Source organism: Apium graveolens, chromosome 3, assembly GCF_009905375.1.
Source record: "Apium graveolens cultivar Ventura chromosome 3, ASM990537v1, whole genome shotgun sequence".
NCBI classification, from domain to species: Eukaryota; Viridiplantae; Streptophyta; class Magnoliopsida; order Apiales; family Apiaceae; genus Apium; species Apium graveolens.
The window spans coordinates 287,128,479-287,200,567 of NC_133649.1; the positions used below are offsets into that span (position 1 = coordinate 287,128,479).

General features: G+C 34.0%; 2 protein-coding genes across 2 annotated transcripts; one reads left to right on the top strand and one right to left on the bottom strand.

Annotated features, from left to right (window-relative positions):
• The first annotated feature begins 15,550 nt into the window (after positions 1 to 15,550).
• On the top strand, positions 15,551 to 16,617 carry LOC141713509 (uncharacterized). The gene has a single exon (XM_074516956.1). It carries the CDS (start codon positions 15,668 to 15,670, stop codon positions 16,271 to 16,273), a length of 606 nt encoding a protein of 201 aa, XP_074373057.1. The 5' UTR covers positions 15,551 to 15,667; the 3' UTR covers positions 16,274 to 16,617.
• A 29,989-nt stretch (positions 16,618 to 46,606) lies between these two features.
• Positions 46,607 to 54,841, bottom strand: LOC141713510 (DNA glycosylase/AP lyase ROS1-like). Its single transcript, XM_074516957.1, has 22 exons — positions 54,727 to 54,841; positions 53,981 to 54,277; positions 52,974 to 53,660; positions 52,314 to 52,520; positions 51,761 to 52,237; positions 51,255 to 51,345; positions 50,687 to 51,167; positions 50,355 to 50,573; positions 50,173 to 50,252; positions 49,957 to 50,041; positions 49,791 to 49,882; positions 49,655 to 49,723; positions 49,528 to 49,564; positions 49,360 to 49,442; positions 48,382 to 48,837; positions 48,155 to 48,191; positions 48,016 to 48,073; positions 47,605 to 47,744; positions 47,445 to 47,510; positions 47,233 to 47,347; positions 47,114 to 47,152; positions 46,607 to 46,981 (listed from the first exon to the last, which is right to left on the bottom strand). Exons 2-22 carry the CDS (start codon positions 54,267 to 54,269, stop codon positions 46,848 to 46,850), a joined length of 3,942 nt encoding a protein of 1,313 aa, XP_074373058.1. The 5' UTR covers positions 54,270 to 54,277; positions 54,727 to 54,841; the 3' UTR covers positions 46,607 to 46,847.
• Between the last annotated feature and the right edge of the window lie 17,248 nt (positions 54,842 to 72,089).

A 72,089-nucleotide genomic window follows, 5' to 3' on the forward strand; every position in this document is an offset into this window, starting at 1 on the left:
GAGGCTCGATTTGACTGCTCTTGTGTTTCGTGACTCAATCTGCCTTAACAAGATGCCTACGTACCTTGTGAAAGGAATATGTCCTAAGTCCAATCATGTATAAGGATTCAGGAATAACTTTTATGTAATCTGTTTTGATTTCATTGATATTAATAAAGACTTGTTTTGTTTTTATTACGGGCTTTATCTATTTAAGTATTTAAATAAGATATAGCACAGTTTAGAGTAAAGTTTTTTATGGATTATGATGAGATCATAATAGTGAGACCTAAAAAGATGATAACTCTAAACTTAAATAGTTCCTGGTCATAGGATTACTAACTGGTAATTAATAATCCGCAAAGATCGGTACATACTATGCTTGCTTCATTATGAAGGATGTCTGTTCTCATAGACATTTGTGTGGTGACACTATAGCTAGTATGTAGGTGCTTATTATAGAATAAGTTCACTGAACATGACTCGCCTAGCTGAACAACTGATGGAGTTCACTCACGTGTCAGCAGTTGTTCGCTTAGTGATAGTTGTACAAGTATCCTTAGACTTGAGGTCATCATAGTCATCTTGTGTACACTGAACTATGCTTTGGTTTAGTTCTTAGTCTCCAGGGACAATTATTAGGGCTCTTCTGGGTATAGGAATTTGTACACGAAGATAGTGTATGATCAATAAAAGATCTACCCCTTCCAGTGAAGGAAGCGAATGTTCAAGGCTGATCCACTTATGCTAGTTCAGGAATCTCTGGCCAGAGTAAATGAAATTAGAAAGGAGTTTCTAATTTGCATAGAAGTACGCATAGTAAATGGTAAGCAAGTGATTGAATTAGATAGGCTTGACACGAGATCCATGCATTGTATTTAATCGGGACATTGTAGGGTAGAAGGAGTTTATTGTACGGTAACTATTCACTGAATAGGTTCTTGGTATTCTAAGCAGTGAATTTATATTATCCGGATAGTCGCGATATGCTGAGAAGTATCCCTCACGATGTAGAATAAATGTGATTAATTAATTAATCATATTTAATAAATTATAAAATTTATATAAATAATGATAAAATAGTTTTATTATTATTTATTTCTACTACCGGCTTAATATTGAACCTACAGGGTCACACCATAAAAAGAGAATGATTTAATGGTGGAGGAATTAATTAATAATGGCTAATAATTATTTATTTGTGAAATAAATAATTAATTGGCAAATTTAATAATTGATTAAATGAGATTTAATTGATTATAAATTAATTAAGAAAAGTTCTTAATATTATTAATTAAAGGATTTAATTTTTGGAAATTAAATCAAGAGAGAGAATTATTTCTAAAGTGTTTAGAAAAAGGATTAATGATTAAAAGGTGTTTTAATTATTAATGAGAATAATAAATGGGATAATAATAATAATATTTATGGGAAAATTTCAGCTGAAAATTTTGCCTATAAATACACTATTATAGACCCTATTTTATTCGAACCCACATCAAACCCGAAAACCCAAAAAGTTTGGAAAACCCAATTCTCTCCACCTCCTTCCTCCTCCTTAACATCGTTTTCTTGGTGGATACCGGTGGAGTGCTTCACAATTGAGGAGCAACTGCTAAGGATCTCTGATCGTTGTCTCCGAATTATTTTAAAAGGTTAGATTCGATCCCTCGAATTTTTATTCACGATTTATATGCTTTTATTTGGATTTTGTATGTGTAAAAGTGTTTTTCCACGCCCCGCTGCGTTTAAAAATCCAACAATGGTATCAGAGCATAGGTTGTATGCATATAGATCTGTGGTAAAAATTTCAGAATTTTATATGCTTGTATGAATTAATTATGATTTTTACAAGTTATATCATGGTTTAATTTTGTCTGATGAGAAATCGTTTCTTAGAATAATTTTGAATGTTGATCTGGGTTCTACAAGTGTTGTAGATCGTCTGGGTATTTTTTTCATAATTTTATGATGTATAGATTTTTTATTATGAATTTTTGAAGTTCTTGTAATTAAATTCGTAATTAAATAAAGCATATATATATATAATATAAAGTATGTATGTATATATCTAGTTGTCTGCTGTTTTTGTGTTGCTGCACGGAAAGAAAGGAGACAGCAAAGCACAGGTACAACTGTCGGTCAGGCGCACGGAATTTCGTGCGGGAGTGTCAGGCGGCTGTATAGAATAAAAAAAATAGGGGTGTAACGCATTCCGGGAATGCGTTACACACCTGTGGCGCATTCACGGAATGCGTTACACCCTTTAATGGCTGAAAAGGGGTGTAACGCATCACCGGAATGCGTTACAGCCCTTCTGTTGATTTTAAAATTGATTTTCTGGGAGTTTTGTAACTCAGTTTTAGGCGTGTAATATACCGTTGGATTCGTTTTTCCGAGACGGATCTAATGGAGTGATCAATTTTAGTTTATATAAAAGTTTTGAACTGTTTATATTTCCATGAAGTGTTTTAAAGCTGTTTTTGACTGTTTTTTAATTGCTTTTAAATGCTTCATGTGATACATAGAGATGTATAATGCTTAGACTAATGTGCTAGATGATGTAACATGCCTACCTTGATGTTTATTCATGTTTATATATGTGATATATGCTTAGTTTATCATCCGATGATAGATTTAGGTGAACTTAAATGAACATAAGGCGTTTGTTAGACAACCTAGTATAGTGAAATTGTTTCATAACCTTAAGAATAATATTATGAATACAATCATGAGATTCTTATGTTTGTGAAACACGTAATTGAATATGAATTTTTGATATGAGAGAAAGGATGATTCTGTCAACAACAGATTTCTATCTGTAAGAAAGGGTTATTAAGTGACGCCTCTTGACAATGCTCCACCCGATCTGGGAATCATCTGATTATTGATTGTTGATTTGAAATATTTAATTTAAAAGGAAGAATCTCTTTATAATATGATTATGATTGTAACGTAATATAATCCCTCTAAAATTAAATAATATCAAGTAGTAATTGGCCAATGACACAACGGGTTTGTGTCGGTCATAACCTTCCAACATGATAGAAAAGTAGTTCTTATTTTTGAATCATTGTTGGTTCGTGCTACAGCTGAGGGCTTTGATTTCGAAATAAGAAATACTTGTCTATTACATAGAGATGTGTACATTGAATAAGAATCTAAAGGTCGGTACGTGCTACAGCCGTGGGCCTTTGGGGACTGATTTAACTGTACGGAATGTTGGGTTAGACTTGACTTAGAATATTGAGTTTGTCATGCTACAGCCGAGACTCAATTATTCAAGAGGCTAAAGTTTGATTAGGGAATAACATGAGATGTAACTGACAAAAGTTGTCTGTCTATTGAACATTGCATGGCGGTTCGTGCTACAGCCGGGGTTGTGTAATGGAATATAGGATCCCTATTCCCACTAGCATTATGAATGCTTAATTTTTCATGTAGGGGGTTGAATAAATTAGGAAAACTAGTGGGAGCCACTTATGAATAAAGACCCGATTCATATAGTGTTTTGAAATGAAATCGAATATTTGCTAAGTGTTGTTATGTGTTTATCATTTACAGATTTACTTTGTACGTTATGTCTTCTGCACTATCACTTAGGAGCATACTGGATGCTCACAAATTGACTGGTCCTAATTATGCTGACTGGCTTCGAAACTTGAGAATTGTTCTCAGGATTGAGAAGCTGGAATACGTGATTGACTCACCTAAGCCTACTGAACCTGCTAGTGATGCACATAATGATGAACATGTTGTGTATCGTAAGTGGTTAGATGATGCAAATGTTGCTCAATGCATCATGCTAGCTTCCATGAACATTGAGCTACAGAAGCAACATGAGCATATGGATGCTCACACTATCCTCATGCATCCACAAGAGTTGTATGATGTGGCGGGGAGGACAGCTCGATATGAGATATCGAAGGAGCTGTTCGGTTGTAGGATGTCTGAGGGATCATTTGTGAATGACCATGTACTTAAGATGATCAATTTGATTGAACGTCTTGGACAACTTGGTTTTGCCATGGATGGGGAGCTGAGCCAAGACTTGGTCTTGCAATCGCTTCCGAGTTCGTTCTCGCAGTTTGTTGTGAACTTTCACATGAATAAGTTGGATGTCAGCCTGCCTGAACTCCACAACATGTTGAAGACTGCGGAATCGAATTTTCCCCCTAAGAAGAGTTCTGTTCTTCTAATTGGTGAAGGTTCCAATCCTAAGAAAAGGAAGAGGAACCCTTCCAAGAAGAAGAAAGTAGGTGAGAAAACGCCGGTTCCACCAAAAGCTGAAGACCCCAAGAGCAAAGTTGTTTGCTTTCACTGTAACAAGGTGGGGCACTGGAAGAGGAACTGCAAGGTTTACCTTGCAGAATTGAAGAAGAAGAAGGGTAGTGAGACTACCGCTTCTGATTCAGGTATGTTCATGATAGAAGTGAATATATCATTAAATCAAATTTCTACTTGGGTATTAGATACCGCCTGTGGTTCTCAAATCTGCAATTTGTTGCAGGGACCAAGGAGAAGTAGGACTCTTGAGGAAGAGGAGGTGATTCTACTGATGGGAAATGGAGCAAGAGTTGCTGCTGAAGATGTAGAATCATTTCATTTACATATGCCTACGGGCAAGACTATTGTTTGAAATAATTGTTATTTTGTTCCCTCGATTGTGAGGAATATTATTCTCATGTTAGACTTGGCTGGATTTTCATTTATTATTGAGAATAATGAATGTTCTATTCTTAGAGATAATATTCTTTATGGACGTGGTACTTTAAATAATGGTCTGTTTATATGTGACATAATTTACTTCAGATTGAACAAACTAATAAAAGAAAAGAGATGATGAAAATCTCACTTTATAGTGGCAATGCAGTCTCCATTTAGTAGACATGGAGAGAGGACTGCAAATTTGCTAGGAATGGTACACACAGATGTATGTGGACCAATGTCTACGCAAGCCATGGGTGGATTTTCATACTTCATTACTTTCATAGATGATAGATCTAGATTCGGATATGTGTTTGATGAAACACAAGTCTGAAGCCTTTGAAAAGTTCCAAGAGTATAAGTATGAAGTGGAGAAATAACCAAACATAGTATTATAACTCTTCGATCAGATCGAGGTGGTGAATACTTTAATGGAGTATTTCTAGATTATCTCAAAGTAAATGGTATAGTCTCCCAGTGGACTCCTCCAGATTGGTATCTGAAAGGAGAAATCGAACTTTGTTAGACATAGTTCGGTCCATGATGAGCTATGCAAATCTTCCAGTATTCCTATGGGGTTATGCATTGGAAACCTCAGCATATTTACTGAATAAGGTGCTTTCCAAATCTGTTCCTCAAACTCCGTATGAGATATAGAAAGAAAGGAAACCGAGTCTTAAACACGTCAAGATTTGGGGATGTCCAGCTTATGTCAAGTAAGTTGACCCAAATAAGCTGGAATATCGATCCGTAAAATGTAGTTTTGTGGGATATCCTAAAGAGACTTTAGGGTATTACTTTTACACCGATCATCGGGTGTTTGTATCCAGACATGCTACCTTCTTGGAAAAGGATTTTATCCTTGAAGGAAACAGTGGGAGCAAAATTGAACTTGATGAAGTTCAAGAAGCACAAACTACTACGGATCAAGTGGAAACACCTGTTCTGACTGAACAACCTTTGTGGAACAGCCCATTCATAGATCAGGGAGAGTGTATCCCCAACCTGAGAGGTATTATGGCCTTGTCATTGAGAATGACAATGAGTTTTCGATCATTGATGATGACGACCCTGTGACCTATAATGAGGCTATGAGTAGTGTTGACTCAGAGAAATGGCATAGTGCCATGAAATCTTGAAAGAAATCTATGTATACGGGATACAAAAGAATGATTAGAGCAGATGGCCAGGTGGTGACCTTTAAGGCCAGGCTTGTGGCAAAAGAATTCAAACAAAGGCAATGGATTGACTTTGATGAAACCTTTTACATGTAGCCCTGTTAAAATCAGTTCAGATTTTGCTTGCGAATGTTGCTTACTACGACTATGAGATTTGGCAATTAGCCAGATGGTTTTCTTTCCAAGAGAAATGAAAACCTAGTGTGTAAGCTGCTGCGAACCATATGTGGTTTAAAGCAGGCTTCTCGAAAGATGAAACATTCGTTTTGATGAGACAATCAAAGAGTTTGATTTTATCAAAAACGAAGATGAACCATGCGTCTACAAAAGGGTTAGTGGGAGCGCGGTAACATTTCTTGTATTGTATTGAATTAAAGTTGACACACATAACAACATAGCAGACCCACTCACAAAGCTACTTTTTGAAAGTCACTTTGATCGTCATAAAGATGAGATGGGTATTAGATACCAGAGTGATTGGCTTTAGTACAAGTAGGAGATTGAAAGGAATATGTCCTAAGTCCAATCATGTATAAGGATTTAGGAATAACTTTTATGTAATCTGTTTTGATTTCATTGATATTAATAAAGACTTGTTTTGTTTTTATTACGGGCTTTATCTATTTAAGTGTTTAAATAAGATATACCATAGTTTAGAGTAAAGCTTTTTATGGATTATGATGAGATCATAATAGTGAGACCTAAAAAGATGATAACTCTAAACTTAAATAGTTCCTGGTCATAGGATTACTAACTGGTAATTAATAATCCGCAAAGATCGGTACATACTATGCTTGCTTCATTATGAAGGATGTCTGTTCTCATAGACATTTGTGTGGTGACACTATAGCTAGTATGTAGGTGCTTATTATAGAATAAGTTCACTGAACATGACTCGCCTAGCTGAACAACTGATGAAGTTCACTCACGTGTCAGCAGTTGTTCGCTTAGTGATAGTTGTACAAGTATACTTAGATTTGAGGTCATCATAGTCATCTTGTGTACACTGAACTATGCTTTGGTTTAGTTCTTAGTCTCCAGGGACAATTATTAGGGCTCTTCTGGGTATAGGAATTTGTACACGAAGATAGTGTATGATCAATAAAGGATCTACCCCTTCCAGTGAAGGAAGCGAATGTTCAAGGCTGATCCACTTATGCTAGTTCAGAAATCTCTGGCCAAAGTAAATGAAATTAGAAAGGAGTTTCTAATTTGCATAGAACTACGCATAGTAAATGGTAAGCAAGTGATTGAATTAGTTAGGCTTGACACGAGATCCATGCCTTGTATTTAATCGGGACATTGTAGGGTAGAAGGAGTTTATTGTACGGTAACTATTCACTGAATAGGTTCTTGGTATTCTAAGCAGTGAATTCATTATAAATGTTTTAGTTTAAGACATTAGGATTATTAATGTTTATGTTCTATCGATTATTCCCTTTATAATTTATTAATTCTTAATATACTGCGATATAAATGTTAGATTAATAAATGTCCTTGAAATATGATATGCAATTCTATATCTCTAAGTACGTTACTTAGAAATGAGATTATGAGAATAGTATCAATAATCCTAAAGGTCCCTAGTTGAGTATTATTATTAAGGGAAAATAATAATGCATTAAGACTGGTGTGTTTGTTGACTGATGATCACATCTCATTGATCATAGGTATGATGATACTAAAGTCAAAAACACAAGCATATGTATATGTACATGGTGCTGGACGGACCCAATGTGAGATTCTACATGTCTGTTGTGTTATAAGTAATTCTCACAGTGATAATGATGTAATGGTCCTTAGACCTGAAGTCATTATATTTCTATACGAGAATTAATATACATTGATTCCATTAAAAGTTATCCTTGATCGGGTAATGATAAAAGTGGACATTGGGTATATTATGAATCGTATGAGAAATATGAATGATTTAGATGCGATTTAACCCTCTTATTTTAGGAGTGATATTATTGGCCTCTTGTATGAGTTACACTATTAAATACGTGGTCACGCTCAAATATTGATTTGATATGATAGTCTACTCATTGATCAAGAAAACATGGATTAAACTATGACGAGGATGACATATTACATGCCTCTAGTTTAATCTATAATATTTGGTTAAAGGAATTATATTACATTGTACATTATTCACGAAATGTTTAATCGATTACCGATTCAATTATTATTACTTGGGTAGCAATGATGTATTATTAGATGGCGCTCATTGTTTACGATTTTAAATTAGATTTAAAATTCGTTGCCAACGTAATAATAACCTATAGGGTCACACACTAAGAATGCTTGAAGTATTATTTAATTTAAATTGGATTTAAATTATATTAAAGTAATTTGAATTATTTATAATATTAATTAAGTATGACTTAATTAATTAGATAGATATTGATATTCGAATTTACTAATATTAATTATGAAATTCATTTGTTAAATAATTAAGCGTGACTTAATTATTATACAAATAGGAATTTCTAATTAATAATAACTCATAATTAGTTAAGAGTTATAATTCTTATTATACTCTCTATATAATATCTCTTATGTGGCTGATTTTGAATGCAAGACTTTTACTAAAACCCTAGCCACTAAGGGAGAAGATGGAGAGAGCAAGAAGAAATAAGTTTGTGCTAGTACACATTCAATCCTTGCGTTCAAGCATTCGTGTGGATATCGATTGAGAGTAGATCGTGAGAGCGGGATGCGTGGTGATTGAACAAGTTTTGGATCTCCATTAGTCAACCAATGTGTAAAGCTTCTTAAGGTAAACAATCTAATTTACGAATTAAATATCTATTTTTCGCATGGATCCTGTGGTGGGTTTCGAAAATTCTGATTTTTCACATTTTTAATTACTGTTTCCGTTGCATTTATGTGCTCGAAACCCAACAATTATCTTGTATGGAAAAACACTCTCTTGAAACACTAAGTCTCTGGTTACAGATATAGAGTTTTTCTGTAAATCAAACACCTTATAACTTTTTTGACTATTAGAATATCCAAAAAAAAACCCAACAGTAGCTCTAGGATCAAATTTGGATCTATTAACTTTTGCTGTGGAAAAATAGACTAAGCAACCAAAAGTTGTAAGATGATCTAAAGGTGCAGATTCTTTGTAGATTTTGAAATAGGGAGTCTGATTATTAACGGACTGCAAAAGCATTCTGTTGATAAGATAGGTGGAGCATAATATGCATTCCCCCAGAATTTATTATGTAGATTTGCTTGCAAAGACAAAGCCCTAGAAGTTTCTAGGAGATGTCTGTGCTTTCTCTCCACAACTCCATTTTGTTGTGGAGTGTAAACACAGGAAGTCTGATGAAAAATTCCCTTTTCTGAGATATAGTTGTTTAACGAAGCCTTGACATAATTCCATGGCACTGTCAGATCTGATAGTTTGAACATTAGCAGAAAATTGCACAGCCACATATTCAAGAAAATTTTCTAATATAACAGCAACTTCAGATTTGTATTTGAGTAAATGTACCCAGGTAAATCTACTAAAGTCATCAACTATAGTAAGAAACATAGTACAACCAAAGATAGACTTAGTTTGATAAGGACCCTAGATATCAATGTGTAACAATTGAAAAGGACTAGTTGATTTAATATGACTAGAGGGAAAATACTTTCTAACTTGCTTGGCTGCTGGACAAACTTGACAGATTATAGATTCTAGAAATTCTTTGGAAATGCTGACTGGATTAACAAGTTTTAGTTGCTGAAAAGGTAGATGACCCATTCTTAAATGCCAGAGTTTAGCTGATTCTGTGGTACTGAGATAAGCAGCATTACAGTATCCGGAAGAGTCTTGAGAAGTAGAAGTTGTTACCAAAGAATCTTGTAAGCTATAAAGTCCACTATGTAGTTTACCAAGAAGAATATGTAGCCTATTCAGAGAAAGGCCCTGAACAAAACATTTGTTATCAGTAAACATTACTTGACACTTCAAGTCCTCACGCGGCTTGACTATTAATATTAATCTGAAGTGAAAATCAGGTACATGGAGCACCTTCTGTAAAACTATGTCATTACTAAGTTTAACATTGCCAATGTGTAAGACCTTAATCTTTCTGCCATCAGGAACTGTTATAAAACTATTAGTATCATTAAGAACCTCATAAGACTGAAAGAGCTCAAGATGTGGACAAATGTGATATGTGAAACCACTATCTACTATCCAATCATTTTGAAATGCAGAGAAGAGACATATTTTACCTGCCACCAAAGCATGTCTTGAAGTAAAGGGACCAGTATCAGTTTCATTCTGAGAATCACTACTTTTCTAGATGAAGTAAAGACAACAGCAGATTATACTGAGCTTGAGAGATAGTGGAAGAGGAATCAGTATTATCAACTAATTGTTGATCAACAAACTGGGAGCTTGTATCCTGATGAGAAAATGCAGAAATTTTTCTGTCATTTTTAGCTTGGAAGCCAGGGGGATACCCATGAATTTTGAAGCATCTTTCTATAATGTGACCTGCAATTTGACAATTTGTACAAAAATACTTAGAAGCAGGCTTAGTAGATCTATTTGGCACAAAAGCTTGCTTAGATGTTCAAGAAGTTCCAGCGGAAGCAATATTGTGAGAGGAACCAGGATTTGAAAAATTCTGAAAAAAAATTCTTTGGCCTTGATTACCAAATCTCCTTCTATCTGCATAAAATGACATTGCCTCAGTTTGAGTAGATATTTTGGAAAGCTCTTTATGACGCTCTTCCTGTAAAAATAGTCGATATGCCTGTGAAATATTAGGAAGATGCTGCATCATCAAAATATTAGCTCTTATTGCAGAAAAATCATCATTCAGTTTCATCATAAACTGTAGTAACTTTTGTTCTTGCTGTTTAGCTTGAATCCTTTGAGTCAATTGGCAGGCGCATTTCTTGCAAGTGCAATACGAAGAGGGATTAGTGTCATTAAGTCTATCACATACAGTTTTCATCTTAGTAAAGAACTCAGATATGGAATCATGTCCTTGTTTAAGCTCCTGCAACTGTTGTTCAAGTGAATAAATCTGTGTCATAGATGTATATCCAAATCGTTCCTCCAAATCATCCCAAATCTCTTTCGTAGTATGCATAAACAATACACTATTAGCTATGTTGTCATCAAGATTGAATAGCATCCATGAAATTACCAAACTATTGCATCGTTCCTAGTGTTTATACTCAACAGTTGTAGGAGACGATGCTACTATTGAACCATCCAAAAAACCAATTTTATTCTTTGCTGATAAAGTAAGCAACATCGATCTCTTCCAGTTATGGAAACCATTGCCAATGAACTTCACAGACACTAACTGAGAAGCACTAGCATCTGATGAATAGATATAATAGATGCTCGACGGATCAACATTACTTTGATTAATCTGAGTCTGATTTTGATTTCCTTGATTGCGTGCAGCCATATCTCATGAGACGAATCGCAACTTTCTAAACTTTTCACCTTTTACAGATCGTACTTATCATCAAACACTTTGTGTGCATAAAACTTTATCCAGAAGAAATACGGTTTTATAGTATGAAATGAAATATTTCCAGAAAATTCAACAGCGAAAAATATATATCATCATTGCTTGAATCGTAATCATCACAATTGATATGCGAAAAGAGGAAATCAACTACACAATTACTCAGAAAACTAATAAAATTCAGAAACACACACGATTCGTATGTATATATGATCAACACATATTCAGAGATGAACAAAGAACACCTGATTAGAGAAATCGCCAGATCGCCGTTATGAAAACAATGATGAGAGATTAGTGACGATGCACAAAACACTGATGACAAAGCGGAAGAAGACCAATCTGCAAATCCTTATGTAATCATGAAGATCATCACCGTGATCGCCATGAAAATGTGTTTAGTAAGCTCTGATACCATAATAATTTGTTAAATGTAAAGCAAGAAGAAACAATTCTTGAATTGAAGAAGAAAAGTTAGTTACAATGTGTGTTTACAACTGTTTATATACAGAGAGTTTTTGAACTAAAGAAAATGGCGGGAAAAACTAAACTAACTAACTTCGCTATTACTAATTATATTAAGTTGAGATGTGTGCTGAGCTGGAGGATGCTGGAATATTGTCAATAATTATCTTTAGGCCAGGCTGGTGCTGAGTCTTAGATAGATGTAATGTAACCCCTTCCTCCATAGTTTTAGGTTTTGCTCGTAAGTTTGTTTTTTTAAGTAAAGGAAGTAAGTGATCATGAGATAAAATATTTTCATCTCATTGTTTGATTTTGAAGCGAAAGTATGTCAAATTTCCATTCATTACTACTTATTTTCGTTCCTTTTAAAAAATCGGGAGCACAACTACAAGTGAAATTGAAAGTACTTTACTTATATTATACTTATTTTCTTCCCTTTTTAAACTCGAGGGCAAGAGGTTAAGAAAGAATGAAATCAAATAAAGGGTATGTCAATTAATTTTACTTTACCTCTTAATCGTGTTCTCGAGATTTTGATTAAAACAAAATTAAGTGATATTAAATGCAAATTTGACAAATTTATATTACAAAATTTTTAGTTCAAAAATGCAATAAAAGAACTTACTTACTTATCAATTACTACTTACTATCATTATAAAAAACTCTGGAGTAAGACCCCGAAGAATGTTAGGACATAAACTAGAGCCGTAGACACAGAATTTTGTTTGTGAGTAAACTCGAACTCGACTCTATTAGAGCCCAGTTTGTTAAAAACTTGAACTCGATTGAGTTTGAACTCAAAAATGTGTGTGTTAAACTTAACGAGTTTTAGATAAGTTTTAGCATGTGCGGCTCCAGATTGGCTCAAATTTGTATGGCTCAAATTCGGCTCAAAGCTCGAAAGAAAATATAAATATATCCTAATTTTTAATTATAATCCTTACAATTTAGGTTTAGAATTACACCCAAATATTTAATCCACAAATCATGTGAATTATTTGAGGATAATAGATTACAATGTGAGTTTTGGTTGTTTTGAAACTAATAATAAGTTGGTCCAAGTGTTTAAACCCATATTTTTAAAAATAAATGTTATTGTACATGAGTTATTTGTTAAGAGCTCGAGTTAGACTCGACTCATTACAGCTCCGTGTGTATACAAACTCGAGTTCGAACACAATTTTTATGCCGATAAGAAAACTCAGCTCTATTCGTTAAGAAAGTAAGTTAAGTTTGTCCTGTTAAGATCAAAAATCGGCTAAGCGTAATTTGTCTACGCTCGTTGCTGAAAGTAATTCTTGTACTAAATCAACTAGCAGATAATTTTTGGAGAAAAGGAATTGTAAAAGAAGTATATATTTTCTTTAACTTGTTTTTCAACTTAATTTTTAAAAAAGAACAATGATTTCCTTTTATTACAGTAATGATTGGAGCTCCCTTAAAACAGTAATGATTGGAGAAATGTGAATTGGCCCAGCACATTGTTCTGCTACAGCATTTCTGAACACAGCAGAACACATTGCAGTTATCTACTCCACAGTCTAGAACAAGTATTTCTACTCGCAAACTATATATTGACATAAACGGAAAACTGTGAATTTTTTTGATAATGCATGAAAGAAAAGATTATACAGAAAATGTCAGTTTCCAGTCACAGCAACATGCACGATATCATTTCAAACTCGATATACTGCAGTCTGCATATGTTGATTCCAAAGTGCAGGAACTTTCAATATGTATGGAGGGAGACTCAATAATCTAATATGTTTGTTCATGTGCGTACAAATCCAATTATTCAAACCATGTGCAATGCAACATTAATGATTATTTGAAGAATGTCTAGCTAGCTAGTAGTAGATATATGAAACCAACACTAGTTGACATGTCGTTCTTGTTAGTAATTCATATTTGCATGTTTTGACTTGGTAATCGTATAACTATGGCCGTAACATATTTTTCGAGGGGACCGATAATCAGTCATGAGAATCTATTGTTGTATCGTAAAAGCCTATAGCATATTTTATAGTAAAATTTTCAAGATAAATGTATAGTACAGATTTTGGAATGAATTTATAAAACGTTTTTTTTATAAATATGTAAAATTTTCGTAACATATATATTGTACAATTTTATGAGTGAGATTATAGAACCATTTTTTTTATAAATATCGCACAAAAATTCTTCGATATGTTACAACAACCGACTGTTTCTTACAAATCTCCTTTTGTCAGTTACGGGGTGTATTATATGTTTGAGGCTGTTAAGATAACACCGGCCAATCCATCACCATAAAAACGGGGAGTGTTAGCTGAGTCAGCGGCAGTATTGACATGAAACCTAAAGTCAAATCCAACATTTAAGGCACTAGTCACGCAATCACGAGTTGTATAATACGGACCGTGAGTTTAAAGGGATAAAGCTAGCAACTCTATAAAAGTCTCTGCTTATGCCATTACGCGTCATCGCCTCTAACGAATATGAATCTCATGAATCAAAATTACTAATGTTAGTCGACGACAGTGCAATTGCTTTATTCTTCAAAACACGCAAACTCTATTAGCCTAGTCAATCTTCACATTAAGTGGCATCACGGTTCACTCGTGTGTGTGGGCTTCACTTGAACCGAATCCGTTAGATTTGTTGGTCCCGTTGTGGTAATGTAGTTTCGAGTAACACGCATGTTAGTTAGCTATGTTCTCATTGAATCACCTTTAGCTATACCAATGGAATGAATCTTCTTATCCTACTCTTTTTCTGTCGCTAATGATTGAGATGTGCCGCATATATCTCCTCCCCGGACTTTGTTTGATTAGTACACCTTTACAGCTAATATTAAAGTAAGTATATTATCGTTTGTTTGAAAAATTTTAAAATAAGTAATTTTTGACTTAATATCAATAAATAATGTTTAAGTAATAAATAGATAAGTACGTATAAGTTATACAAGTGTTTAAATATTTTTTTTACAAGTCGGATTTTTTTTATTTAAATAAATTAAAATAAATAAATAATTTAATATAATTATCTTAGTCCGTTAATTTTAAATTAGATTAATATTTAAAAATATATAGTTAAAAACTAAACTTAATAAAAAAATAAATAATCAAAATTAGTTGTGCAGAAATACGTTATCAAATTATAAGTTGTAATTTTGACCAATAAATTAAATCAACAAACACTCGTCGATCATTTATAATTCATAAGTTAACTTATAAATTGGAAACAAAGTTACCCAATATGATTGTGTGAATGTTATAATCATAAATGGATGTTATAAACATATACATTTTGAATATTTCAGACTTGAGTCTATCAGATTTATCATCGAAATTCGAAAGATCGCATATTTGATTACATCATGACTAATGGTTGTAAACGGGGAGTCATGACCGTGACTCTCTGAGTTACTATGCTCGACCATGGAAACTCAGTCGAGACGAGTGTACACTGGTCATCCATTAATAAAATGTTGTAATATATTGGTTTCTCAGTTCATGACACACAAGAAGAACAAAATTTAACAAAAATCATCCAGGTGAATACACAAAACTCCAAACCGAAATCTAACAACTTATTTTGTAATTTCAGAAAACAAAACTCGGTCAAACAGTAACATGCATAGCTTACTTTTCCTTTAGGAGGTCCCACATTTGAAACTTCTATCGATTTTCATATGTCAAGGCCTCTATATAACATGCAAAGCGTCTCATTTCCTCCCCACTTACATTATCACCTTTTCCTCTCTAAAAACAACACGCTAACTTAGCTTTATACATCTGCATCCTCACGAATCAAAACATCATCTTTTCTAACAAGAACAAATCACAAACACGTCACGGAAGCAAAATGGGCGGATGTTTCTCGATACTGATCAGTCCCGATATGAACGATAACAAATTATCCGCAGCATCGACAGCAAACATCATCACGATCACTGGAGAATTTCGACAATTCGTTACACCGATCTCCGTCTCTCAAGTCCTTGACAAGATCGAGTCCTCGCCTTCCGAATCATTTATATGTAACTCCGATAATTTGTACTACGACGAGAATATCCCCGCTTTGAACTCTGATCATGAACTATTATCGGGTGAAATTTATTTCGTGCTCCCGAATTCGAAGCTTCAGTATCCTTTAACCGCTTCAGAAATGGCAGCACTTGCGATAAAAGCAAGTGCTGCGCTTTCCAGTAATAAAACACGGAGGTCTCGGATATCTCCGGTTTTATCAATCGAAGTTGACGAGAAAGTAAATGAGAATTCGGTTTGTGATGGGATTGTAAGGACAAAAAAGAAGGGTCCGGGTTCTGATAAGCAACACGATATCGGGATATCGAGATCAGGGTCTATTAGAAAGCTGCAGAGATACTCTTCTAAACGGGTTAAGTTGGCGGCTCGTTCGTTTAGGCTTAAGTTGAACACTATTTACGAAGGTTCAGTTCTTCTGTTCTGAAGTTTTCAGAGATTTTCCAGTTTGTTCATTTAGATTTAGTGGATACGCTACTATTTTCCGGGCGTTTCTGTTTAAAGTTGGAAACAGGAGCTGGCCTATGCGATCTAAGCATGTTTCATATAAATGTATATAGATATGTTATAAGAAAAACTCTAAACCTGTGTACGCATCAATTGTTTATCTTATGTTGTGTGAAGCCAGCATTCTCTTGATTTGTAGTATGAAAAAAGTTCTGCATAACAAAATTTGTGTGATGCATCAGCTGTTTATCTTCTATTCTGGGATAAAATATAAATTATTCTCTTGACGATATGAAAAAGTTCCACATGAACAATGTTAGATCATGATGCATCAGATGTGTATCTTCTATATTTCTTTGCTCATACTTGCGCGTGTTAAGTCGGATTTAGGCAGAGTTAGATATATATCGTATCCTCTTTTATTTGTTCAGATACAATTGCATCTTGTGTCAATCACCTGTGACAAGAGGTTAAAGTGGAGGTCCTGGCTGGAAGTTTGGTATGCAAAGCTGTATGAACAGTAACAACAATTTTTTATTAAATTCAAATATAAGGCCCTAACTTACATATATCCTGCAATTTTATATATTTTTACACAAAAGATTAGAAAATTTAGGGGTCTTCTGAGATAGCTCTAGGCGCAGGTCTTATTCGTCTAATGTCAAGATCCTCCATATTAATCTGATAATGATACTTATCCTACAGTAGTTGACAAGTCCGGACAATGTTCCCTTAAGTTTGTTAACAACGGATTACTGATGATGATTAAACGTATAGCACCAAGAATATAAACTTTTCGAATGACGCTAAGGTGATCAGGTTCGAGAGTGTAGCATAATACATTCTTGGCTATCAAGAAAATTATATGGTGGTTCGGAAACACCTTTCTTGTTAACTAATGTGAATGTGGAGGTTCAATCATTTGTGTCACTCTCAGCATTCAGCAAAGCATGGTCCGCATTTTGCAAGATTTGACGTAGAGAGATACGTGTTCGCAAATTTTACATGTAATAAGAAAAGTTGACGTCGTACTAGCCTTTGGAAACAAAATTCTGACTAATCATTGATTTACGAAAGCTATTTTTTTTTGTCGTCGAAACATATTAACTTTCAGAGGTCAAGAACTCGACCACTGTACCGATGCTTGTTAGTGAAAACAATAATATTACAAGTATTGAATTCGTTAATTGTTTAACGATGATCTCTGTGGGTGGTGTGTTTCCGTTTCTAAGTTATAAAATCCAGTTGTACATGAGAATAGATGTGCGGCAGTGCGAGGAGACGTGAAATGTTTGTCATAGGCGCCGTCCGGTGTGAAAAAGCAGCTAGATATAATAACAACTGTGTGTGAATGTACGTTTACCATTGCCGTTCTCAGACTCCAGCAGCTTGTTCTAGTTGTTGTTTTTCATATCGGAGAAGATTGTAATTGAGTCATACTTTTCCAGTTTGACCAGGGTATCCCCACTTATGTACTTAACCGCTTCCGGTGCCCCTGGTATAAAATCCAATGTAGATTGTTTTTACTTTGCGAAAGATAATAAAATTGGTACTGATCACAAATTTCACGTGTCATTATCTAATTGGTGTCATTATCTAATTGATTACTAATTATGAATATATGGGATAAATTTTATCAATAAATCATTTTAAATTGTCAAGTCATTTATGTCATATTTGTATACTGAACTCTTTGCTTTTTTAAATTTTACTTTCACAAAATAATAATATTACAAAAAAACATAGTTAGTTGACATTAGAGCTGGGAAAATAAGTGGATTAAAGAAACAAAAAGCAATTTTCTGTCCTAGGGATAATGTCAACTTAACAAGGTACTTTGATATATGCACCAACCAGAGCAATTTTTTAAATTAACATAATAAATTTATTGCATAAACATTGTAGTACATGTGATCCGTACTCTAACGTCAACTATGCCATGACCAACACTACTTAAATTGATTCGAACTTTGTAGAAGTAGTACTAATTAGCAAGTTGTTTAATGGAGATTGACTTTCACAAATATTAGCACTTGGTTTAAAAGAAATGGAGCTTGCCAGCACAATAAAAAAAGAACTTGGATTAAAAAAATTGCAATACTTTTATAAAGAAGATAAGGATAGGGAATGTACTTCAATGTCAAAAAAAAAAAATAACTCCTAGAGGTCCTCATAAATCGTTTTTCACATCCACAACCACTATATTACCACAAATTTTAATATAATTATTAAAATCATTAATAAAAATTGTATCGTTTTGATCATATTAACTTATAAAAATCTCTTTTACTGGGATTAAATTGACATACCACACACCATGAATAAATTGAAAAACTAAACAGAAATAGAAATATAATATAATAGATATAATAAATTTAAAAAATAAATAAATTTTTAGAAATATTATATATCACATTTAACTCTACCTCATTTTCTCTTGACATGTAACTATAACCCAAGTATGAATAAATCTTATTTAATCAAACTTGCTATTAGTACAAAGTCAAAGATGTGACAACCTGATATATTCTAAACCTTTTCGTTCTACAAATCTACCACATATCCTAAAAATCATGATTTATTGACAAATTTAGTACAATACTTTATCTTATAAAATATACATAAATCCCATTTTTTATCGATGTGGGATGAAGGTGTTATAAAAGAAATTAAACTAATTAATAAATATTGTTGAAGCTTGTAGTTGCAAAGACTCAAACTTGCAATATCGAAAAAAGTTAAACCAAATTTGGTCCTAAAAAATTATTAAAAGTGAAATTTGCTTTTTAACAAAAAAAATAAATTACGTTATCAGATTAAATTACTAAATATAAGATCATTGAAACTAAACAAATGTTTAGTACAAATAAAACATACACATGATCGTAAAACTAATTCAACAGTTACCAACTACTAACATTTAAATAAATCAAGATATATATATTAGATTGATATGAAAAGTTCATGTACCTATAAATCTTTTTTAATCATATAATTATAGATAATCGATCCGATGATCATATACTTTACAAATTTTAGAATTCTATATTTAGGTGAAATAAAAAAATTATTGATGATAATTGTTCCTTAAGTATGTAGCTAAAGAGATTCGAATTTATAATTAATATGAAAAATCTACCATTAAAATTATTAAAAAAATATATGAAATAAAACGTGGCTCCTAAATTAGGGATATACTTGTAATTAAAAGCTAACACATGTTATTTTATACAAATTTGTATCCAATTTGAATCAAATACAATAATAAACACCTGTTCTTTATATGTAAAGTGGAGCATGGTGATTAAGATATCATAAAAATTAGTAAAAAGATAAGAAAATTAAAATGGATGGATTAATCAAATATTAAATATGTAAAGTGAATAAAGTGAAAAATAATAATTACAATAATTAATTTTAATAGTTAAATCTTTTTAGTTATTTTGAAAATGTTAAACGTATAGAATCAAGAAATATATCAAAAAATGAACAGGTAATAAATGGATTAGAGTACAAATCAACTATAATTAATTAATTGATAAATGAATGTATTGTTTAATTATTGATAAAAAAACATTTATTTCGTTAAAGAATAATTTCATTTAATTTGTATATATAACATTTAAAAAATTTTGTGCGTGTAAGAAGTGAGGAAGTAGTGACTAGTGACTAGTTTTACCTACTTGAGATTGTTATAAAGAATAAAATATTTAACCCATATTGTAAATTATAAGTAATTATTAAGTTGTACTAAAAATTAAAATTATAAAATTGTAATTGACTTAATAAGGTTTCCACTCTTAAAATTTGGACGGTTGAATCTATAAATTCTGAAAATCTAAAATCATTTTTTTATTTTAAATTACAAGCTTAAAAGGACACCTTTACTTAAATTATGAGCTCAAAATTTTTGTTTTAATATTTGAGATCCCTTACACATAAATTATTAGTTTTTTTGCATTTATTTAGTTTTTATTTAGACAGAACTTGACAATTTAATTTAAGAAGAGTTTGATTTTTTTTGTGAAGAAGAAGAGTTTGAATTAATTTAAATTAACAATCAAGAAACAAAATATAATTTTTTTTGTAACAAAAAAAAGTAAAATTAAATGTTAAAAGATACTCAATGTAAATGCACAAGCAACGAAACAATTTAAATAACTATAAAACAAAATAATCTCTATCGGTTTATCAATAAATTAATATTTTTGGAACCGAATAATTTTAACCATCAATCAAATAAGCCTCTATAAATGAATTCATTAGAACAAATAATTTGATTAAACACTATTCATTTTTCGATGCAACGTGCCTGTTATAAAGTTGGAACTAAAAAAAGAATTATTTGAAAAAATTGTTTATCGAATATTTATTTATAGGTGACAATAATGATTAAAAGAAAATCAGACAAACATGGCAAGTTGAGAAATGGTCCACCAAGAAATCAAGAATCTTAGGCCCGAGACTAAAACTGGGCTACTTATGCAACTTGGACCAGATAGCAATATTCACCAATCAAAAGAAAATTAACCGGATAGAAATATAAATGGGCCAGAGACGACTTAAAAGACAGTCTGCTACCAAGAAATAAGTTGGGCTTGAAAATAAAGTGGGGCCAGAAACGATTAGCAACAAAACAATAGATCTGTTTTTTATGAAAAAAATGTGTAGATGAACTATCGTTTAAACATTAACTAGCAAATACTATAGGTGTAATTAAAACAATAATCAAGGAATTATTGGAATTATGATTTAAACTAAAACTAAAAGTTTAGATTATAAATAGAAAGGGACCGAAGAAATGACCATGGACACAGATTATGAAAACATGACAAAAACACAAAAAAACAATAATATAATATATTTACTAAGGTACCAATGGACACGGATTATAAAAACATGACAAAAACACAAAAAAAATACAATAATATGATATATTTACTAAGCTACCTTAGAGTTTAGCTAGGCGAGAAAATGACCTTTTACTCGCTAAAATTAGAGCGGGCAATCTGGTCGTGTCGTGTACATTCGTGTTTCGTGTACGTAAATATGAAATTCATATCCGATCCGAATTGAATTCGTGTACCCATATGTGAAACACATATCCGATTCGATTCGTGTCGTGTACTTTTCGTGTATATTAAATTAAAAATTAATATAATATATATATACATATAATATATAAAAAAAACTATTTTAATGTATTATTTAATGAAATATGGAGTGTGTATATATAAATATATATATTTTTACATAGTGTTCTATAAAAACTTGTAAATATTTATATTATATACATAAATATATGCATGTGTTATATATTAATTTATAAATATATTTATCTCGTGTAATTTCGTGTACTTTCGTGTACCTAAATTGAAACCCATATCCGACACTAAATCTATCGTGTAATTTCGTGTTTGTGTAAATTCGTGTTTCGTGTAACAAAAAATAAAACTCATATTAATTATTTCGTGTCGTTTCGTGTCGTGTTCACGTGTGGTGTACCAAATTGTCCGCTCTATCTAAAATAGAGTAAATTGCAGTGTAGTGACCAGTAAAACAATTTTATATACTTTATCGGCGCTTGTTATAAATTCTACTAGTACATTTTAATAGCTGCAATTTATAATATTTAAATAGATATACGATTTTCGTCAAATTAGCCTTAACCGATTTAACTAGGGTTATTACTTATTACGGTCTAATTCGTCTTCAAAGCACTTTTTCATATGTATAGCTCTATATAAACACATACGTAATGATGATGATTATAGTTGTAGTATCTCAAATCGTTTTATATTAATTGTGTACTAAAATTGTGAGTTGTTTGGACGATTAGTTCGTTGATTACTGTTTCTGCTAGGCATTATTTGCTTCAACCAATTATACCGGAGCATAAGATATCGGATAATTTGGAATTTGACTGATAGGGGATGGAGAAGGAGTGTTGTGTATGAATAAGGAATAGTTGGAGGAGTCAAGGGTGAACCCTTTTTCGGCTTTTAAGTACTTCTAATTTTCGGGTGGACACCCTTTAGAATTGAATGAATTGGGGTTTTAATATTCTTTTTTGTTGATTTTTCATCGTTCTTTTTTATGGATATGATTATATCGGTTTGTATTTGTAAGTAATATGCACATATTATTTTAATGTTTCGAGGTGTTTTGTGTGCTCATCTAAAAATGGGCCACCGGAAATATTTTTGCATTTTCCGATTATATAACTAATTGTTTGATGATTATAACTACTGGATTAGCTTTAAATAAGTTTAATCTTTTTTGGTGATAAATTTTGTTGAGTTTTGACTATATTTTTCCAGTTTGACGGAGTTGAGTTTAAGTTGTTGGAGTTTAAGTTGTTGGATTCGATTGCGGTTTGGCCGAATTTTTCATGGTTGTTCTTAGTTGTTGATTTTGTTATTACCGTCATAGTTATGAAGTCGATCTAGACATATTTGTCTTGAAAACGTTAAAAACTGAGATGATTTGATGACGTCATGGGGCTATCGGAGTTGGCCGTAGTTCTTGAACTCGACGACCAAAAATGGGTTACCTATTTCCGGTAGCTTGTTCTAGGCTTCTCCGGTCATCTTCAACCTCCCACCACCACTTGATCAATTAGACCATGATACCTTAGAATTGTTAATTCCGTTAAGCCAAATTTGACCGAAGGCATTTATCCTTTTATATATTGTAAGTTGCAGCCACCAAAGTATAGAATTTGTAGCAAGCGCCAACGAAGTGCAAAAAAATAATTCTTATGATCACTACAATGCAATTTACTCCCTAAAATATTACTATTCGAGAATATGGCACTTGTCATCAATTTCAGTAGCGATAATGATGAGAAAATTCAGAACCTTACTTTTTTTATTGAGCCGGTGAGAATTTTTCTCCTTAAGAAATACAAGCTTGCATTTTGAATTGATTTTTTTTGTTTTAATAAGTAATGCAAGTTGGTCCAATATTTTGAATTATTTGTTTTACAAAAACAGGAGAAATGTGTTTTGAAACTCCATTTATACGTGCACACTTTTTACTGGAATTAAAACCAAAATTTTCTTATTAAACGTTAAAAGATGTTGGAGTTAAATATTTACACGAGGGTACTATGTTCTCAATGTCAATAAATATGTGTATCTCTACACTAGAGGTGTGCACTTATAAAAGATGTGTTTTCATGTTATAAAAAAGACTTTTTTAAAAGTTGTGATTTTTTTAAGCATTTTAATTAAATTATGATATACAGGGCCATCACCCCAGAAAATTCATACTATAAATGTAATTTAAAGACGAAAAGTAATCCTTTCGCAAAACAAGTTGGCGAAGGATTGAATTTTTTCGGAGAATGTAGAATTAAGCCAGGAAAATAAATAACTTAACCGGGTACTAAAAGTAGGTCAACAAATTTAAAACATTATTTTTCTTACAAAACATAAAAATAAATATGGAATATTAAACTCAACAATAAAAATATTTTGAAATGGCTTGTTCAACAACAACACAAATGGTCAGTGTTGAGTAATAAGTCGCTTTAAAATATTAGAATATTATAAAAAGATCCCAACAGAATCTTAATCACGATATGTTTCATACGACTAACTAAAAAATATGCATTGCCAAACATATATCAATTACTAATAGTAACAAATATTTTAAATTAAATAAATAGGTTGGAAGGATTAGAACACGGAAACCCTCCCTAAATCGAATTATGTTACCACATTAAATTGTCAACTCTTCTAAAATCTTAGAGGTCGTTAAACAAAAGTTTTCATCTTGCATCTCGCACCACACCTTCGGGGGGATTGATGAATGTGTTTGAAATTATTATTATTTTTTTTAACCAAACACCGGGTATGGGGTTGGAAGAAACTAAACCCATTTCTCATTTCAAAGTTACTCGAACCAAATGACCCCTAAGTTGTCAGCAGAAAACCCCGACATGATCTTTACCTTATTCAACAGTTGATATATTGACTAATTTATTCCTTTGTTGGAATTGAAAGTGGTCACAAACAAAAAATTTATAGAAGATAAATATGCAAAGAGAGAGTAAAATAAAGCTTGAATGACATTAACTATTAAAATGTTCACAAGAATCGAGATTGACTACAATAAAAAATAAACGGTTTTTCTGCTGTGTGTCCATGGGCACACACTAAACACAAACTTCTATAATTTTAGGAGTAAAATGCAAAGTGTGTACCTGTAGTTTCAACCTTCTGCATTGTGTGTACCTCAAATTCAAATAATTCAATGTGTGTACCTGCAGTTTGCAAAGTTGTGCAAAATGTATCTTTCCGTTAGTGCAGTGTTAACGCTGTGAGGACCAAAATGAAAACTAAAGAAATCTATTTGTAATTTATCACATTTGAATACATATACTCGGGTTATATCATTTGCAACCCGAAATCTATAAACCCTAATTTATAGAGCTCACTTTCTTTTTACTCTTTATTCTAATTGATGGCTGAAATATGTGATTGTGGTGAAGCAGGAGCTCAACGAACTGCAAGGACTGAAAAGTGTTGAATTTTAATCGCAGCGGAGGCATGGTAAAACACTTTTACACATATAAAATCCAAATAAACGCATATAGATCGTGGTAAAAACATATGAATCGATTACTAACCTTTAATATGCGATCCAAGAGCAACGATCGGAGATCCTTAGCAGCTGCTCCTCAAACGTGAAACACTCCACGGGTATCCACCAAGAAAACGACGTTAAGGAGGAGGAGGAGGAGGTGGAGAGAATTGAGTTTTATAAAAATTGGGGTTCTAATAAAAATAGGGTCTATAATAGTATATTTATAGGCAAAATTTTCAGCTGAAATTTTTCCATAAATATTATTATTATTATCCCATTTATTATTCTCATTAATAATTAAAACACCTTTTAATTATTAATCCTTTTTCTAAACACTTTAGAAATAATTCTCTCTCTTGATTTAATTTCCAAAAAATTAAATCCTTAATTAATAATATTAAGAACTTTTCTTAATTAATTTATAATCAATTAAATCTCATTTAATCAATTATTAAATTTTCCAATTAATTATTTGTTTCACAAATAAATAATTATTAGCCATTATTAATTAATTGATCCACCATTAAATCATTCTCTTTTTATGGTGTGACCCTGTAGGTTCAATATTAAGCCGGTAGTAGAAATAAATAATAATAAAACTATTTTATCATTATTTATATAAATTCTCTAATTTATTAAATATGATTAATTAATTAATCACATTTATTCTATATCGTGAAGGATACTTCTCAGCATATCGCGACTATCCGGATAATATGAATTCACTGCTTAGAATACCAAGAACCTATTCAGTGAATATTTACCGTACAATAAACTCCTTCTACCCTACAATGTCCCGGTTAAATACAAGGCATGGATCTCGTGTCAAACCTATCTAATTTAATCACTTGCTTACCATTTACTATGCTTAGTTCTATGCAAATCAGAAACTCCTTTCTAATTTCATTCACTCTGGCCAGAGATTCCTGAACTAGCATAAGTGGATCAGCCTTGAACATTCGCTTCCTTCACTGGAAGGGGTAGATCCTTTATTGATCATACACTATCTTCGTGTACAAATTTCTATACCCAGTAGAGCCCTAATAATTGTCCCTGGAGACTAAAAACTAAACCAAAGCATAGTTCAGTGTACACAAGATAACTATGATGACCTCAAGTCTAAGGATACTTGTACAACTAGCACTATGTGAACAACTGCTGACACGTGAGTGAACTCCATCAGTTGTTCAGCTATGCGAGTCATGTTTAGTGAACTTATTCTATAATAAGCACCTACATACTAGCTATAGTGTCACCACACAAATGTCTATGAGAACAGACATCCTTCATAATGAAGCAAGCATAGTATGTACCGATCTTTGCGGATTATTAATTACCAGTTAGTAATCCTACGATCAGGAACTATTTAAGTTTAGAGTTATCATCTTTTAGGTCTCACTATTATGATCTCATCATAATCCATAAAAAGCTTTACTCTAAACTATGGTATATCTTATTTAAACACTTAAATAGATAGAGCCCGTAATAAAAACAAAACAAGTCTTTTATTAATATCAATGAAATCAAAACAGATTACATAAAAGTTATTCCTAAATCCTAATACATGATTGGACTTAGGACATATTCATTTCAATCTCCCACTTGTACTAAAGCCAATCACTCTGGTATCTAATACCCATCTTGTCTTTATGACGATCAAATTGACTTTTATAAAGTAGCTTTGTGAGTGGGTCTGCTATGTTGTTATGTGTGTCAACTCTATTTCAATACAAAACAAGAAATGTTATCGCGCTCCCACTAACCCTTTTGTCGACGCATGGTTCATCTACGTTTTTGATAAAATCAAACTCTTTGATTGTCTCATCAAAACGAATGTTCCATCTTTCGAGAACCTTGCTTTAAACCACATATGGTTCGCAGCAGCTTACACACTAGGTTTTCATTTCCCTTGGAAAGAAAACCATCGGGCCATTTGCCAGATTTTATAGTCATAGTAAGCAGGAATCGCAAGCAAAATCCGAACTGATTTTAACAGGGCTACAGGTAAAAGGTTTCATCAAAGTCAATCCATTGCCTTTGTTTGAATCCTTTTGCCAAAAGCTTGGCCTTATAGGTCTCCACCTGCCCATCTACTCTAATCATTCTTTCGTATACCGTATACATAGATTCCATTCCGGATTTCATGGCACTTTGCCATTTCTCTGAGTCAACACTACTCATAGCCTCATTATAGGTCACAGGGTCGTCATCATCAATGATCGATAACTCATTGTCATTCTTAATGACAAGGCCATATTACCTCCCAGGTTGGCGAGACACTCTCCCTGTTCTATGAATGGGTTGTTCCACAAAAGGTTGTTCAGTCAGAACAGGTGTTTCCACTTGATCCGTAGTAGTTTGTGCTTCTTGAACTTCATCAAGTTCAAATTTTGCTCCCACTGTTTCCTTCAAGGATAAACTCCTTTTCCAAGAAGGTAGCATGTTTAGAGACAAACACCCGATGATCGGTGTAAAAGTAATACCCTAAAGTCTCTTTAGGACATCCCACAAAACTATATTTTACGGATCGATATTCCAGCTTATCTGGGTCAACTTACTTGACATAAGCTGGACATCCCCAAATCTTAACGTGTTTAAGACCCGGTTTCCTTACTTTCCATATCTCATACGGAGTTTGAGGAACAAATTTGGAAGGCACCTTATTCAGTAAATATGCTGAGGTTTCCAATGCATAACCCCATAGGAATACTGAAAGATTTGCATAACTCATCATGAACCGAACTATGTCTAACAAAGTTCGATTTCTCCTTTCAGATACCAATCTGGAGGAGTCCACTGAGAGACTATACCATTTACTTTGATATAATCTAGAAACACTCCATTAAAGTATTCACCACCTCGATCTGATCGAAGAGTTATAATACTATGTTTGGTTGTTTCTCCACTTCATACTTATACTCTTTGAACTCTTCAAAGGCTTCGGACTTGTGTTTCATCAAACACATATCTAAATCTAGATTTATCATCTATGAAAGTAATGAAGTATGAAAATCTACCCATGGCTTGTGTAGACATTTGTCCACATACATCTGTGTGTACCATTCCTAGCAAATCTGCAGCCCTCTCTCCATGTCCACTAAATGGAGACTACAGTGCCACAATGAAGTGAGATTTTCATCATCCCTTTTCTTTTATTAGTTTGTTCAATCTGAAGTAAATCATGCTCTATATCATATACATACAGACCATTATTTAAAGTACCACGTCCATAAAGAATATTATCTCTAAGAATAGAACATTCATTATTCTCAATAATAAATGAAAATCCATCCAAGTCTAACATGGGAATAAAAATAATATTCCTCACAATCGAGAGATCAAAATAACAATTATTTCAAACAATACTCTTGCCCGTAGGCATATGTAAATGAAACGATTCTACATTTTCAGCAGCAACTCTTGCTCCATTTCCCATCAGTTGAATCACCTCCTCTTCCTCAAGAGTCCTACTTCTCCTTAGTCCCTGCAACAAATTGCAGATATGAGAACCACAGGCGGTATCTAATACCCAAGTAGAAATTCGATTTAATGACATATTCACTTCTATCATGAACATACCTGAATCAGAAGCGGTAGTCTCACTACCCTTCTTCTTCTTCTTCAATTCTGCAAGGTAAACCTTGTAGTTCCTCTTCCAGTGCCCCGCCTTGTTACAGTGAAAGCAAACAACTTTGCTCTTGGGGTCTTCAGCTTTTGGTGGAACCGGTGTTTTCTCACCTACTTTCTTCTTCTTGGAAGGGTTCCTCTTTCTTTTCTTAGGATTGGAACCTTCACCAATTAGAAGAACAGAACTCTTCTTAGGGGGAAAATTCGATTCCGCAGTCTTCAACATGTTGTGGAGTTCAGGCAGGCTGACATCCAACTTATTCATGTGAAAGTTCACAACAAACTGCGAGAACGAACTCGGAAGCGATTGCAAGACCAAGTCTTGGCTCAGCTCCCCATCCATGGCAAAACCAAGTTGTCCAAGACGTTCAATCAAATTGATCATCTTAAGTACATGGTCATTCACAGATGATCCCTCAGTCATCCTACAACCGAACAGCTCCTTCGATATCTCATATCGAGCTGTCCTCCCTGCCACATCATACAACTCTTGTAGATGCATGAGGATAGTGTGAGCATCCATATGCTCATGTTGCTTCAGTAGCTCAATGTTCATGGAAGCTAGCATGATGCATTGAGCAACATTTGCATCATCTATCCACCTACGATACACAACATGTTCATCATTATGTGCATCACTAGCAGGTTCAGTAGGCTTAGGTGAGTCAATCACGTATTCCAGCTTCTCAATCCTGAGAACAATTCTCAAGTTTCGAAGCCAGTCAGCATAATTAGGACCAGTCAACTTGTGAGCATCTAGTATGCTCCTGAGTGATAGTGCAGAAGACATGACATACAAAGTAAATCTGTAAATGATAAACACATAACAACACTTAGCAAATATTCAATTTCATTTTAAAACACTATATGAATCAGGTCTTTATTCATAAGTGGCTCCCACTAGTTTACCTAATTTATTCAACCCCCTACGTGAAAAATTATGCATTCATAATGCTAGTGGGAATAGGGATCCTACATTCCATTACATAACCCCGGCTGTAGCATGAACCGCCATGTAATGTTCAATAGGCAGACAACTCTTGTCAATTACATCTTATGTTATTCCCTAATCAAACTTTAGCCTCTTGAATAATTGAGTCTCGGCTGTGGCATGACAAACTCAATATTCTAAGTCAAGTCTAACCCAACATTCCGTACAGTTGAATCAGTCCCCAAAGGCCCACGGCTGTGGCACGTACCGACCTTTAGATTCTTATTCAATTTACACATCTCTATGTAATAGACAAGTATTTCTTATTTCGAAATTAAAGCCCTCGGCTGTAGCACGAACCGACAATGATTCAAAAATAAGAACTACTTTTCTATCATGTTGGAAGGCTATGACCGACACAAGCCCGTTGTGTCATTGGCCAATTACTACTTGATATTATTTAATTTTAGAGGGATTATATTACGTTACAATCATAATCATATTATAAAGAGATTCTTCCTTTTAAATTAAATATTTCAAATCAATAATCAATAATCAGATGATTCCCAGATCGGGTGGAGCATTGTCAAGAGGCGTCACTTAATAACCCTTTCTTACAGATAGAAATCTGTTGTTGACAAAATCATCATTTCTCTCATATCGAAAATTCATATTCAATTACGTGTTTCATAAACACAAGAATCTCATGATTGTATTCATAATATTATTATTAAGGTTATGAAACAATTTCACTATACTAGGTTGTCTAACAAACGCCTTATGTTCATTTAAGTTCACCTAAATCTATCATCGCATGCTAAACTAATCATATATCATATATATAAACATGAATAAACATCAAGGTAGGCATGTTACATCATCTAGCATATAGGTCTAAGCATTATACATCTCTATGTATCACATGAAGCATTTAAATGCAATTCAAATGATCAAAAACAGCTTTAAAACACTTCTGTCAGCTATAAACAGTTCGAAACAATTTCATAAAATATCATATAATATACCATTAGAAGCGTCTCGAAAAGACGAATCCAACGGCACTAAAATCGCCCAATTCTGAGCTGCCACGCGCCCGCACACGCCGAAAGAAGATCTCCCACGCGCCCCCACGAGCACACGCGCTGTCAGGCGCGTGTGTGACTGTTCCCCACGCGCCCCCACGCGCACACGTTCGTCACGTGCCCGAACCCCTGTGCTGACGTCAGCATGACGTCATCTGATGATGTCAGCATGACGTCATCAGCGTGTGTCTTCCACGCGCCGCGTGTGGCACGCCAGCACGTGAGCCCCACGCGCGCGTGGTCGACGCACGGTCCTCCTTTCTGTTTTCAGCAGTCGCCGTTTTCCTCCTCGATAGTTGTGCCGCTGTACTTGTACTCTGTACTTCTTTCTCCGTGCATTCAACACAGCACACAGACATAACAGCAGATGCATAATATATATATACTTACAATTTATATATATATATATAATTATTTAATTACAAATTTAATTACAAGATCTTCAAAAATTCATAATAAATAATCTATACATCATAAAATTATGAAAAAAAATACCCAGACGATCTACAACACTTGTAGAACCCAGATCAACATTCAAAATTATTCTGAGAAACGATTTCTCATCAGAAAAAATTAATCCATGATATAACTTGTAAAAATCATAATTAATTCATACAAGCACATAAAATTCTGAAATTTTTACCACAGATCTATATGCATACAACCTAAGCTCTGATACCAATGTTGGATTTTAATCGCAGCGGAGGCATGGTAAAATACTTTTACACATATTAAATCCAAATAAACGCATATAAATCGTGGTAAAAACATATGAATCGATTACTAACCTTTAATATGCGATCCAAGAGCAACGATCGGAGATCCTTAGCAGCTGCTCCTCAAACGTGAAGCACTCTACCGGTATTCACCAAGAAAATGACGTTAAGGAGGAGGAGGAGGTGGAGAGAATTGGGTTTTATAAAAATTGGGGTTCTAATAAAAATAGGGTTTATAATAGTATATTTATAGGCAAAATTTTCAGCTGAAATTTTTCCATAAATATTATTATTATTATCCCATTTATTATTCTCATTAATAATTAAAACACCTCTTAATTATTAATCCTTTTTCTAAACACTTTAGAAATAATTCTCTCTCTTGATTTAATTTCCAAAAAATTAAATCCTTAATTAATAATATTAAGAACTTTTCTTAATTAATTTATAATCAATTAAATCTCATTTAATCAATTATTAAATTTTCCAATTAATTATTTATTTCACAAATAAATAATTATTAGCCATTATTAATTAATTTCTCCACCATTAAATCATTCTCTTTTTATGGTGTGACCCTGTAGGTTCAATATTATGCCGGTAGTAGAAATAAATAATAATAAAACTATTTTATCATTATTTATATAAATTCTCTAATTTATTAAATATGATTAATTAATTAATCACATTTATTCTACATCGTGAGGGATACTTCTCAGCATATCGCGACTATCCGGATAATATGAATTCACTGCTTAGAATACCAAGAACCTATTCAGTGAATAGTTACCGTACAATAAACTCCTTATACCCTACAATGTCCCGATTAAATACAAGGCATGGATCTCGTGTCAAGCCTATCTAATTTAATCACTTGCTTATCATTTACTATGCTTAGTTCTATGCAAATCAGAAACTCCTTTCTAATTTCATTCACTCTGGCCAGAGATTCCTGAACTAGCATAAGTGGATCAGCCTTGAACATTCGCTTCCTTCACTGGAAGGGGTAGATCCTTTATTGATCATACACTATCTTCGTGTACAAATTCCTATACCCAGTAGAGCCCTAATAATTGTCCCTGGAGACTAAGAACTAAACCAAATCATAGTTCAGTGTACACAAGATGACTATGATGACCTCAAGTCTAAGGATACTTGTACAACTATCACTATGTGAACAACTGCTGACACGTGAGTGAACTCCATTAGTTGTTCAGCTGTGCGAGTCATGTTCAGTGAACTTATTCTATAATAAGCACCTACATACTAGCTATAGTGTCACCACACAAATGTCTATGAGAACAGACATCCTTCATAATGAAGCAAGCATAGTATGTACCGATCTTTGCGGATTATTAATTACCAGTTAGTAATCCTACGATGAGGAACTATTTACTTTTAGAGTTATCATCTTTTAGGTCTCACTATTATGATCTCATCATAATCCATAAAAAGCTTTACTCTAAACTATGGTATATCTTATTTAAACACTTAAATAGATAGAGCCCGTAATAAAAACAAAATAAGTCTTTTATTAATATCAATGAAATCAAAACAGATTACATAAAAGTTATTCCTAAATCCTAATACATGATTGGACTTAGGACATATTCCTTTTAAAAAGAATGCAGGAAGAAGATTCATTGGTTGTGTTCATGGGAGAAATGGGTGTAACTACTTTCGATGGATTGATCCGCCGTTGTGCATTCGTAATGTAGCCGACATTGGTGGTTTGTTAAGACGGATTGAAGCTAATGAAGATGAAATTGAAAAATTGTGTTTGGTTCAAGAAGAGCAGATGATGAAGTCGAAAAAGAACTAGAATTGCTTTAAATGTAGCTTCTTTGTGGTTGTAATGTGCTTGGTGTTTGTATACTTGTGTGCTAGTGATTTAGGACAAGAAATGTAGTTGCTTGCTTTAGTTATGTTTATTGTGGTTCATTATGGTTAATATAGTATTTGATGTAGTAATAAATGAATCAAATTTATTGTTTTGTAAATTCTTGATGTTTGCATTTTCTTGATCACCATAGCATTTTGTTGTTAAGCACACTTAGATAAAGCAAATACATAGATAAAACAATGATGACAATGATCATAACAACTTAAGCAACATGATTTGCAAAGAAATAAAAGAAACACAAAGAAGAACACCAAAAGCAAGAACATAATTATCCCTCCATCTCCTCCTCAACAATGCCCCTCACTGCACCTGGTGGTTCTTTGAAAATCTCTATACCCCCTTCACCAGCCTGGCAGTAACTAGCCAAGGATAGGGCTGCCTGATTTGCTCCTTCACTGATCTCCTCCAACTGGAAATCATCCCAGTCTTCTTCCATGAGGTTGTTGATGAGCTCCAGCAAAAAAGCCATTGGGTAGTTGGGATCATTCTCCAAAACTAAAGCAACAGCCTCAGCAGAATCACACTCAAGAGTCACAGTGGTGATGTTATGCTCCCAAGCATGCTTAAGACCATAGTAAATCCCCCACAGTTGTGCATGCAGAGGCACAGCAAGACCTATCAACCCCCACACCCAGAGACCCATTCACCACTGCTATCCCTTAACACACAACCTACAGATGATTTCATTGCAGACCTGTTGAAGATGCCCTTCACATTGATCTTGCAATACTCATCAATTGGTTTACTCCAATTTGCCATTACTTCTGTGTGTAGTATATTTGTGTGTAGTCTATTTGTGTTTAGCACAAGAAGAAGGTGCAATTTATAGCAATTAAACTAGTGTTAGATATAAATGCACCATTGTTGTAACCACCTGTATTTAAAGCAAAACAAGTTACAATGTTAAATTTTTTGACCAAGACCATATCTAACCAATGCATGTCATGTCAATGTTATAAACACCAAATATTCCCACTATGAAGCTACAACCTATCAGATTTAAATGCAATATGAGCACATATAATTGAATTAAAAACTGATCATACAATTGCAAAAGTAATGCCTTCTCATATACAATCAAAAGTGAAGTACATAAGTTTTTCCTTGTATTGGAACTGCCCCAAAATGAAACATTCAAAATAGCTTGAATTTTGAATCCAAAAAATAGTGCCTAAATCAAGGATAACTTCATAGTTTCATAGCTTATAAATAGCAAGCATAATTACTTAAAATAACAAAATTAACCTAATAAAATACTTCATAACTTCCATAATGGTTGCTTCATAATTGATGTCTTCTTTGCATTTCTAGCTGCTTCAATTTGTTTTAGTCGAGTCACCTGTTTACCCTCGAATTTACCTTGGCATGGCTGAATTCCCAGTGGTGCATTATCTAGGAATGCATGTTCATTTGTAGGTGTGAAAATGCCACCTTGACTGTGTCCTGTACCAACAGTTGGGAGAGTGGCTGCAGTTGGAATAAATGGGACTTCATTTGCACTACCATGAACATTAATCACATCAACAACTACTTCAACCGATTTCTTCTTTTTCTTAGGCATTGATTTGTTCTTTGACATTGCTTTCTTCTTAGTTTTATCCCCTGTGGTAGAACCTACATTGGCATGATCTTCACCTCCTTCAACTGTTTTATCATGTTTCTACAATTACAAAATGATTATTTACAAACATGTCTGACATGCAAGTATTAGAAAATGCTGGTCTTGGTTTCTCCATTAGCCAATCATAAACTTTGTTTGACAACTATTATCAAATCAATAAACATGAATTGCATAAGTTTTATTTTAATATGCTATTACAAGAAACATGGATAATATGCTATTACCTTCTTCAGTGCATCCATGTGTTTGTTGAAAGAGTATTCATTCGTGTCCTTGGCTGCCAACCAAAGTAGAGACATTAATCCCCTTGCTTTATGCACCTTTTTCATGTTATTATACATATGCATTACACAGAACCTATGTTCTGCATTTGGGACCACATTCATGAGTGCATTGATTAAACCCTGCATGGAAGTTTGAATATGAGATGGTAACATTTTGAACTCTATAATGGATTATCAATGTAAATATTGATTTTACCTTCTATCTGTCTAATATAAATGTCCAAGCACCACTATTTTGGATATCAACATCAGCAGCTAGTAATGTCAAGAACCAGTTCCATGCATCAGTGTTTTCAGCTTCTACTACTGCCCAAGCAATTGGATACATGCCATCATTAGAATCTGTCCCTACTGCAGCTAACAACTGGCCACCATATGGACCTTTTAGGTGACAGCCATCAAGACCAATGATAGGCCTACATCCTGCTTTATATCCCCTTTTAATAGGTCCAAGACAAATATATATCCTTTTGAACCTTTTGTTTTCCTCTCCAGGTGCAGCATCTTCAAGCACCATCTCAACTGTACTTTCAGGCATCACCTTTTTCAACTGATTAATGTAGTCCCACAATAGGCCATACTGTAATTTATGGTCACCCTTAATATGACCTAGTGTCATTCTTTTTGCTCTACCAACAACATGTACACTAACATCACACCTCTAATCATTAACTACCTTCTTTTGCAGAGCAGGAATAGGCCATGTGAGATTCATCCTAATATCATTTTTATAATATTGTGCAATCCACCTTGCAGTTTTTTTAGCCTGTTTAAAAGTTTCAAAATATGTATGATTTCTTTGGTATGTCTTTACTTGATAAGAAGATAATCTTGGCATTGGAGATGCATATATACACCACTTGCATCCATTTCCTCCACATACAAACTTCACCCTCCTTCCAAAATTTCTAAGTTGCTTCACATGCCTCCTCTGTAAAATGGATTGAGTTCTCAATGCATTTCTAAATGAAACTGCACTACCAAACACAAGGCCAACATCAAATTTTGGATCAGTGATGCCTGTCTGATCATTGAATGCAGGGTAAATTAGTTCCTCATCCTCATCATCAGTGCTATTAGCAACCCATCTTTCAACATCACTATCATCACAATCACTTAAGTCAGACATCACTTGATCATTACCATCTCCCTGATTTATCCAATCTGTCCAGCCACCAGCACCATTCCAAAATTTCTCCCCACCAACATCACTTACTTTCTCCTTGGCTAACCTTCTTTTCTCTTTTAGAGCACAAACTTCCTCATCAGTGTTATCTATATTTGAACTATCATCATGGAAGCTCCCTATTTCACTATGTTCATTCTCTTCATTAACATCATTTTCTCCCTCATCATCAGCCTCTACAACCACTAGGTCTTCACATTGATCCACATTGATTCCATCAAACTCTAATATTTTTTTTAAGTTCTTCCTTTTCAAATTCTGCACTTTTAGGATCCAAGAAATCAAAATTGAACCAATTTGAATTGGGAACATAGTTAACACTCTCTTGGCTCTCTGTGGGCTTACTATCACAATACACATACATAATCCTACTACTATCAACATGCCCACACATTGCAACTACATCAGAATCAGACACAAGAGGAAATAAAGCTACATCCATTTCAGAACAGGGCCTTTTGTAGAACATCTGACCTAGACTAAGTTCTCCAGCCTCATTAAGCATGCTACAAATTTCTATTATGCTCATCTGATCTACATCACAGTTATCAACATATCTTACTTGTCCATCCACATAAGCTTTAGGATTTGTTTCAAAGTGCCCATTAATATGTAGCTTAATGGTAAAATTATCAGGAACACCTGCATAATCATACTAATTTAATGTTACTTGCATGTAAACAAACATATCTCATGCACACTAATAGAACCAAACACATAAATAGCACATCACTATAATTCTAGGTCAACAAACATGAAATCAATTAAAAAAAAATACAATAAAATACAAATATATACCAAGTACATAAACATTTAACATCTAAACACAATAAAAAAAATATTCATAATTGGACATTAGGTATGCATGAATAAAGAAGATAAACTGACGATTATAATCTGGACATTTATTCGATAAATACTGAAGATGATCCGCAAAATCTCTCAACAACCAAGGCATCCTTTAAAATAAGAGTAAGATCAGCTAAGGATGTGAAGTTTAAGACATTGCAATGAGTAGTATGGGAGTGAGAGAAGAGATACACCTAGGTTAATACACTAACTGAATTGGCGGAAGGTTGGGGTGTTAATGGCGCCTGATTTGCAACCATTGAAAAGACAAAAAAGCCCCTGCCGTTAGCTCTGCTAACAGCAAACTAACGGCTGTACACAACTTGCATTGTTTGTGAAACTGCAGGTACACACATTGCATTGTTTGAATTTGAGGTACACACAATACAGAAGGTTGAAACTACAGGTACACACTTTGCATTTTACTCTAATTTTAGCTTATTTTGATTGGCCAATACTTTATAATAATGGTGGACCCCCTACATTTACAATAAATACACCAATCAAAACACTCCAAATTTTATAAGTTTTAGTGCTTAGCATGTGCCCATGTGCACACACTACAAACCCAAAAATAAAAGTTAGTCTAGATGTATATCGATTATGAGGAAGAGGCTACCAAACTACAAAATCAAAAACTAGATGATTATAACGAGAGAAGGAGTATGTATTTATAGGTTTAAAATAGATTTTTGGTGGTATTGAGTAATCTTCACCATCCATGTGGAAGTGTGTCGGTTTAAACTTGACCATTGATTTTGATATTCATCAACTGAATCCCCTTTGATTTTCCTCCAAGTTTAGCGAATTTAACCTTGTTTCATTTTTTTTCTTTCCTTACTCAATTTTCTTTATTTTCTCAGTTAATTTTTATTTTACCAACTTCGAGAATTGTAATAAATAAATAAATTAAAAAATATGAGAGTAAACAATAAATATATATTTAAAGTTTGCAAAATTAAGCACTTATCAAATATGGACTAATTCCTCCCCAAGCATTCCATGCTCCATATTATCCAATTTTCCTTGAGGATGGGGATTTCGTCCTTAAGTTGTGCATAACGATAATCATGTCTACCGTATATCGTATCATTTATCTTTCTTATGTTCTCAATCATCTCTTATTTAGCTTCCAGCATTACCATTGTTTCGACCACCTTCATCCCATCGACTGTCATCAAAAGATCGGGATTGGTTTTAGTAAGGTCATACTCCCCCGCCTTTTCTAGAGTTCCGATCTATCGAACACTTACATCTTTGAAAAGTAGACTTATACGTGGGATTGTGAATTTTTTGGTTCTCACGTGTAACTATGATAGAATACTAAAATAAGATCATGTAAAGGAACTTTCTCTAATACCTTGAGGTTTTAGAGCGAGCTATTTTCTTAACATGATATCAGAGTTCAGGCTGGTGGGGGATTCAGGTTCAACTCTCTGTCAATGCCAACATTCTACCAATTTATTATGGACACGAAAGGAAAAGTTATGCCTCAAAGTGAACGCACGTGATTTACTCTTCGACCCCTAAATGGGCTTTGGAGTGCGGGGGAGTGTTAGAATACCAATATAAGATCGTGGAAAGGGCCTTCCTCTAACATCTTGAGTTTTTAGAGCGACTGATTTCTTGACAAACTCTACATTTAGCGCTTCACGACGATCACCGTCCAAAGCAGCTTCGATGCTTAGATGAATGGGATGGACATAGCTAGACGTTTCACCCTAGGTGATAGTAGCATAGAGATATATGAGTATTTTTTCCTGTATAGTGATGAAGGGAGAGGATGATGAGTAGGATTTTAATTGTTTGATAAAAAAAAGAGTATCAAAAGTTTTAGTTTTCTTAATAAATCTATATAATCACACATACGACTCAAATGTTAAGGCTAATTTTGTTAGAATTTAAACCTTAATATTAAAATTATAGGTCTAGTTAATCGTATATTATAGATCTTTGATTTGATATTTATGATTTTCCGTGAAGTTATGATTGAAATTGAAAGATTCTCACAGTGTATAATGAATTAATGCCCAAAGATGGGCTATTGTAATTAGGGTCGCGGGCTGTACATAGGTCACGTTGACCGGTTTTAACACATTTTTACAACACGATCTTATTAGATCAGTTTGAAACTTTTTAACACAACCCATAAAATATAAATTCGTAACCCAACCCTATTCATCGTATATCGATTTGGGCCGGGTCGGATCAGTTTGAATGAGTTGAATAATTCATTAAAAAATGTTTCAATAATATATCTCAACACTCATTTTGAAAATTTAAATAAACTAAAATGCGTATAACTTACTAAAATGGTACTAATTTTAAATTTGATTTAACATTGTAAATTTACTAATGCATAACATTACATGAATTATATGCACACGTACAAAATGTAACCATACATTAATAAACGAAAATGAATATGTAATCATAAATTGAACAAACAAAATTCTAACGTATTAATTAACCATGTTTATATGATATTGGAAGTGAGAGAAATAGATACTCCCCGTCTCTTTTTAGTTGGCACAATTTCTTTTATATTGGTTAAATTGAACAATTTTTTTCCAAAGATAAAACATTACTATTATATTATTTTAAAAAACTAAAAATCATATATTGAAGCAGATTAAATGTACTTTTCAATGATATAGTTTTTTTTATTTTGTTCAATCGTAAAATATTAAAAAAAAATGTCAAATTTTGATAAATTTGACTGTACAAAGTCAAATGTGACAACGAAAAAGGGACGAAGAGAGTAATACACAACCCATTTAAGATATTTTAGTAATCACAAAAAAAAATATATAAGAAGAGGTGTAGATAAATATCAAAGTTAAAAAATTATATAAAATTAAAAGTGACATACTAATGAATCGGGGTTTGACTAGGGTTACAAATTTTTTAAACCGTACCCGGTCCATTTACGTTCGAGATGAACAAGTAGCAAACCGTTCATTATTTGATTTATATTGGGTCAGGTTTTTCAACTTAAAAAAGGACGGGGTCGGGCCATTTTGGTCAGTTTACTCAATTCATGTGCAACTTAATTATGATTCATTTTTTGGCGCTCTAACAAATTGAGACATGACCAAAAGTGGCGGATTCAGCTTCGAATATAAGGGGGGTCGGAAATTTTTTTTAACGAGCTCAAGCCGAGCATTTGGCATGTTCTGCTCGAGTTTGGCTCGAAATAAGTTCGAGTTCGACTGAAAAAAAATTAAAATACGAACTTATATATCAGATTATTGGGAATATTTTCGAGTCAAAATCCTCTCTCAATTGTTGCAGTTGCAACCGTTAAAATCACCGACAATTTTACCAACATATAAACCCAATGATATTCAATATCTTTGTGTAAGGTTGTAATACGATCCGGGAAGCTCGCGAGCTCGCCCGCCTCGAACTCGTTTTACTAGCCTCGGCTCATTTCGTAAAAGAGCTTGAGTGCGTAATTAAACGAGTCGGCTCAACTCGACTCGTGAAATTAAACGAGCCGAATTCGGGTAGTCTTTTAGACTCGATTTAGTGATAAATGAACGAGCAGGACCGACTCGTTAAAGCCGACTCGTTTAGCTAAATGAGCTGGCTCGACTAAATTAAACCCGTCTCGAATTACACCCGGCTTGCCCAGACCGAATTACACCCCTATTATTGTATTTTTCAACCATCTTTTGAACGAGGTCAAGAATACTATTCAAATTTTAAAATTCAACTTTGATTCTTGTGTCAACTATACAATTTTAATCAAAATATGATAAAGAATTATGTGGATTAAGGCATGATAGGCAAATAATCAACTTCATATTAAATTCATTATATTTCTGTCAAAATCAAAATTAATGGTGTTAATTTAACTTGAAATACTCGTTCAATATCTATTCATATCATTTTTTGTCATATATTCCCGACTTCTACTTTCATTTGTAACTCATAATTTTTAAAATTAAAAAACTTTCACTTATAAATGTTATCCCAATGTAAAGACTTTTGACATAAAAAATAAATAAATTTGGGGAAATATTTTTTTTTTGCAAAAATTAAGTGGGGTCATTTTTTAATTTTTATATAATTTAAATATACATATTTAACTAAACTAAAAATTTAAGAGGGTTCGAGACCCCCTTGCCCTTGCCCTTAGAGGATCCGCCAGATTCCTTGACATGGTCGGAACTCACACTCACGCTAACGCTAACAGGAGTACTATTCTGATTCGACCCCTGTCTTCCTTAACGGTCACGTGGATAGCTATAGCTATTGAGGAACTCTAGCTCAAGTGTGACACTAAGCTGATTCTGCGAGCTCCACGTTTACGTCGAATTAATATAATGACACTAAGCTCATCTGGGAGCTCCCCATGTTTGTCTTGTTCTCGTATTTGCTCTAATTTTATAGTTTTATGGTAATATACAGATTCACGGACCAGTTTTCCTGCGTGATAAGATGATGGCCCTCTGACCCTGAGTATTGATTAGGGTTCAGATTTCAGAAGCAAACTCAACACAGATGGCTTCACATGCATGCCTATGAACAAGAGCAGCTACAGTCAGTCAACTCTTCGTTCCTATAAACCCCTGCAGCACTACTCCATTAAGACAGTGTACTAAATGCCAATGTTTGTGGGCACATGGATTAACGATTACTTCTTTCAAGAACGGCTATGCCCTTGATTTTTCTTATTAAGATGTTTGAATCATGAAAATTTAATACCATTGACTAAAAATAAATATCAGAATTCATCTATTAATTAGTCCTTGGTTTTGGTACTACTATTAGAATAAAAAATTGGTAACTCATTCCTCACTTCAAGCTATTGACAGACTAGCATAGCCAGAAGCAATAACAACATCAATACATGTACTACTAAGATATTAAGAGGTTTGAACAAACAAAGGTCAAACATATCTATAAATATGTCTGCTCGATCTTAGTTATAAACATTTTATATTCTGCAGCACTCTGAAGCTTGCACAAATTTCAGAAGTAGCTCACGAGAAACGTTACATGCATAAATATATTCATTGGCCCTACTCAAAATGACCATAACTTCATGCTTCCCAAGTTCCAAAACGATAACTTACAAATTTGAAGAACCAAGCAACTCACGGGATCCCTCCCTGAGATAACTCATGAGGCACCATTGTCTTCACAAAATGACACGTTAGTATTCAACTTTAAAGTTGTTACATTCCCCAGGACTACATGCAGTAATCGGTAACAAGTACCATCTTGCGATTCAGGCGAGGGAGGGCTTTGTTTATTTAAGAGGCAGCAAAATTGCTCACCTGAAAGATATTGTGCCTATTGTTTAATTCTGTATAATCTATGTCTAATTACATGACTATAATTATATGGTCTGTTTGTAAATCTGAATTTCATTGGATTTCATTTCAAATTACCAAATAACATGTTTGGATGAGTAAAAGAATACGGATGTAGATTTCATTTGAAATCCAACACATTCAACTATTAGTACAAATATGATAATTTGAAATGACAACTTAACTCATGTCATTTGAAATCCATCATATCAAATGAAATGCGTGTTTCCAAACACACTCATAGATTATTTACTTGTAATTTAATTTAGCTATACGAAAATTATATGTAAATTATATGTCTATAATTATAGGTTACTTCCTTGTAATTTAATGGAGTTATACAATGGTTCCGGTAATATTTATATATTTTTATTTATATTTTATATGATTTTGTTGAAATGCTATATATATAATATATAATTAAAACTTAAAATTAATAATTATATAATTATAATTTGATTGTGTATAACTTTAAGTTAAATCAAATATTATAATGTAAAATAATATATGTTTGATGAGATTTGAATAATTAATCTTAGTTGTTATAACTAATAATTAAATGTTTGACGTTGGCGGATTTGAACCTCTAAACTGCTTAGTGTATTTTTTTTTATAAATATTAATATAAATACTTGTTGTTGACGAGATTTGAACCTAGAAACTTATTTGTAATTTTATAAATAATAAAATAAATATTTGTTATTGGCGGAATTTGAACCTGTAAGCTTGAGTGGTGAGAAATCTCGTGATCATAAGGGATAACAAAAAATAAGGGTTAATTAAAATACAAATTATACCCTTGTTATAATTTAGTATAGATAGGATTTTTTTGAAAAATACCCAAGTTTAGAAATATTTTTGCAAAAATACTGTCATTTTTTAAAAAAAATTGCAAAAATGATTTTTAATTTGCAAAAATACAATTTTTGGCAACTGAAATCAATTGGATTGTAACCTTTGACGAGTTTCAGCAACTACATGCAAACTCATTCAACCTCAAATTCAATAAAAAAACTTTATTCGACTAGTTGCATATCTGCTTGATTTTGATTAATTCCTTATTTTTGTAAAAAAAATTAAAAGATAGTAAAATCGCAAAAAAAAATTAATATTTTTATAATTTCTCTATATTATTATATTAAAACTAGGAAAATTACTAATAGTACCTTATGAATGGTGGTACACCTGGGTACTTCGACTTACACATGATAACATTAAATTAAATTAAATATATACTAATTAGTTATTACTTAAGCTATTATTCTGTCCATCAAAATGCCGAGTCAACATTAGTTGATCGTATTGGTCCCATATTCTTAGAAAAACAAAAAAACACCGAAGCTTGTATTTTTCAACTTTATTTTATAAAAGAAATAATTTGTAAATTATTAATGAAAATCAGAAAATTAGTTTAAAATTTGGAAAATTCTCTGAAAGTGATGTTCTTTAATTCTTGAACTGTTCTAAAAAAGGGCCGATAAGGATGTTAGTGAGCTCGAAATTACAATTTCTAGTAACCAAACTAAAACTAAATCAAACTCCAACTATTTGACTATTTCCAACCTCAAATTTTACAGTTGGTAATTTTTAAATTACGGTCAAATTAGGATTTTAATTTCAATTAATTTTTAATTGAATTTGTTTAAGGGTAATGATAGATTATTTTCGAGTCTATACACGTGATTTTATGATTGTACTTCGATTGTGATTTTGTATTCGCTAAAAAATGGTTTGCGTTCATGTTCTTTGATTTTTCCGATTATATTGTTGGTTGTTAATAAGTTTAAGTTCGGTTAATTTGATATGATAATAAAGATTGATTCGTGTTAACTTTCATTGATTTTTTTTTACTAGAATTGAATATCGGATGGTACGTTGTTTGTAATGATTATTGAATTTGAATTACCGATACAGTGTTGAATAAAAACAAAGTAAAAATCTCGTTTGACCGATTTTGATGAATATAGGCGACCTCGTCGAATTTTTCTCCGATATGCTGTATGTTATCGTGCACGTTTTTTTTATGTTTTAACGTTTGTTTAACTTTTGGACTAACATAATGTGATTTTTAGTGAGTATATGAATACACAGTATTATCACGTGCAAATAAAAAATGTATAGTAATATTATTTATAAAAGTCAAAAAAAAACTACCATTAATAATTTCTGTTAAAATTAAACAAAATAATTCATCCTTTTAAAATATTTTAAGATTGCTAGTATAAAAGAACCAACCCGATATGAATTTAGATCTCAAATTTCATGTAATAACTATCCTAAAACCAAAGTTAAAGGTACCTTTTTTGAAAGTAAACAATTTATTAATATAAAAATATATATGATTTACAAAAATTATCAAAATTGAACAAAATGTGATTCAATCCTTCATTCAAACTATGTTTATCAAATTTTTAATTATGACACATTACTCGCTCATATCAATGAAATATAGTTTTTTTGGAAAGATAATCTAAAAATTTGTTGTAAATTATAAATAATACACACCTGACTTGTCAACAAGCATTCGAACAACTGATAATAATTTTGATATTATATAATCCAAATCGATGAATCAATAAATCCTGCAAATTTACATATACTTAAACACACAAAATCCAATACATAGGTAAGAAGAATCTAACAATAAGGTACTAAATTCTAGACAACACGAGAGAATTATTAATAAAAATAGGGTCTGGTTAACCACAGCCCTTAGGGCTGTTGATAAAAACATAATTTTCGAACCGTTGGCAAGATTTGTACTCATATTGTATATACAGGGGTCCAGTTAAATTTATGAAAGTAAGAATAAATTTTGATAGAAAATACACATGCATTTAATACTTAAACATAGCCTTGGGGCTGTGGTTAGCATTTTTCATAAAAATAAAATAATATTAATGTAATACAATAAAGGAGGGGTTTATCATCAACAAAAGGCTACAAAATAAAAATTAAGGATTCATTTTCCAAGTATATTTTGTGTTAAGTGCTGGGTATCTGCGTCATTTTTCTGCGTTGGAAAAAATGAATCGAGCGAGGATAAACTTAATCAACAATGTGGCCATCCTAAATTTACGGAATTTATGATGATAAATTAATCAACAAAATTTAATTTACGAAATGATTATAACATTTTTTATGTTAGAATCGGGACCTAAAGAGGGGTAAATCATATACAAAGGATATAAGAGTAAGTCCAATAGTATCTTAAATTGTTATCCTAAATTATAATTTGAGGCATTTTGAGTAATTAGATGCTCCAAAAATATCTTAGTGGTACCTTAAAACACTATGACATTCATCACATGACTCATTTATAAGGCTCCACTAATGATGTCTTATTTCAATTTTTTCAATAAAAAATTTGCTTTCCTCTTTTTTTACACATATTTTCCCTCTAATTTTTTCCATTCCCTCAAAATATAATTCAAATATAATATTATTTTAATGATAAAACACAACTATAAGATATTGTTGTTGGAGTGCAGAATATTGTCCTAAATTATTAGGATATTATATTTTATAATATTTTTAAGCCATCTCTTAGGACACTCTTATATTTGTTCTTTAAGAGTGCAAAAGTAATTATTTAGTACCATCACCCCGGTAACCTAATTTTGGGATTAGAAAAGTGATTACATTCTATATAAGTGATTTGTTATTGTACGTAACATATAATTCTAATTAATTAATATACTATATACAAACTACAACTCTTTATTTCTGAAAGTGAAAAGGGTCATTTGGTTTTTCATAACATGAGTAGTGAGGGCTTGGTTGTCTTTGTCATCTCAACTTCTCTAGCCCAAACGCGGCCTTAACCTAAAAATTAAAATAAGAATAATTAAGAAAGTAATTCAAGTGCCAAAATGCCGGGAAACGGGTATAAATAGGAGTCCGATCTGTAACATTTCTCTTCGAGACATCCAGTTATCAAAAATTACACTCTGGTGTTTCCAACATGGCAAACGAGAAGATCCTCGGTTCGGTTCTTCCTCTACCACTTTAAGGTTTTAACTTATTTTTGTCGTTGTCAATCGTAGCGTAACGTATCGTACGATTGACTGAGGGGAGTGTTAAAGAGTACGATTTCAGGCGAACCAAACTCGCTAAGTTGTCTCCCCTCTCTGGCATATCACTCCAACGTCAAGCCACATATCTCCAGGTGATTTTACATACGTTTTATTATTTGCATTTCATAGAATTGTTGATCTATCTATAATAATCACACACAATCATAAGCTACTTGTTAGTACGTCTCAGCCTAGTGGCGAAGACTGAAGTCGTTTGTACCATAAGTCACAAGTTCGATATGCTATCATTTATGAAATACAAGTCTGATAAAATTGCAAAGTTACAGAATAATTTAATATTTTGCCAAGTAAAGTTGCAGAAGAATTTGCTACTCGTTCATGTGCCTGATTTCTGTGATTTGATTACGGAGCACCATCTACGTTCTTTTCTTTCTTCTCGTTTTTTTTAGATACTTTGCTTGGCGGAAAATGCAGCCTAGCGAGTAGAGGTCTGGGAGCTCTGCTCTCCCGGTCAAATCCTCTAACACAAACAAAACCTGTACATTTACAACAAATATGATGAGTTCTTGCATCATACTACAAAGTTTTGCATGTTTTTACTCGATTAGTTATTCGTAGCACATATTTTCCTTGTGTAGTAAAATGACTAGCTATTGTTTGTGTCATACCTTTCCAGAAGCACCGTTGAATATCTTCTGTCGTCATACCTAATAAGATGAGAGAAGATGTTAGTGTCATTCCCTTAATTACACAATTATCTTGAAATCAAGACCTTTACGAGTTCTACCTCTAAATATAGCAGGTATGGAGGTTCCGAAATACACTGTTTTTCTTGGTAAATTCCATAACAAATTTCTAGGTACTTCGATTGGATGTAGGCTAGAAGCATGGTCTGCAAACACCTGTAAAAAATGTGCGTGTTTCACTTTATTTAAATAAAGTTACATCCTGGTATAATAATTGTGAAACCATAGTTATTTTTGGTGATTGTGTATTTACCTCATTAATCTGAAAGTATGTTCCATTAAGTGGAAACCTTCCCCGCATAGCAGTTCGACATGGTATCTGTACAGAACATAAGAGATGAAATTAGATGCTAATCTGTCTTTTATACTGTTATCTGGTTACCCTGGAATTAGGGTCATAATAATGTTCTCACCAAAAGAGTCCCCCGTACTATTTGAGATTGTGCTTCTCTTGAGGCACAGCATGCAAAACAGATATTATCACTGCAAAAGCTACCTGATTCCTGGTTGCTACATGGTCCTGTTGGTGGGTGAATTGAGTCTACGGTTTCACCTGATATGAAAATATTGATCCAGGTCAAACTCACTCTAGAGAATGCAAAGAACTAGGTCAGGTTAACATGAGATAGAGAAAAAAAAACACTGGGATGGATGCTGACGTTGCACTTATAATCTTAGCAGATGCAAAAACAAGGTCATATTAACATGGTATAGTATAGTATGGTGTTACTGTTACCCTTATGTTTCTGGTCTCCTATTATGCGATTAGTTTTTTTCCCTTTTCCCTCTTCCCCTCTTAGTCTATTAACAATTCATTTGCTTACCAGGGGTCCATATAGCAAGAAGGTAACTGCATGGATCATCAGATTCTCTCTGTTCAAGCTGTAATATTCTGTCAAAATTAGAAAAATGCTTCGAAATAAACCAAGTAATTGCAGTTTTTCATGAGCAGTTTATACTAACCCCAGTCAACAGTGGGTGTGCATCAGGAAGCTCATACCTACAGAACAGAGAGGAAGCATTTAGTAGAAACTAGTAACCAACCTTGATAAGGTCTTAAATCTTCAAAGATGTCTACTTTAGAAACAAAACCGTGAAAACTAAACCTTCAACATTTATCTTGTACTAACAAACTAGCTCCAACTATTCGATCTGTAAATATAACACAGTTACACAGCTTACACACTTACACTTGATGTTCTGTTCGCAGGCGGCCCACATTTTTCAGTTTTGCTGCTGGGATTGACGCAGCTTCTGGCGTTAGAGCTACCAAAGACTTGGATACATCACCTTCTTGAAGATTCATATTCCACTGAATGTAATCCTGTAAAGTTTGAGTGAACTCCTCAATATTTAACTTGATCGTAGGAATATCCTCAGGATCTTCAATGAAGAAATCTTCAATGTCCTCTTCTAATACTGGTTCTCTTTGGGCCTCTGGCGTTGCTGGCAGCTCAATTACAGGCCCTGGTGATGCTGGTAATTCGATTATAGGCTCACAATGGCTTATCTGCATATTTGCTTCTAGCAGTCGATCACTCGGAGATACAGGCAACCTGTCAATGTTTCCAACAGGGTATTGATCGACTGCACTATGTTCTGATGTCATTGTGTTTCCTTCTTTACCTGGTAGCGCTAGCCTTGCACTGCATAACTCAACTTTGTTACACATTTGACAAAGAGCAAGTCCAATGCTAAATGTAAAATAACTATAGCCATTGCTATAATTTGGCACCAAAAAGTAGTTTTGGTTGTAAAATAGAACTTGTACTCCGGTGCTAGTTGTAAATTGCAGCCAACTAATTCCAAATTTAACATTTTATCTAACTCTTTCACTTTCATTTAAAGTGGACCAACTTAGCACTCCATTTCTAGTTACTTAATGATGTGGCAAAAATAGCTATAACCAACTACGTTTGGTGTTTATGCACTGTTTGATGATGCACTGGCATGAGACCTGTAGTACCTTCATAGTTTTGATGTGCTCAGATTTGTCTGTATTTTTTCGTTAACTACTAGTCTCTGCAATTGTATATACTGAGTAACCATATTCATTGTTAAGCCTTTTCTCAGTTTATGTATTTTGGACTTCTGAAATATTTTTCCTGTAAATATGAGCATGCATGGGAATTACGTATATTCTGATATAGAAGAGGTGGCCTGCATACCTCGCAAATGCGCTTGCAAAATGTCTGCATTCGCTTCTTAGGGGACATGCATTGCAATTGGGTTTGCTTTTTGTACAGAAAACCTGCATTGGCCAAAGCTCTCTCTTAGCTATCTCATCATGTACATAGTCTGAAAATTTCTCATTGTACTAGCATTGATTGGATTACCTTCCCAAACGTAATCATCTGGTAGTGCAGCTCATATCTACAAGATGAGTATCAAAAGTTAGTAACTGAAAAATGATTCGTTTAATTAATATAGTTCATCAGATATATGGATAGAGAATTGGCTCACAATGTTCTTTGGTCCAGCTTGCAGAGTCTGGGCCAGAGATATTGCTGGACAGATTCCAGTACAGGATACCTACGAAGAAAGGTTAGTAATATTTCTAGTTTCACGCGATCATGTATTACTGAGATTAAATACCTACATTTCTAGTAAATGCAACTGCAGCGATTCTGGCAGTGGCTGAAGGGGCACCCATCCAAGTCTTACAGCTATACGTCCCACATTTGTGTCAACCTACTCAAAAGGACATGTTTTGACTCTGATCTATCCCAAGTAGATACAAGATGGTTCGAAGTCAGACAACTTACTGGGAAAGCAATATGGTGAAGCGTTAGAAGGCGAACACACTCCACGCTCTTTAAACCCAGCCCCCTTATGCTCATTAGAAATTTTCTGGGAAACAAAGTGAAATTCATTTTTTTAATATTTAATGTAGTTGCATAAAATTTGAAACATATATATTAATCGATTTATCTTTTTCTTAAGGTTTTTTTTAAACAAACATCTTTCATCTAAAGACTCACTTTGCTGTGTCAGGCGGTACATCCCTCAACCACTCAAGATCAATGCTTCCGTGGTCTCTTACAAGCTGGTCAAGAAAGTCCTAAATTGATTTTGCAATTTAAGCTAATGTCAATGACTAAATACATCATAATTGTAAATTAGGTATCCCACATATAAGAAATTTTTGAAATGTAAGCCATACCTTGATCCTTTCCGCAATGACATTGTTCATCCCCCTGTCTCTAATAATGTGAGCAATTTCACTAATACCAGCAAGCCTTACTGCCTCCCAATCTACGGAGTCCATTGTGTTAGGTGTTCGTACTCTTTTACCATTGGCCTCTGCCTGCTTTCTTAAGCTATCCCATTCAATCCCAGTTTGTTTACCCTTACATTTCTTTCCCTTGTTGGGTTTGCATGTCTTGCCATCAAGGTTTGTGTGACATCAAACAAAAAAATAGGGAAACTTTAGTTAATTAATCTAGTACTGATTGGTAGTAGAAAGACATAAGAAGATGTTTGAAATTGACATACCATATCAACACTGCAGCTTGCAGTTTCTCGTGATGATCCACTTTCTTCTTTACAGAAATCTTCAGTTCCTTCCCTTTGTATACCTGGTGACACAGCTGCCTCTCCATTGTAGTTAGATGTTTCTACCATCTGTAGAAGCTCAACAAAAGATATTTTCCTATCTGTGTCCATATGATTCCAGCTTGAAATATTTTGTGGAATAGCACAGTTAATGCTGTTTACATAGGGTTCATTGGTTTTGAGTATGTCTATGCCTTCATTACTTTCAGTTTCCTGGATCATTACCGATCTCTGGTTCAAGGTGCCCTGCTCTGACTTCATTTCTAGTGATTCGAGAGTATCAGCTGGATTCAATATATATGCTTCTAGATCATTGACATCTAGATCATTGACAGGAATCTTCATCACCTCTTTGATAAGTGGATCATGGTTGCTCTCTAAGAGAAGGGGAAATTGTGCAGCAAGTGACATATATGCAGAACTGCAAAGATGAAAATAACAAAGTCATAGATGCTTTCAGCTGCATGTCATTGTATCAATATCCTTAGAAATCAGATTACTAGCTGACCTGGACAGATGGTCTGAGACATTCGGTGTAAGGAAAACACCAACAACAGAGTCTACAACCGACCCCTTCCACCTGGAAAAGGTCCTGTCTCCTGCCAAAACAAATTGACGATGTTCGATGTTACAATCAAAATCCATGTAACATTTGTCACTTTAATATTTCTTTTTCTATAAATGACGTAAGCATAATATAAGGTGCAGAATGACTTTGATGGCTTTCTGTTAGGTATCATAGTTTTACTTTGAAAACTCTTTTACAAGCACTATGTAAAAGACTGGAACTATTTAGCAAAAAAAGACTGGAACTTGAAACTCTTTATATGTTGTTATAGATGTCTAACAAGTAGATGGAAACCTTTTGTTATGTGAGAAACATAATTTACATATTAGAATTACAAAAATGTTTTCTTAGCCAAAAATGATAACCTTGCAAGAAAGAACAATATTACTGTCTAAATTTTTCCCATTTATGTTGACATTTTTATAGATATAGAAATTTGAGATTACCTTGAATAAGATGCATGCACTTAATAAACGAGTTTGCTCTCGTGTTAAAAATTCTTCTTTCGTCTTCCCACCATTTTTTCGTCTTCTCGTCTGTCCCATCTATACCTTCACTGTTAATGTCCTCCAGCAGAAGATTCCAGACCCTTGTTGTCTCCTCATCCAACTTGACTCTAGGGCGTTTCATTTGCTCCTTCATAGTTACAAGAGTGCCATCTCTCTGATAAACAACAAGTGCGCTTTGTTCTGTTCTCTCCTTATCCAACTTGACTCTATGGCGTTTCATTTGCTTCTTCATAGTCACAAGAGTGTCATCTCTCTGATAAACAGCAAGTGCGTTTTGCTCTTGATATCCTGCACTATAGTAGTTGCATTTACTTGTTTTAAGATTTTCGCTTTGCTTCCTTTCTGCGTTGATATCCAGATGCCTTAGTTTATCAACAAGTGCATCAATAGAGAGCATAGCACCTGAATAAGAACCTGCAAGAGAAAATTCAGGAAAAGTAAGTTGCTGATCAAATCAAGGTAGGTGTAGATTTGTGCTGACTTTGTATACCTAAATCCCGAGTATTCCTCTTTGTTTGCTTCTTGGTTGTTTTTTCCACATGGATGTATGGTTGATGGGAATTTCCGACATCTTGCATGATATTTGATCTTGTTGATCGTAGTTCCTCTGAAATTTCATTTTCAACCACAGAAGCAATGTTCTTTACTCTAGTAGAAGAGCCCCTTGGTCGCTTCCTTCTAGTTTCCTTATTATTACCTGGGGCAAAAATTTATCTGAAACTGAGAGATTCATCAACGAATGACAGACAATTACTCTCTGAGATACATGCGCTCCCTTAGTTAACCTTTAGAAAGCAGTCTGTTGTCTGCTCTACTGCATTTTGGCATTTCTCAGTTTTCATTTTCTTGTAAATTGGGGGAAAGTGCATGTCAGAAATACCAATATTGCTAAGTCGATCAACCGGAAGAATTGCTTGCACAGATGGTGCAAGCAATTTTTCAGTCGATCAGTGTAGCAATGATGGTTTTCCTGACAAGCAAGTGGATATCCTCTCTTCATCTTCTAGCTTGTTACCCCTTGAAAGTAGGGGTAATGGTGTTGCAGTTGGAATCAGTTAAATTAGAAGCGGTGGATTACAATTTAAATGTATTATGTGTACAAAATTAAACTCTGTCATGAGTTATGTCTGATAAAACAATGCTATGTTACCTCTTGTACTACCACTTTGAACATCGGCTGTTTGCTCAACTTGGCCTTTCCCCACTGTTGCTTCTGGTTCATGCATGAGCTGCATAGTTGATTGAATTTCTGTATGAGAACCTTGTGCTCCTGATTCCAAGTGAATTTCCGAAGCACGGCTGCATGAAGATCCAATTTCTCCCACTTGAGAAGATGTGTCAAACTTCAACGATCTCTTGCAGGATTTTCGGGGACGGCCAACTTTCTTTGGCTTACTGCTGACCGAATTGACTGAGGGAGTATCTTGGTGAATGTTTTTGCTTATGTTAGGAGAATCTTCGTCTGTTTCAGTTAGATCCACAAAGTTAATATTCGGTGCAATGCTGGTTTCTTTCCTTCGGACGTATTTTCTTTTAAGTGTGCAGACATCACTGGGGTTAACTGGTTTTTGGGTCTTTACATTTGGGGTACTTTTAGTCTGGCCTTCCCTCACTACTTTGGGCATATATCTCTTTCTCCTTGGTTTTTGTTGTGCTGGTGTGCTTCTGCCCAAACTCACGTCGCCCCCTTGGCCAGAATTGCTTTTCCCCGGCACCTCTTTGGATACAGCATCACTTGAATTTTCTCTTTGCCGGACAACTCCGTCTGTGTTGTTAACAAGTTGTCTGTCCTCTTTTGATTGGCAACTTTTTTCATGCCCTTGTTTTGGTTCTTTATCTGTAAAAAGTGGAAATGCATATTAGCCACATCTTGTACTGAACATTTCTATGTGATATGATCACTAAATCCATTTTAAGTTTCTGTAAAACTTGCTTCTTCTCATTTCTCTCCTTTTTCTTTAAGTTTTTACTATCATCAAGCCAAGTAGCATGCAATTGTGTTAATAAGCAAAATAAATAAATTGCTACTGTATGTTCATAAGATTGATTGTTAAACATAAGTTTGCCACCGTCAATATTTATAATGATCATGGATCCAAATAAAACTCAAGACTTAAGAAAGCAAGATAAAGAACTCAGGTTCTTGCACTAACATACCTTCAAACTGAGTTGCCGGTGTAGAACCAACACTGGATGTACCAGTCGCTTCCTGTGAACTTGTCAAGCTGTTGTGGGAAGGTGATTCAGGAATCCCAGTCCCATCATTAAGAATAGGAGCCACGTTATTTGATTGACATAGTTGTGTTTCGTTACACATTTGTCCAAGAGTCGAGTTGCTAGGCAGAAATATTTGATTTTGTTGATAATCACTGATCGGATCTTGATGTGGTTTCCCTGGGGTAGCTGGAACCCATGAAGCTTTTGAACTATCTCCTCTTGTTTCCATTACAATTTCTACAAAGTAAACAGTTGTACTTTAGGATTCAGTTCTTCACAGTTTAAAAAAATATAGAACATCTTATCATTAGATCTCATTAATTAAAAAAAATGCAAGGAACCTGGGATAGTATCAGCTAGTTATATATCTTAAAGAAACTAGAGTATTATAGATCAAAACCACACAAGCAATTAGATTCTGGATATATAGAATAGCAAAGAAACACAACTCATATACTAGACTATCTCTCAACAAGTATTCCTCATGAATTAGTAAAGGCATAAGATAAACTAATCACCAAAGCAATCATGATAAATGAATTCAACTCTTTCAATCAGAAATTAGTAATGCACTAGACAGTAGATAAGGACATACACAAATTGTACAGAAATTTATCAACATAACTCTTTCAATATGAAAATGAGAATTCGAAGTAAATTTAATCTACAACACAAGCAAAACAAACCTTGTCAGAAGCTAAGCTAACCGATCAAAAGGAGTGTTACCATCACTGTAGAACCAGAACAATTTCTTGAAATGAGACAGGGGTCCTCTTTTATTATTAATTTTATTTATGTCACATATCTCTAACTATGGTTAAGATGGTAAAATATGCATGGGATGTTACTCGAGCTGTGATGAAACAAGGAATAAATGTCTAGGCACGTGTCATGACAACCAAAACGATCAACATGCAGCGAGCCTCGTAGTTGTACAACTTTGTGAAATGACTATTTTGGGCTCTCGTATAATTATTTAATGAAATAGTGTTATCAAAACTGTTGATTAGTCTTTTTAAGGATAATTAAAATTATTTAGTCCAATTGTTATCAATAAACCCAATCATTTATTTTTGCTCTGGTTTTAATTGAAATATTTATTATATAAAAAAGTTAAAATCAAATTCTATTGGATTGATATCATAAATAAAGAATGTACATAGAAGTTTAATATCTATATTATCAATATTATTAAAATATTAATCTTTTATAACCTATTTCATATATCAATTAACATGTAAAAATCATATTTTACTATATTTTTAATTATAGTATCAAATGATATATATATTGAATAGGTGTAAAAGGAACATGTAGAAATTGTAATTTAATGTTTTAGTTACATGTATGTCTTATTAATATTATATTATTGCATTAAGTAACTTTTCAATGACTTAAATCGAATTTAAATTTCACAAAAACTTATAGAATATTAAATATTCATAAAACTTTTGTACTAACTATTTTTTATATCTCGCATCTCATCTTTTGGAAAATTAAATTTATGTAATATGATAGTTAATATAAACACCTTTTTTATACATTAAATAGTATGTAAAAATATTTTGTTAAATATGTAGTGTAGGTAACAATGAGTTAATGTTTAACTTTTTAGTCGATTACTATTTTTTTGTGAGAGAAATTATTTATATAGATATATAATTTATTTATTAATAAATTTAATATATAATGTTCGACTAATTTTTAGATTAGATAACATAATGATATAAAAATTTTGTAGATGAAATTTAAAACAAAAGTGTAGCTAAGTTAAAAGGAAATGAATAATATAATTAAAAATTTCAAAATCACTTATGTAGAATATAAGTTTCTATAACATTAAGAATTATTAGAAAAATACAAAATTAGTAAAAAATCCTTTGTACTAACTATAATATATTTAGTATTAGTTTACAATTGACAATTATAACATGAGGTGGGTAAAGTGTGTAAAATAATGTGTATTTATATTTTAACACAAGCAAGTATTTATATTTAAACAAAAGTCTAGTATTTTTGATTTGATATTTCAAATCAAATACAAAAATTTTTACCACAGATTTCTTAAATGCCTTTTAAATCCAATATAAGTTATAGTTAGTCTTAATAAATAAAATAAATATATAATACATCATATTTTTATGATTAATGAAATTTATACCATCCTTATCATTTATTAAATAATATAAAGGAGGTGAATGTTAAAATGCTTTGTGTAAAATCCTGAAATTTTGGAAAATTTGGTCAATTTCGGTAAATTTAAAAATATTTAATTGAAAGTTGAAATTAAAATTAAAGTTAGAACTTCTTATTCATCACCGATATAAAAATTTTGGTCTGAAATTATAAAATGACACTTAGAACTTAATTTTAGAGTAAGTCCAATAATTAATGCAAAATGGCTAATGTAATGATTATATGCACTTATTATAATATGATAATAAAATTTGATTTTTAATGTTAAAATAGCACAATAATTTTATAATTTGATAATTTCACGTGTACCTAATATTGTATTCATCTCATTCACCTTAAGCACATTGATGATGTGTCATTAATACTCCTACTATTAGGCGCCTGGACCTTCGTAACGGTTGTGGTGTAACTGTTGTGGGGTGTCTGCAAAACAACACCGAAGGAGGGTTTAAGCCCCGCGGCGCCTCCGGTGTGAGAGTAATAACTCATTTTGGGAAGATGAAGATAGATAAGAATACAAGGTGACTGTGTGTGTATGAGTGCGTAAGAGAGCGTAACCCCTATACCCTTACTCCTTGTGGTATTTATAGTCCAAATGTAGGTTTTAGGGGTTGGTACCTTTAGATCAGGGCCGTTCGTTGTTGAAGGCGGAGGATACCTGACTCAGATGGATTCTCTACACGTGTCTAGGCAAGGACCACCTTTAGGATGCACACAGGTGTGCTGACGCGTGTCATGCTTGTCTCAGTTGTTGGTTTTTGATAGCTGTCATTGTCACGTGTTACGTGACCCTTGTTGGTGGACTGTGAGGTATGCTTCTAGATGGAAGGTGATCTTGCTCCTGGGCTGGCCCTGGGCTCGATAATCAACCTGAGCCTGGCTCTCTTCCTTGGCTTGTTTCGGGTCAGGGGGTCTTGGATCTCAAACTGAGTGTGTCTAACCCTAGAGCTGAGGTGGGGTTCTAGCTGGAGTGCTCATACCCTATTATTTGCTCCCCACTCTCTTATATAGATTTTCTGGATGAGGGAGTAGAATAATGATATAAAATTGTTGTTTCTTTAGAAAAATTTTGCTACTTTCTTTCCCTCCAATCCGGGTATGATGTTGTAGAGACCAATCCGGATTCAAGTGTAAGAAATTGGTTCCCTTAGAAAAAAAATTCTGGTTTCTTGCCCCCCAATCCGGGTATGGTGTTGTAGAGACGAAGCTGGATTCAAGTGGAATAAATTGGTTCCTTAGAAAATTTTTGTTACTTTCTTGCCCCCAACCGGGTATGGTGTTGTAGAGACCAATCTGGATTCAAGTGTAAGAAATTGGTTGCCTTAGAAAAATTTTGATGTTTTTTTGCCCCCAATCCGGGTATGGTGTTGTGGAGACCAAACTGGATTCAATTAGGAGAATTTGGTTGCCTTAGAAAAATTTTCCTGCTTGCTTGCCCCCCAATCTGGGTATGGTGTTATAGAGACCAGTCCAAATTCAAGTGTAAGAAATTAGTCGTCTTAGAAAAATTTTGCTGTTTTTTTACCCCCAATCCGGGTATGGTGTTGTAGATACCAAACCAGATTCAAGTGGGAGGTTGGGGCCCGAGTAGGAGGCTTGGCCCCGGGTAGGAGGCATGGACCCGGGTAGGCGGCTTTGAATTCCGAAAAATTGGGAAAGTTGTAACGTTTTTGCAGTTATTTCCACCTTTAATTTGAATTTTGGGGAGTTATTACTCCTTGAAATTCACCCTCAATGATGATGTGTTTAATTGTAGATGTGTATACATGTATCTATGTATATATTTGTAACTGAACGGTCATCCAAATGTCTGCCACGTGGCAGCGGGTTTCTCAATCCAACCCACTATAAAAAGCTGCACCCATCCCCTTTTTTCCACTTTTACTCTTCACCAAAAACTCAACCATCATTACTTTAAACTCTCTCCAAATTCCCGAAGAACTGAAAGTTTGATTTTGCTTGTCCACCGTCGTTGCTGTTGTCCTCGTTTCTCATCTCCTCATTCTCGATTTGCAAGTTTTTCTTACTTTCCTTCGTTCGTTATTCTATCTTCGAATTTCGCATTCTTTTCTTTGTTTCTCATCCGCGGATTTGAAGTGGAATATGTGTTTGATGTGTTTTTTATTGCTCAATATTTGTTCTTTTTGTTTTGTTTTGAGTTTTTTGTTTAGATCTGTTAGGTTTGGTTATTTTTGTTTTTTATTTTCCCTTCATTTTTGGTTTGGAATTTTCTGGGTTTGTGTAATAACCCCAATTTTTGGGAAATTTTGAAACCCTTATGAATAGTGTTTTTGCTGAATGAGAAAACTTTTCATGCCACACTATGTAGGGGTTCTGATATGGATATTCTGAGATTTTATTAGTACTTTATATGGGATATAAGTGTATGTAAAGATCGTCAGAATCCAAATCCGAACACTTTGATTTTCCCGGAAATACACTAGATACGGAGAGAATTGAGTATAAGGTAACAGGATAAAAAGGATTTAAATTAAAGGATTATAATAGAGGATCATAAAAAAGGAATATAATGTATTGAGAAAGGTTAATGGAACCTAAGTAATAAGATCCCGGGTATGATCCTTCAAACGATAAACGAGAACGAAAGTTAAGCGAACCGTATAACAGATCAGCGGTCATTAGGCAAACAATTAGGAAGTTAATCAAAGGGATTAGAGAGAGTGATGTCACCCAACCAATGAGAGGAGGACAAAGAGGGAAGGATGACATCACAACATGACATAGGCATGACATGGGAAGGAAGGAGATGTGGTGGCTTTTTAACCACACAAAATCAAGGGCAACTAGGTAATTAACTAAAACAAACACAAAAATCAAACCAACCAAGCCAAGCAAATCATTTTTCATCAAAATCAAAAAGAAACCAAGGCATTGTTCTTTATGCTCTCGGCTTTTTACTATTCCAAAGGCAAGGAATTTCAAAACTCAAGATCCAAGCCTCCTAAATTGGTAAGATAATTCCCTAATCATCCTTATGCTTAGTTAGGGCTATATCATGAGTTTAAGACATCAATTCCTTCTCAATCTTCTTCATTTAATCAAAGAAGAAGACAATGAATAGTGTTTTCAAGTTTTTAACTTGAAATTTTTCTTGATTTCCTTGAAGATCCAAGCATTCCTAAGACTTCTCAAAGCTTCTTAAGGCTTCCTAGCTCCTCCCACCACTTCAAGGAAGGTATATCATCTCCAAACCCTAGATTCCTATGTATTATAAGATGATTTTGATTAGTAGGGTGATATTGTAGCTTGATGTTTGTGATTTAGAGTTTGGGATTGAAATGGTATTGAATCGGATTGGTAAATCTTGTTGTTTTGGTTAAAAGAATGTAGTATAGTTAAATTCAAGCTTAGGCATAAGTATGAATGTTAAAATTGAATTGGTTGGGGTTGTTATGATGTGATAAGGATGGATGTTGGTTGTATGTTGGATTTGAGGTTGAATTGGGTTGGTTTTGAATGGTTTTAAATTGGGAAATCGCGTAAACATAGCCGTCGTAACGTCCAATTTTCTTTAGACTGTTTTTGTGCATAACATTAGGACCCGAGAACCCCCTGCTAGATTATGACCATTGCCATTTTTAGATAGCTCATGTTACGAGCTTCGTTTTGATATGTAGTTCGTTCGATTCCGATGCACGGTTTAGGAGAAACGACCGTTTCAAGTAACGGCGTTTCGTGAACGAAACTTTTCCCCTCGCCTTACTTTGAAACATAGGTTAAAGACCAAAAAGGGTTAATTAATGTATGAAACATTTATGGTAAGTGTGTTAGGCAGTTGGTAAGACACTCGCGAAGGAATCGCCTTAAAACTCGTAAAGGTTAAATTATTAAAAATGGTGGAGCCGAGGGTACTCGAGTGACTTAAGAGAACCAGCGGGCGCAAAACGAGCGTTAGAGTCTGAGTTGGTTAGAGTATAGATTTACAAGTGACTTTGGTTTAATTCCAACTTACTTGTTGCTTATAGGTTACCAGACTCGTCCCGAGCCATTCGTAACCCCCAGTCGCTCAGGCAAGTTTTCTAACCGTTATAACTGTTGTTGTGATGTATATATGTATTTGCATTATCTTGCGATAGATGCATGTTGGTTAATTAGCAAATGTTGCAATATATTGAAGCATGCTGCTATGGTATATATATATATGCATTCCTGTTTCGTATTCTTTCCATATATATCTGTTGATTCAGTTGATAATACCTATGCTAGAGGATAGCGGTAATTTGCATATACCCTTAATATAGGGACCCAAAGGTGAAAATATTTTCTAAAACCGAGAGTCGAGGATCCCGAGTAGATTTTGTATATATGGATATAAATATATATATATATACTTATATATATATATATGGTCATAGTTTTCAAAACTATTAATCGAATAAGGTTTATTCGATAACTTTAACTTTATTTTATTATTGAATATTATTTCGAATATTATTCGAAGGCTTATGACTCCTTTATATTAAATGAATATTATTTTGAATATTCATTCGAGGGCTTATGACTCTTTTATATTATTTATTGAATATTATTTGAATATTCATTCGAGGGCTTATGACTCAGTTTATATTATTTAATGAATATTATTTGAATATTCATTTGAGGATCTATGACTCCGATTATTTGCTGAGATATATTCTTTATTTTATTAAAGAATAAGGTGTCAATAATCAAACTTATTTTCGATTATTCAAATAAAGATAGTACTTTCATATAAGTATATCTTTGGTTATTTAATGCTCGTTTCAAGTATAAGTTTTAATACTTCTACTTCAATTATTTTTATAAAGATTATTTTTTATGGGAATATTATTTAAATAATAATATTCAGACATTTTCTAAATATTCTGGGGACTGATTTACTTCATTAAATCAGCTTTACTCCAAACACTCTTTAAAGTGTTTTCGAGTCTTCAAAATGATTTTTAAAAGTTAGAGCGGATCCTAAAACTCATTTTTATATTTAAGATCTTCCTTTTTAAGGGGATTTAAATACTCGCTCAAAACCTGAGGGATCCGGCTCTGTGGTGTATTTTATATTCGCAACACGGTTGCAGTTTTGGTAAATGAATTGATTACTTACCCAACGTTCGGGAAGTAAGTCCATCTATTGAGTCGGCATAAGCAACATGGGCTCAGTGGGCGTCCATGATAGTGTAAGTGGCTCAGTGGGAGTCCATCAAATGTATAAGTGGCTGAGTGGCAGTCCAGCATAAGGTCCTATTACGACCAGGGTGATGACCAGTGGGGAATTCGTCCATCTACTAGTAGAAAAGGTTACTTATGGGTATCTTTGCCTGATCAGCAAGATATCTGGTTTATGCCAAAATTCTTTTCCTTTCCAAATTTATTGGATATTGCAATTCTGTTCATACTTCACATGACAGAGGTTTTCAGGAAATGTATAAAGGAAGATGTATATGTGGATATATATATATATATCAGAACTTAATGAAGTATATCATAACTTCATTTCCTTTAATAATATTTTAAAGATTTAATCTATTCAAATCTTGTCTTGTAGTCTCAGCTATGTGATGAACTGTTGAAAGCTCATTATACTTTGAACAATGGTAGTTCAAGTAGCTTTATAAATGATATAAGTGTAGTGAAGTATTTGGTAACTTCATCTTTTAAACTTATATCTAGTTAATAATTGTCTTATGAATGACAAAGAATTTCAGAAAAACGTTGAGACAAGGTTAGATATATGAGATCACCTTGCAACGATATTTTTTATACAGTTATACACTGGAACTCTGTGTGTATTATGCATGGAAGAGGACTTTCAATATTTTGAAAAGTATATATGTATATATACTGAATATTTTGCGACTTCATCGCATTAAGATATCAAACTTGGTTCATTTCTTTTGACCAAGACTTTCATGAGTACTATGAGAAGGCTCATATTGTTAATCATTATAAATATTATTTTGGTGGGCTTGCTGCTCACCCTTGCTTTCTTCTTTCATCACACAACAACAGATAGAAAAGATGAACAGGACTAAGCTCCCAATTCGCAGGCAGATAGGAAACATTCTGCAGTTTCCTGTAGGCGTGGATGTCGCTGTAGCTGAGGTAGGAACTACCAATAGGCTAGGTTTTCAACTTATGATGTACCAGACTTATGTATAACTATGAATTGTAATAATGGCAAAGAAATGTAAATTTATTCAGAAACCTTTTTAGGGTGTATTGACATATAATTGTGGAATAAAATGACTTGTGGTTATTTTTGGATGTTCATCTCTGAGACTATAACGTGTGGTGTGTGTTTATTATGGGGTCACAGTACAGAGTAGTTGAGTAATTATTAAGATTGGGTGTTATTAAGGGAAATGGAACTCGTGACAACCCGGATCCCTGACCCCGGATTTGGGGGTGTTACAGAAGTAGTATCAGAGCGAAGCGTTATAAACCTCAGAGATGATGTGACGTTAAGATAATAAGTTCACTAAGATAATAAGAACTCTTGCCAAGTTCATAGTCGGGCTACCTAACATAGCACTAACAGTTAAAACCCTTACGGGAACCCTTATAAGTATCGTGATAGTAACATAGTTTGTTCTCGTATAGGGCAGCGGGGCACCGAACCTTGAGGTTCAGGAGCATCAACATGAGGATGTTTTATTACAAGTTGGAGATCAAATTGTGAATCCGATGGAGTACCCTAATGAGGGACCGGATGAGGTTCAGATAGAGAATGTTACGGTTGAGGATGTTATTCCGGAAAGGATTGTGGCTGAGGAGGATCTCATGGAGGATCCTGATGAGAATGAAGAGAGGACCGCTGAGGAACAGATGACCGTAGTCAGGGCGACTACCAGAGCAAGAATGGCCGCGAGGGTGGCACTAGAGGATGAAGAGTTACCAAGGGCACAAAGGTTAATGAGGGCAGAAGGAGTGGGGCCTTCCACGGCCCCAATTATACCAGTATCAGACCCTCTTCCAGAGGCTCCTGTAGACATCCATGAGGTTCCACCAATTCCTGTTCCCTCCCCTGTACAGAGCCCAACACATACTGAGGAAATGCCACCTTTATCCCCTACACCATTGTCACCTAATACCGTGCTTGGTTATCCATTTGGATCTCCTGGGTCTGCACCACCTGCACCCCATGGACTGCTAGATGCTACCACTCAGGCTTCTCTTATCGCTGATTATCATATGACTTTGGGTGGCCTGTCAGAGGCCCGGAATGTTAGGAGTGATCTGTTGGATCGACTTACTGCACCAAGGATTGAGGGTGGGATACTTCCGGAAGGATTAGCGTATAGCATGGAAAGGATTGAGGCTACCACCCGTGTTACAGCTAGAGGTCATCTTGAGGGTCAGGTTGATCCAGCTCTACTTGCGACTATCTTAGACCTCATCACCTCTGTGATGGAGCAGGTTAGGGATGTCGTGCGTGCTCGCATCTCTTAATCCATGGTAGTGTGCAGAGCCAGAGCAATCAAACAAGGGTTTCATGTAGCACCGCTTTTGAAGGATTAGCCTAAGTTATGAATGATTAGTTTTAATGACGAGATGACTATCTATGGTAGTACTTTTGGGATAGGAGCGATAAGTTCATATGATGTAATCCTCTTTAATATGTTCAGTTGTTGTACCCTCGAACAATTGGTCATGTATATATTCGTTAATTTCAGTTCAGATCAGTTTGTTTGTGATAAAATCACATTGTTAATTGCTCTATTAACACTTAAGAGAGTGTCATGAAGTTTATCGAACTTGAGAATTCATAATTTGCAATCGTGCAAGGACTAAACGAGGGGAAGACTTAAGCAAAGTAAGTAAGACAAATATCCGGAGATTCTCAAAATTTTCCAAGTAATATGCCCCCACAAGGAATAAGATTAGGGGCAAACCTTGAATGTGATAATCAAGGAGGTCGCAATTAAGATATAAAGAACCCGGAATATAATAAAGTGGAAAATGAAGATTTTAAATTAAAAGATGACCCCAATTATGGGGAGTAGGAAGAAATATTTAGACTAAAACAGCAGAAGTCGAGCGAGATAAGGAGACCCGAGACGGTACTCCTATACGGAAATTCATGAACCTGTCTAAACAGAACTTATATTTTATTCCCAACCACCACCTTGAGGAAACAATGTGGTGTGAAATTCTTTCAGGACCTCTAAGTCGCTAAGCTCTCAGAGTTCCAAGGAACAAGCTGACCCAGTCGAGGCAAGAGCCTGGCTAAAGGAAATATAGGAATCATTTGAGATTCTAAATGATTGACGAATCACAAAAGACTGTTTTTATCACTTACCCTCCTAAGAGAGAGACCACCCGCTGGTGAAAGACCAAGGAAGGCACGGAGCAAGAGATTATAATAAACTGATTTAAGTTCAGTCAATTGTTTTCAGGAAAGTACTTCCCAAGGTTATAGAGATAGAGTAAAAGCTTTAGAGCCAGAACAAAGGCAGACGAGTATGATGAATTATGAATCTAAGTTGTAAAAGTTGTCAAGATTCGTTCTAAGGACACGAATCCAGAATGACGGGATGTTTGAAATCAATGCTTATGTTGTGTTGGTTCATGAAATAATGATAAGAGAAAGGAAAATAAAAAGAAACTGAAGTGGAAAGGAATGCAAGGGCAATAGAGTTTGAGGTATGATAAGGGAGTTGGGTATGAGGAAACCCTAAAGACTCGTAGCAATAGACATAGAAAAGTATGCATTCGTCAGGATGAGGGTGATTCACCATGAGTTGAAGTTGATGGTTGAAGGCATAAGAGATACATATAGTTTACCCCCTGTAAGTTGGGAGGATTTGAGGAAACCTTGAGATAGTTTGAAGGATAAATAATGAGACGCGGATAGACTGAGGAGACAAGGAAGTAAGAAATTAGGAAAATTGGATGAAGGAAGTGACCTTCAAGAATGTGAAGTGTAAGACCGGTGGCTTGATACCCAGAAAGGGAGACGCCAGGTATGAAAGATATCCCAACATTGAGGTGACTGTTGAGATAAATAACAAAAGTAAATAAGGAATTATTAAGAAGAAGTTCACGTTGAACACGACCAATATCTTCCAGAACATCCTTGTTATCGTTACCAAATTAGGCAAGACAAGCGGATAACCGTTGTTATCTTTTGGAGGCCATATTGATTGACCCCATTTTGAATACAGATGTCATTGTGAAATTAGACATGTACTATCGAGGTGGGAATGATTGAATAAGACACCCTTATCAGGGATATATGACTTGATTTATCCATGGAAGGATGCAGGTGCCTTTTAAAGGTGGAATTAAGGATAGAACATCGGTAACTTAAAATGAATCCTAGGGGAATGCATAAAGGTTGGCATGTCACCCTTAATAGGGACAGTATGAGTTTTGACAGTATAATTTGGAAAGGATTAAGGTAATAACAACCTTTAAGAATCAGTGGAGAAACTTTTCAGAAGAATATAAACAATGGTTCTAGTATTAGTAAATGGTATTGTGATATGCCCTATATCTAGGGAATACAGGAGGAATGATTGAAGGATAACCTTAGAGGTTTTACAAGGAGAAAGGTAATATTCAAAATTTTCAAGAATAGAAATGTTGATAAAGGAAATATGACGTAATTATAATGTTGCCAAGTGAGGCATGTGTTAAACCACGAGAAAGTATGAATTGAACCAGTAAAGGTCGAAATTATTCAGGGCAATTAGGACCTAAGATAAAAGATGTTCTAAGTATGATTGAGAGTCAGTCGTGACAGTGATTAACCTCTAAAGATTGAGGCAATAACTTATGGAAAAATGGTGATATTTTTTTATATTTTATTTACTTATCAGATATTAAAGAAAAGCATTTTCACATAAGCTGTGATTGAAATAAGGTAGAAAATTTATTTGGAGGTGGTTAAAATGACATTGACTGTAAGGAAATTTTACTATCAGGAAAGGCCAAAGAGGTGGCCGACACTTTAAAGGTAAGAGGATAATTATAGGCGCGTGTGCCAAAGGAATACAGTGATGATGGTTGAAGCCGGGAAGGTTGAATTACGGTTCGGAAGATTGACATTCCTTTTGATGACTGTGCAATACTCAACCGTAATAGTAGTTGGGTAAAGGTTTAATTCGTGTAATCGCCATTAGCGGGCTATCTATCTTAGAAGGTACTATCTTGAGAATGAGCCTGGACCATGTTTCAAAAGGACTAAACGAACCTTTGAGTTAAGTCTTCTATCGAAGGCATATGATTAAGAATGGTATTAACCTGCTATCATTACTTTGATTGAAACTCTTCTGCAATTTTATCTACTTCATGTCATGAAAGTACGTCAGAGTTTGGAGTGTTCTTCATGAATTGTGATTGGTGGTTATGTTAACTCCTTAGGAGAATTAGATACGAGATGTATGGACTCCGTATGGTTAGCTATTAAGACTTCATGGAAAATGAATGACTACAGTAGGTCAGTGGTGGACCATAGTCAAGCAGCAATGATTCTGCGAGTAATGAGCTGATTACAACCGTGAGAGTTGTATTGGAATGGGTGTTGATCGGGTCGTGGTAGTGTATAAGTTATCATTGATAGACTAAATAAGTAGAGTATCTACCTATTGAATATTATTCTTTCTTATCAATAGAGAGTCGTATTACTATACGAGGAAGGTTGCGGTGCAAGCATATAATTCTATTAACGATGATGTATAAAATGAGATTCCAGATTCGATTTTCGATGTCGAGAGAGTTTCATAGATGATTGAGTATAAGCTCGAGGAAGAGCATGGGTCCATATAATGATGGACGGAATAACAAAAATATTTAAGCATGTGAAATACGATGCGATAATACTTGATGTTGATATATATACATATATGTTTTGTTCTCCTATGACATACCTCTATAATTCAGAGGTAGGTTCCAAGCCAGATATTTTATAGCAATATTTTTTTCATATATACAATTCTCTTCAGTTCGTTCTTTTCTCTTCTTTTCATTTCATGTAAGCTGAGAAGAACAACCCTTCCAGAAGGGGAGGTATTGCCGAATGACTATCTATCTGTGTGATAGAAGCCTAGTAGGATACCATCTATTGTTTAATTGCTTGTCAAGTACTAAAGGCTGGCCACCTTCTGTACTAACTATGCGATATAACAAGTGTTCATGATCATAGTGATCTCTCAACAAATTCATTTACTTCTATATGATTGATCAAACTTTGGGAAATAGAAACAGCTGAAAAAGGAGTAATAAAGTTGTGGTAGTATTCGGAATGGAAACACATTCGTGATACTAAGGTTGACGTGGTTATTAAAAGGTTATAGAACGCTAACGAGCAAAAGTATAACCAGTATAATATTAGGAACGGAAGGTAGTAGCGATTACGAACTGGAAAAGAATGGGTATTGAGACGCCAAAGCTATAGTGCTAGAAGCTATGATAAAATTCCATGCAATAGACTTGAAAGAATTTGGAATGATCACTTAACGCGGATTGAGTTATCTTACGATAATAGATCATATGTCATTATCGAGATATCGCCTTATGAGATCCTTGAGGGAAGACAATGTCGATCTCCCTTATGTTAGGATGAAGTTGTAGAGCGCAAGATACTCGGACCAGCAGTGGTCCAAAGGACCAAGGATTTAATAGATCTAATCAGAGGACGGCTGGGAGTAGCCCAAGATGGACATAAGAAGTATGCTAATTTGACAATGAAAGGACAAAGAGTATGAAGGAGGGAACCTTGTATTGTTAAGAGTATTCCCTTAAAAAGAATTGATGAGGGTTGGAAAGAAAGGAAAGTTTAAGTCCACGAATTGTTGGATCTTAGGATATATTAAGACGTATTGGGAAGATAGCATATGAGCTAGCCCTACCCCCAAATATGTAGCAAGTTCATAACGTGTTCTACGTATCAATGTTAAGAAAGTATAATTCGGATGCCAGACAAATAGGGGCATGTGAGCACATAGACATGCAACCCGACGTAACCTATATGGAGCAACCAGGAAGGGTTATAGAGTGAAAAGGAACAAGTACTTAGGAGAAGGGTTATCAAACTAGGCGGAGTTTGGTGGTAGCTAGGACCACAATGTGGGAAAATTTACTCGAGAGTTAGAAAGTGCAATGCTAAGAGAGTATCCCTATTTATTTTCAATTTGATTCCGGGACGGAATCCTTTTAAGGAGGGGAGACTGTAATAACCCCAATTTTTGGGAAATTTTGAAACCCTTATGAATAGTGTTTTTGCTGAATGAGAAAACTTTTCATGCCACACTATGTAGGGGTTCTGATATGGATATTCTGAGATTTTATTAGTACTTTATATGGGATATAAGTGTATGTAAAGATCGTCAGAATCCAAATCCGAACACTTTGATTTTCCCGGAAATACACTAGATACGGAGATAATTGAGTATAAGGTAACAGGATAAAAAGGATTTAAATTAAAGGATTATAATAGAGGATCATAAAAAAGGAATATAATGTATTGAGAAAGGTTAAGGGAACCTAAGTAATAAGATCCCGGGTATGATCCTTCAAACGATAAACGAGAACGAAAGTTAAGCGAACCGTATAACAGATCAGCGGTCATTAGGCAAACAATTAGGAAGTTAATCAAAGGGATTAGAGAGAGTGATGTAACCCAACCAATGAGAGGAGGACAAAGAGGGAAGGATGACATCACAACATGACATAGGCATGACATGGGAAGGAAGGAGATGTGGTGGCTTTTTAACCACACAAAATCAAGGGCAACTAGGTAATTAACTAAAACAAACACAAAAATCAAACCAACCCAGCCAAGCAAATCATTTTTCATCAAAATCAAAAAGAAACCAAGGCATTGTTCTTCATGCTCTCGGCTTTTTACTATTCCAAAGGCAAGGAATTTCAAAACTCAAGATCCAAGCCTCCTAAATTGGTAAGATAATTCCCTAATCATCCTTATGCTTAGTTAGGGCTATATCATGAGTTTAAGCCATCAATTCCTTCTCAATCTTATTCATTTAATCAAAGAAGAAGACAATGAATAGTGTTTTTAAGTTTTTAACTTGAAATTTTTCTTGATTTCCTTGAAGATCCAAGCATTCCTAAGACTTCTCAAAGCTTCTTAAGGCTTCCTAGCTCCTCCCACCACTTCAAGGAAGGTATATCATCTCCAAACCCTAGATTCCTATGTATTATAAGATGATTTTGATTAGTAGGGTGATATTGTAGCTTGATGTTTGTGATTTAGAGTTTGGGATTGAAATGGTATTGAATCGGATTGGTAAATCTTGTTGTTTTGGTTAAAAGAATGTAGTATAGTTAAATTCAAGCTTAGGCATAAGTATGAATGTTAAAATTGAATTGGTTGGGGTTGTTATGATGTGATAAGGATGGATGTTGGTTGTATGTTGGATTTGAGGTTGAATTGGGTTGGTTTTGAATGGTTTTAAATTGGGAAATCGCGTAAACATAGCCATCGTAACGTCCGATTTTCTTTAGACTGTTTTTGTGCATAACATTAGGACCCGAGAACCCCCTTCTAGATTATGACCATTGCCATTTTTAGATAGCTCATGTTACGAGCTTCGTTTTGATATGTAGTTCGTTCGATTCCGATGCACGGTTTAGGAGAAACGACCGTTTCAAGTAACGGCGTTTCGAGAACGAAACTTTTCCCCTCGCCTTACTTTGAAACATAGGTTAAAGACTAAAAAGGGTTAATTAATGTATGAAACATTTATGGTAAGTGTGTTAGGCAGTTGGTAAGACACTCGCAAAGGAATCGCCTTAAAACTCATAAAGGTTAAATTATTAAAAATGGTGGAGCCGAGGGTACTCGAGTGGCTTAAGAGAACCAGCGGGCGCAAAACGAGCGTTAGAGTCTGAGTTGGTTAGAGTATAGATTTACAAGTGACTTTGGTTTAATTCCAACTTACTTGTTGCTTATAGGTTACCAGACTCGTCCCGAGCCATTCGTAACCCCCAGTCGCTCAGGCAAGTTTTCTAACCGTTATAACTGTTGTTGTGATGTATATATGTATTTGCATTATCTTGCGATAGATGCATGTTGGTTAATTAGCAAATGTTGCAATATATTGAAGCATGCTGCTATGGTATATATATATGCATGCCTGTTTCGTATTCTTTCCATATATATCTGTTGATTCAGTTGATAATACATATGCTAGAGGATAGCGGTAATTTGCATATACCCTTAGTATAGGGACCCAAAGGTGAAAATATTTTCTAAAACCGGGAGTCTAGGATCCCGAGTAGATTTTGTATATATGGATATAAATATATATATATATACTTATATATATATATGGTCATAGTTTTCAAAACTATTAATCGAATAAGGTTTATTCGATAACTTTAACTTTATTTTATTATTGAATATTATTTCGAATATTATTCGAAGGCTTATGACTCCTTTATATTAAATGAATATTATTTTGAATATTCATTTGAGGGCTTATGACTCTTTTATATTATTTATTGAATATTATTTGAATATTTATTCGAGGGCTTATGACTCAGTTTATATTATTTGAATATTCATTTGACGATCTATGACTCCGATTATTTGCTGAGATATATTCTTTATTTTATTAAAGAATAAGGTGTCAATAATCAAACTTATTTTCGATTATTCAAATAAAGATAGTACTTTCATATAAGTATATCTTTGGTTATTTAATGCTCGTTTCAAGTATAAGTTTTAATACTTCTACTTCAATTATTTTTATAAAGATTATTCTTTATGGGAATATTATTTAAATAATAATATTCAGACATTTTCTAAATATTCTGGGGACTGATTTACTTCATTAAATCAGCTTTACTCCAAACACTCTTTAAAGTGTTTTCGAGTCTTCAAAATGATTTTTAAAAGTTAGAGCGGATCCCAAAACTCATTTTTATATTTAAGATCTTCCTTTTTAAGGGGATTTAAATACTCGCTCAAAACCTGAGGGATCCGGCTCTGTGGTGTATTTTATATTCGCAACACGGTTGCAGTTTTGGTAAATGAATTGATTACTTACCCAACGTTCGGGAAGTAAGTCCATCTATTGAGTCGGCATAAGCAACATGGGCTCAGTGGGCGTCCATGATAGTGTAAGTGGCTCAGTGGGAGTCCATCAAATGCATAAGTGGCTGAGTGGCAGTCCAACATAAGGTCCTATTACGACCAGGGTGATGACCAGTGGGGAATTCGTCCATCTACTAGTAGAAAAGGTTACTTATGGGTATCTTTGCCTGATCAGCAAGATATCTGGTTTATGCCAAAATTCTTTTCCTTTCCAAATTTATTGGATATTGCAATTCTGTTCATACTTCACATGACAGAGGTTTTCAGGAAATGTATAAAGGAAGATGTATATGTGGATATATATATATATCAGAACTTAATGAAGTATATCATAACTTCATTTCCTTTAATAATATTTTAAAGATTTAATCTATTCAAATCTTGTCTTGTAGTCTCAGCTATGTGATGAACTGTTGAAAGCTCATTATACTTTGAACAATGGTAGTTCAAGTAGCTTTATAAATGATATAAGTGTAGTGAAGTATTTGGTAACTTCATCTTTTAAACTTATATCTAGTTAATAATTGTCTTATGAATGACAAAGATTTTCAGAAAAACGTTGAGACAAGGTTAGATATATGAGATCACCTTGCAACGATATTTTTTATACAGTTATACACTGGAACTCTGTGTGTATTATGCATGGAAGAGGACTTTCAATATTTTGAAAAGTATATATGTATATATACTGAATATTTTGCGACTTCATCGCATTAAGATATCAAACTTGGTTCATTTCTTTTGACCAAGACTTTCATGAGTACTATGAGAAGGCTCATATTGTTAATCATTATA

Excerpts from the sequence above, each read along its gene's own strand:
- LOC141713509 (XM_074516956.1), top strand. The coding sequence starts at position 15,668 with ATGGGCGGATGTTTCTCGATACTGATCAGTCCCGATATGAACGATAAC.
- LOC141713510 (XM_074516957.1), bottom strand. The coding sequence starts at position 54,269 with ATGGAAACAAGAGGAGATAGTTCAAAAGCTTCATGGGTTCCAGCTACC. Across the intron at positions 48,192-48,381 it reads CTGCGAACAGAACATCAAGT|GTATGAGCTTCCTGATGCAC; the intron begins GTAAGTGTGTAA and ends TCTGTTCTGTAG. Across the intron at positions 47,745-48,015 it reads TCTTGCTATATGGACCCCTG|GTGAAACCGTAGACTCAATT; the intron begins GTAAGCAAATGA and ends TTTTCATATCAG.